Genomic DNA, 72,089 nt, shown 5'->3' on the forward strand with positions numbered 1-72,089 from the left:
GCTTTTTCTTCATGGTTCATATTGGCTGTTTCTGTTGTACTATTATTCAAGTTTACTGATTTTCCCCCCTTGGTTCTCCATTTTGCTTTCAAGTCCATGCGCTGAGATTTTTAATTTGAAGTTTAAATTTTACAATTCTAAAAATTCCATTTAGTTCTTCTTTATATCTTCTAGTTTTTACTGAGTGTTGTACTTTTTATTCATTCGTTTTAATAAAATCTATTTGCAGTTGCTCATTGAAGCATTTTAACTTTTTTGATGGTTGATTTAAAGTGTTTGTCAAATAATTTTAATATTCATGTCAACTCATTATAGGCATTTGTCGATTGTCATTTCTCATTTAACTTGAGATTTTCATGGTTCTTGGTGTGATGAGTGATTTTCAGCTGAAACCTGGAACATTTGGGGAATCATATGATAAGACTTCGAATCTTATTCAAATTGTGTGGAGCAGGCCTCCTCTGACACCACTCTGGTGGGAAAGAAGGTGTTGCTTTGGTATTACCAGGTAGGGATAAAAGTCCAGATTCTGACAGGGTGGGGGAACAGCTTTTCCTTAATTCTGGCTAGGGGTGACAGAGCAGGATACCTGCCAGGCCTGCTGATACAGTCCTGGCTGGGAGGGGCAGTGCTGACCTTGTGGCTGTGTGTGTGAGGGCGTGGCTTCACTACTGCTGAGGGGTGTGGGAAGTCCTGCTAGGTGTGCTCTGGGACCACTTCTGTGAAGGGTGGTATGGCTCTGGGTGAGGTTGAAAATCTAGATTCAACCTGTGGTTTCTCCTGACCAGGGTGGGTCTGAGTAGAGGAAGTAGGAAACTTAGCAGGGGAAAAAAAACTCCCTCCTGGTCTTGTCCTATGCCACACCAGCCAGGTTCTTGGGGTGCCCAGTTAGAGCTGGGAAGGGGTGGAAGTTCAGCTTCTCCACTCAATCTTTGCTGGTGGAAATGGAGGTGGAGCTTCACACTTTTCTCTGTGGTATTTGGCTAGAGTAGAGCAGTTATTATCTACAAGTTTCATTCCAGGCTGCCTGTTTCCTGGTTCTTTGGTTACATAGACCAAAATTTTCTTAGGACTTTTTTTTTTTTTTTTTTTTTTTTTTTTCTATCTGTGTGCATTAATGTTTGTTTCTGAGATGGTTTGGACATTATAGCTGCTGTAATGAAGATAAATTAAAGTCCCACAACATCAGTTTATCTCTGTCACTTGTATTGTGTCTTTTGAAGCTCTAGTATAGAGAAGCTGTTCATTCTGGTTATTTCATGTTGGTCTGGGCCTTTCTATGATCTCTGCTCATCAGCTACTAATGAAGGATAAAAGGTACAGAGATTGTTCATATACCATGGAAGATTGTTGCTAAGCATAAATGCAATTTCTTGTTTGATGCTGGTAGATCTTAACCACATCTATGGCTTAGATTGCCATTTTTATGCTGACATTTGTAACATAATTAACGAATAACATTCAGGTGATGTGCACCAGTAAGAATGAACAAGTTAGGAAATTACTGAAATTGTCTGGTATTAGTTGCTAAATAGTCCCTAAGTGTCTCTCCTAACCCCATTGTCCACCTCCATGACTGTGTTTGCTACCTTGCCCTATCTCAAGGACCCTCATGGAACTCTCACTATGTATTTTCTAGATGGTTATTTTCTTATGCAGTGGGGAGTCTCTGGGACCCTGTTCCAATTTTATGACCAGGACCTTTTCTGATTGGGTAGTGGGATATATATGTGTGTACACACACACACACACACACATACACACACGCACAAACATACACACACCATATATATATATTTTTAATCTCAAAATGTTTCTGCAGGTTTAGCTCCATTTATCCAACTGTTACTGGACATATCTTTGATTATTCAATATATTACATACACACACACACAATCTTTTAATAAAACCAGCTTCTCATATTGTTTATGTGGTACAAGTTATCAATGGATGGCCTTGAAATTTTAGTTGGTTGCCTAAGCCAGAACTTGAAGATAATCATTGACCCTTGCTTTTTCAACTCTGAGTTCTAGTTAATGGTAAAATGTCACTTGTTCCTCCACTTTAAGAGCCCCCAAACTCACCCGTTTCTCCTTATTGCTTTTGCTTAGGTTGCTCTTACCTCTTACCTAGATTACTGAAGCTAACTCTTAATAGGTCTTTCTGCCTCCCATATTCTCACAGCTCCAGCACGGTCTCTTTCATTCTCAAACAGTAACTCATTTTCAAAATTGCAGGTGATCCAGGTGCCAGCCCTCCAAGTGGTCTCCATTGTTTTCTCTTTGACTCCTTGAGGTCCAGCAGGCAGAGTGGCCTTGATCATTTTAGAAATAAATCAAAGCATAATGTATCTTTATTTAAAACTGTTCAGTGGCTTTCCATTTGTACCAAGATGACATGCTAATTCTTTTCCTTACTGATAATTTATATTGTCTTCACTCTGCCTCATTGTGCACCCTCTTGTTAGACCTTCTGCTTCTTCATTTGCTGTGCTCTGTATATGCTAGGATTATTTATCTTCATTCAAGCCATGCTCTTCCCAGCCTCAATTATTTTCCCTTTGTGGTTTCAAATTTGCAGAGTTGCCCTTCTCTAGTTTTTTGAATGTCTGGCTTGCTCTTTAACATCTGCTCTCCAGGCTTTACCTCAGTAGCACTGCCTCAGAAGTCTTTCCAAACCTTCTCTCTAAGTTAGTGATCTCCAGCTCTGCTGTAGCTCACGGTCATGTTCATTTTCTTTACAGCTTTTAGCACTTTCCGAGTTTTGGGGGTATATTTATCTTTAACATATTTGTATCTTGTCCTCTCCAATAAAATGTAAACTCTCTGAGGGCAGTGCTCAAACTGACCCTGTTCATTCTGTGTCCCCTGGTGTATGAACTGTGTCTGGAACATAGTAACGATGACCATGATGATAATGACGATGATGATGGGTAACTTGTGTTTATTACTTAACTGTGCTAAACATGTTGTGCATAGGATCCCATTTAAACTCACATGATGTCGGCTAGAGTCAAGTACAAGTATTAATCCCGTTCCATTAGGAACAAAATCCATTATACAAGCTATACCTGCATTAGCTCCCATTCCTTTTCAGATAGCTGGAAGAGAAGTTATTACAGAAAAACTAGGAGAAATAAGCCTTAGAAATAAGACAGCTGGGTTGCCACACCCACGGCACTAACAGTGCCTCAGACAGTAGAAAATAAAAGAAAGGAAATATAATCCATATTCTGGGAAGCCACTTTTTCAGTGTGTGGCCTGTCTGGGTCAACTGTTGGGATTCTGGCTGATTTTGTGGTTAGCTGATATGGCACTTAATATCAATGATGCATCTTGCTTCTTAAGAACAAAACTTACACTCAATTTTTACAAAACTGGTCCATCTATCTTTGCCTTTAGTGATGATAGGTAGGCATCTTTATTCTCTTAGTAATTTGGGTAATAGGCTTTATGGTGTGACAATATATATTTTTTTAAATTTCACTATATATTCAGTCAAATATCTTTCTCTCATTTCTGGATGCAAATAATTGGTGGGCTCTTACTGCCTATTTGTGCATTTAAACATAAACTCACAGCCTCTCATTTACAACTCAGTTTTATTATCTACCCTCACACAGTACATGTACTAAACATTCTTTTCTATTCACCTAAACATATGGCCCCTGCAAGTGCTGGGTGTTAATGCTATGGCATAGGGTGGACCATCATGTGGTTTCCAGGGAATTTGTCTGCATCTGAACATGAATGGTTTTCGGTTGTCTTCCACCACATCCATCTGACATTTGAGAAAAACAAGGCACAGGATGATTAATTAACTTGTTCCTTATCATATAACTAGTGAGTCGCAAAGCCAGAATTTGATTCCAAATACTCTGTTGAGAGCCCATGCTCTTAAGTGTGAATCTCTATTTCAAGTCTATCCTGTGTAATCAAGAAACATGTGTTCTATGTACTTGAATAAATAAATCTTCATTCATTTTTAAAATTAAACCTCAACATTTTTCTTAAGAACACTTTCATTTTAATTATTTTCAACACTTATTATTTCAACACTTATTATTAATCGGTAGCATTCATTGAAATAGTCAGAATTTTTAGGTTTGATAATGAAACAGCAAACCTCACATATATTTAAGTATTAACTAGGAATGATTTTGGCAAGTTGTACACATGGAGCAGACATATTCAGTGTGCTTCAACACATTTTATTTTTCATTCAAGAAATAACCGTGACTTCACTTAGCCCCATATACTTCACTGAGGGTTGGGCTCAGTTAGCTAATAGCTGGGGCATAGGAACTGATAAATCAGAATTGCAATTGCCAGAGACAGATAAAACCAAGCAGAGAAGAGAATGTATAAAGTTGCCATCTCCTGAGAAATCAGTGGCAATTTTCCTTGGAAAAGTCGAGCTCCGTCAGTTTGAGGAAAAGGATTAGAGAACTTTCTTTAATTAGAAAGTTCAATGAACAAAGCAAGGAAAATGATTTTCCCTCAGCCTGATGATGTTCAGAAGGGTAGAGAACTGGTTTGTTAATTCAGCTCCTCTTAAATGTTGATACAGATTCAAGGCTGTCACCCGTTTGATGGGTGGCCCCTACAGGTCTTCAGTTCATATGCCAGTCCTCTGCGCATCAAGGGGACTTATGCATAAATCCTAATAGAGAGGGTGGATGGTAGATTGGTTCTTAAAGCAGTCAGTAGCTAACAAATTATCATCCTGGATGAAAAATGAGGTCATGAAGATTTAAATGTGGCAAGAAAGAAGAAGGTGCTGTCTGTGTAGGATAGATAGTGTGAACCCATCTGTGGTAATAGATTAATTGCCTTCATTAACAGAGATGTATAACTTACACCAACCATCAATAAATGTTTCAGATCTACTCAGGAGTGATTGCTCTGTTGATAAAAAAGATAAAGCTTATTCCCAAACAAAGGTAAAAGTAAATATATTTCTAAAATTTTCTGTGATATGAAACATAATTCTATAATAAAGAATAATTATGTATCAAGTAAAAAAATGGATGACAACAGAATTGCCTTAATAAACTACATCACCTCTAATGAATACTTTTTATCTAGCTCTACAGTAGTATAGGAGGTATTTCTGGTTGGCAAAAACTATCTTTACTGACCAGAGTTTTTGCTTTGGCCTTTAAGATAATCAGACTATTTTAAAAAATCATTTAATACAGTTATTCTCCATTTTAGCTCATAGTATTTTTGCCTCGTGTTCAAAGAGATGACTCCTGCCTTTCATTCTTCCGTTAGTGTATCATTATTATGTATGATTTGTCATAGGAAATAATACCTTATAAACACTTTAAAAACTTTAATTTTTCCTTAAATGATGCAAAAGTAGGTAGTAGTGGATTTGGAAATTAATTAGGGAATAATATCCATATAGTGTGTAGAATATTTTACATAATTATTGATATATAATAGCAATCTAAAGCAGTCAGAGGGAGAAGGCTATCAGGACTCCAGGTTAACTATAATTGAATTCATTTGTGCCTTTGCTAACTGCAAACATTTCATATCTCATAGACTTTTATTATAACCCAACAGATACTTTGTAGTCAAGAAAAAGAATCTGTCTTCAGTAGTTGAAGTGTTAACTATAAGAGAATAAGAACATGAAGTATCATCAATTCTTTTTTTTTTTTTTTTTTTTTGAGAGAGAGAGTGCACATATATGCAAGTGAGGGAGGGGCAGAGAGAGCGGGGAGACAGAGGATCCAAAGTGGGCCTCACACTGACAGCAGAGAGCCAGATGCGGGGCTCAACCTCACAAACTGTGAGAACATGACCTGAGGCAAAGTTGTATGCTTAACTGACTTAGCCACCCTGGCACCCCATGAACATGAAGTATCATCTTAAATCATAACATACACAAGTCTCCATGATTCATTCATTCATTCAAAAATATTTATTGAGCACTTAGAACGTTGCAGGCAAAGCAGTTTCTGGAGATAAATTGATGAACAAAAGATACAAAACATTACTTTTGTAATAGAATTTACATTCTAGTTGGAGAAAAGTTAAAAAGTAAGTTGTATATGGGCCACCTAGGTGGTGCAGTTGGTTGAGCATCCAACTCTTAACTTCAGCTCAGATCATGATCAGACAGGTCATGGGATTGGGCCCTGCGTCAGGCTCCTAGCTGAGTATGGAGCCTGCTTAAGACTTTTTTTCTCTCTTCCTCTGACCCTGTCCCCCATTCACGTTCTCTCTCTCTCTCTCTCATTCTCTCTCAAAATAAAATAAATGTTTAAAAGTAAAAAGTAACTTGCATAAAATACTTGAAAGCATTAAGTGTGATGGGGGAAAATTAGCAGTGTTAGGGAGACTGAGAATATGGTGGTAGTGAGTGGCAATTTAAGTGGGCTGACCCTTGTGAATCTCCCTAAAAAATGCTTGAATAAAAACTTGGTAGAGGTGAGGAAGGGTGCCACATGGGTATATGAGGGAAGACCATTCTAAAAAGAAGGAACAACCAATGCAAAGACCAGGAAGTAGGACTATACTAGTCATGGCCAATTTGCAGTAAAGCCACTCTGGGTAGACCAGAGTTAATTATGGAAAGAGTAGAAAGAGATATGATCTGGACTTTATATTTGTACTATTGAACTTATGAATAGATTCACACATAAATGCATACATGTATAATATACACATTGCTGGATTTTAATTACTTTACAGTTAAATAAATATCCTATTGGAGCACCTGAATGGCTCAGTCAGTTAAGTGTCCAACTCTTGGTTTCTGTTCTCATCATGATCTCAAGGTAATGAGTTGGAGCCCTGCATCGGGCTCCGCGCTGACAGCGCAGATCCTGGTTGAGATTCTCTGTCTGCCTCTCTCTTGCTCTCTCTCAAAATTAATTAATTAATTAATTAATTAATTAAAATTATCCTATCATTTAAAATGACATTAAAACAAGCCTTACTCATTTTGTTCTTGCTTTAAAAGAAAGGAAAAGGAAATGGAAATGAAGATAATTTTCAATGAATGTGAATGTACAGGACTTGTTTTTACGATGGCAGATTTCCTTTAAACTATTATTTTAATTGTTTTTCAAAAACCATTGCTTTAATAATTTGATTTTAAGACTTTTTAGAATTTCATCTCACCATTTCTTCTGTGTTGTTTTGAAAATCACAAGTACATTTCTCTTTCAGAAATGTCAAAAAGTCACTCCGTATATGAAACACTGTTCCTATCTTATTCTGTCTCAGAGGGTCTAAAATGACCAATGTCTGTCTGTATTTTGTGTTAAGGCATTGAAACCTCCTATCATATGCATATATTCTCTGGAAATGGTGAGACATTAAGTAATCATTAGTATAATAGGTTGAATTTATCAGAGAGCAACATTTTACATTTTACAGCACTTTATAGCACTTTAAAGCATTTTCACATAATTAAATTATTTCAGTCCTTTGGCATATTATCATACCTGTTTTGCAGATCAAGAAAGTAAAGCTTATAGAAGTTAGTGACATGAACTTAATCATTTTAGTTAGTAAATAGGAAAACCCAACCCACATTTCAGATATTCTGATTCCAAGTGAACTTCCTTATTTTACGAAATATAATGGGAGGAAAAAAGTAATTCACAAGGATTCCCTCCTTGCCTAAACTTCAGTCAGATTCCTTTTTAGGCAGGTTTTATCTTCTCTGACCGCAAATATTTAAATTAAGTCTTGCCCATTAATCTTTATCACAATACCCTGACTGCTGCTTGTTGATTAGTATCAGTAATAATTCATTTACTCATTTTGGTCTGTCTCTTTAATTAGAATACAAATGCCACTAGGTCAGAGACTGTGTTGTCTTATTTACCACCTAGTGTTATCTAGAGCTCTCAGCACAATGCAGGTAGCTAGTCTGCACTCAGATGACTGTTGAATGAATGAGTCCTGTGAGATGCTAACTGGGACATGTTGACTTGCTAAAAATGCATCAAGCTGTGATTTAGGACTTTTGATTAGAGGGTTGGGACTTTGTCCCCACCCCCAGACCTCCATGCTGGGAAGAGGGGCTGGAGGTTGAATTTAGTAACCAAATGGCCAGTTTTTAATCAATCATGCCTATTTAATGAAGCTTCCATAAAAATTCCTAGCTTTGGAGACCTGGGTTGGCGAACAGGTAGAGGTGCTGAGAGGCTGGCACACTTGGAGACGGCGTGGAAGCTCCACTCCCCTTCCCACATACCTTGCCTTGTGCCTCTCTCCTGCGTAGCTATTCCTGAGTTGTGTCATTTTATACATAATAACCCAGTAATGTAGAAAGTCAACTGTTTTCCTGAGTTTGGGGAGCTGCTCTCCCAAATTATCGAAACCTAAGAAAGGTTCACAGGGAGTCTCTGATTCAGAGTTGGTCATTCAGAAGTACTGGTGACAACCTTCACTGATGGTTGGCACCTGAAGTAGAGGCGGCCGGGAGCAGTTTTATGGAAATGAGTACTCAGGTAAATAGCGTCCGAATTAAATTGAATTACAATTCTCTAGCTGGTGTTAGAGATCACCCACACATGTGGTGATCAGAAGTGAAATATTAAGAGGAGACACAGGAGAGTTTATTCTTTTCATGATTAAATGGGTAGCATATTTAAACTGCCTAGTGTAATTTTTGGCCCATGGTAGGAATTCAATAAAAGATGGAGAGGCACCCTTTTTATTCTCTTTTCCTATTAATAGCCAATTCCAGCATGTTTTCTTCAAACACCAAATATAGCTGAATTGTTAGCCAGAATCAAGCCCACACTAATGACAATGTGTTGCATAATGAAGGCCCTATTTCAGAATAAGGTGAAATCATTTAATATATATGCTGAAATTCACCAAAGTGACTGCATGTACCATTAATTAGTAGTGATTTTTATTGAATCTCTCCAACACTTTTTCATTTTAGTTAAGAATGTACAATTTAGTGTAAAATTAGAGAACACATTTGAGACTTTTCCTAATGGGTATTAGGACTTATACAAAAATGTTTTGTGAACTAAAAATATGTAAACATTTTGAGCTTGAATCTCTGAGAAATTAAACAAATTCAAAATTTTTAGAGTTTAAATATAATATTCCACCCCTTATAGCCTTTTTGCCATGAAATAGTGAACTGTACTGAGTCATGACCATGTTTATAGCTGTGGAATAATGGAGCCGTCTTAGTAGAGTACTGTACAGAAAACACAAAAATCTAAAATTCACCAATAGGAATTTAGAGAATAAATCAGGATAAAATATCCTAGTATTATTATGTAGGCAGTACTTATTAAAAACCATAAGGAAATGAATGAGCTGAATAATGCAGGTGTCTGGGAATGGAGTATTCTCAACAGAGGCATAAGCAAATGTAGCACAAGCTTGCTTGGGTTGTTTGTGATTAAGAAAGTAGCAAAGAGCCAGTGTGTTTGGCACAGAATGATGTCAGAGTGGGGGGAGTGGTAGGAATTGAGAAGAACACCTGTGCCTGCTCTTTCCATCCTATCCTCCTTCATGGGCAGATTTGGTCTTCTCTGACCGCAAGTACTTAAGTTTTGCCTGTTAATCTGTATCATGGTACCCTGACTATTTCTTATTTATTAACATCATTAATAATTTGTTTGTTTTGGTACATCTCTTTAAAATACACAAAGCCAGAGACTGTGGTGTCTTATTTATCGTGTCAGTTTTATCTTTAGCACTCAGCACAGTGCCAGGTACCTAGATGACACTCAAATAGCTATTGAATGAATGAGTGACTGTTCTGTGAGGTGGTAACTGGGACATGCTGACTTGCTAAAAATGTATGAAGCTGTGATTTAGGATTTGTGAACTTTTCTATAGGCACATTGTATTTCAGTAAAAATCCCTCCAATAGTGCAGAATAAAAATATACACAATGAAAATTTAACAAACTTGGGGAAGTGATGATAAAAACAAAAAAGAACAAACCCAGAAACAGATAGTGAACTGGACCAGAACAGTATGCAGCAATCTATAGCTGTTTGGGTAGCCTTATACCCATGTCCCTAAAATGACTTTGAAGTAGCTAGGAACTTCCCACTCTCCCTGGACCCTTTCTCTTGCTTCTGAAGAATTAAAATCCTACTCTAGTTTTTTACCAAAACAGCAGATACCATTTTAATTGGTATATCGAGCACTGCTATAGTTCAGTTATGTTTTCACTTAAATCACCTTTTGGCAACATATGGGGAACTAATACCATTTAATTGACTGGAAACAGTAAAAGCAGAAGGCATAATTCCACATCACTGACTCTTTCTAAGTCCAACTATTGCATATAATAAATGTTTAAAATAAGTATTTTAAAAGTAAGGTATTTTAATTAATTCATTCAATGTTAAATATTGGTCAGAACAAAGATGTGCCTTCCGACCCCACTGAAGTTACAGGTATATTCCAGAAGCCAACTTATTCCCTCTTGCTTGTGTTTAATCCATGCACAGCAGGTTTTAATAAATTAATAGTATACAACATATGGAAAAACTCGGTTCCTTCAAAATAAATAAAGCAACAATTAGGTTGCCCAGTTGAAGAATTCCAAGAGGCACACTGAAATTTCATATGTACACAAGTTTTATATAAAACTTTTTCATCTCATACAATTCCATTTACTGGACAACCTCCTTGTTCTAATCAATAAAAATAATTTGAAAATTTATTATAATTAAATATTAAAATTCTTCTCCAAGTTACATAATAAGTGGTTTAAAAACATTTTCAATAGAGATCTTGTCTGGAAACCATTGTTGAGATATTTGGGCTCTCCTTCAGGAGGATAGAAAATCCAGTGGCTTATGACTCCTGGGAAATACATAAAACCTTCCTTTCCTCTTCACCTCATTCTCCAGTAATATACCATCAAGTATCTTTAGACTTGGATAACCTTAGTATGATAGGCAGTATGATGGTATGATAGGCAGATAGGTAGATAAATGCATCACTATCTTTTTTTCTGATCCCATTAATTAAAAAAAAATGGAAAGGTGATTACCTCAGAGAAAGTATATACATTTTTTATTAGCATCAGCCCTTCTTGTTGACTGATTATTTGGACCCTGTTATTGACTTAGATAATTCAAATGGTATGGGGGAGATACAGAACTTGAATTAACATGTTTACTCTTTGTTTATGTGAGAGAGAATAGCTTTTGTTCCAAGGGCTGAGCTTTTATCTTGGAGAGCTTACGTGTCCATTACCATTTGTTGATTAATTTGCAAAATAGACTTATCTTTCGTACAGATCTCAGTCATTAAAGGTTTAATTGACTTGTTACTTGGCAATTGGACCAGACTTGTCCTTCACACCCTAAACTTGAAGGATGGAGTGGTCTTCCTAGACAACTGTCACACTGTGGTATGACAAGCAAGTGGCAACAACCTTAGACAAAATTTTGAGACTTCACAAATTAATCTTTCTACTAAAATTACATTTTCTGCATTTAAAATTATTATTGGGAATATTTTTATTGATCATTGTGTCTCCTTAGGTACTATGGTATGATAGTCATTCCATGGCTTCTCTAAAATACCCTGATTGTAAAATGGACAACTGGGGGGCACCTGGGTGGCTCAGTTGGTTAAGCATCCAACTCTTGATTTTGGCTCAGGTCATGATCTCATGGTTCATGCGATTGAGCCATACATCAGCCTCTGCACTGATGGCATGGAAACTTGCTTGGGATTCTCTCTCCTCTCTCTTTGCTCCTCCCCCAGCTCATGCACACACACACACACACACACACACTCTCTCTCTCTCTCTCTCTCTCTTTCTGTCTCAAAATTAAGGTAGATTAAACAAAGTTGCGTGTCCTCTAATTCCACATATTCATTCATTTACTTATTCCTTCATTTATTCATCCAACTAATATTTATTTAATATCACCTTGTTTTTAAGGTCAGCAATCAGGTATTGGAAATGCAGCCATAAAAAAAGAGGTGGCTCTAGGCATCCATGAGTTTATCACTTAGTGGGAAGAGACATCATGCAAAGTGCAGGTCATAGGGCTATAAAAGCAGCCCATAAAAGGCCAAATTTTATTTAATTTATAGGAAATATTAATGCTAGAGATTTGTAGCTTTGGTAAAAATTCAACCTAGTATAATTTTAATATAGTTCATGTTCTTTATTATAAAAATATTACCTTCTGCATTCCTTTTACTGTAAGTCTGGTAGTCATCCTACAAAATAAAACAGATTTCGATTAAAATACATTTGAAAAACTTGAAGGAGAGCAATTGTGTGAATAACCTTTATGCTATTAGTGCCCTGGGCTCCTTTGACAGCAATAGCAGGAAAATTATTTTAATTAGATTTTCTCAGGTTCTATAGAATGATTTGCTTCTGAAAAATTGTAACATGGAGACAAGGAGAGAAGTCCATTTCCTGAACTTCATATCAGCTGATATTGTGGTTGCCAAGTGTCTGCAACTAACCACAATAAAAGTGCTAAAGTAAATATATATATTTATGCTAATGGGGTGAGGCAAAATTAGAGTTTTACTGATCTGCTGTCTGCATATTTTTATGTAGTACTTAGGTGTCTATGACTTTTCTATTGATAGTATTTTATTGCCTTTTATACAAAAACAAATCTTACAATGTTTAATTCATTAAAATATTCAAATTAGAAATATATACAGTATAAATAAATAGAGAACTGAATTTTCATTGTTAAACAGAAACATAGTTGGGGGCACCTGGGTGGCTTATTTGGTTGAGTATCTGACTCTTGATTGTGGCTCTGGTCATGATTTCACAGTACAGAGCCTCACATCATGCTCTGTACTGACAGTGTGAGGCTGCTTGGGATCGTCTCTCTCTCTGCCCCTCACCTGCTCACACACACACACACACACCCACACTCTCTCTCTCTCTCTCTCTCTCAGATAAATAAATAAACATTAAAAAAAGAAACATAGTTTTACTGACTTTAGTTTTGTATAGAAAATGTTTCATATATTTTAATCTGTAAAATCTACCTTCAAGAGAAATTTTTATGTAAACCTGAAAATTCAGCAGATCCCAAACCTTGTATCCATTTTGTACAAATAACCTCAACCTCACACATGTAATCTCTTCAGAAGTACTAAACTCCACAATTTAAGGACATAATCAAAGCATTGTTGTCAAAGTATTCATTGTTGTTGTCAGAGCACTCATTGCCTCTGAGGGCTACAATAGGTGGCTGAAGGAAACAGGATCCTGGAGCCACGAAACATGTTAAGATTGGCTGCCCAATGAGTCTGGCTCATTGAGTCAGAAAAATCAGATTACACCCATGGCAGAGGGCATAAGTTTTATGGCTAACTTCCATTAAAAAGAACTTGTCTTGTCCCCATGCTTCCTTCAAAGGACGTTGCCCTACCAGTAGTTTCATTGCTTGGATGCCACAGGAACTTAGTACCCAATTTTCTACAGAAACTCCCACCAAAGTCCTGACATCTCAGGAATACGATGTGGAAAACTCTCCCAGTTTTTGCCACTCCTGTAACACTATAAACTCACCTACTCCTTGTATCAATGAACATATTTTCCAAAGCCACCACCCTCATCACCAAGAAGCGGCATCTCCATCATCTCTCTTTTTTTGAAATCTCAGTCCTTCCAAAGCAAAGGCTTATAAATATGATTTTAAGGGAGGCTATATCCCTAATTGGAATGTCTCTTATTGAGATGGAAAGAATGTCATCTTTTTTTTTTCTTTACCAAAGGGACACCAGAAAGTAAAAATAAGAAAGGCCTAGACAAATACATGTCTCAATCATCTTCCTAAAAAATAATGCCATTGTCAAATGTGGTGTGTGTGTGGGGGGTGCGTATTCTCTGAATATTATAGCCAAGGCATCTGAACAAGTTGAGATACTATACTTTCAGTTGTAATACCGACCGACTTTCCTCCCTAGATCTCTTGGCATAAACCTCCAGGTCTTTTGACTCATGGACTTTCTAGCTGCTGTGTTCTGAGCAGGACCCATGCTATCAAGGACAAAGAAATCAGGCAAATGCCCAGGATAACCTATCTTTGAAGGGTGGATCTAATTCTCCATAATTCCCGGGTAATGTGCTGCTCCTAGCCTAGGCTGCCATAGGACTCTGGCAAGTCCCTTGATTACAAGTTGTATATTCTGTAATTCTTGAAAACCCACTTCATTTCTGAAGCTTTTAGCCAGTTTGTTGCCCACTTATCATGAGATGAGCATATAGGCAATTCACTAAGAAGTTTTGATGAACCTGGAAGTTAGTGAAGTTTATTTTCCTGAGAATAGAAGCTTTTTCATAGGCAAAGCTGAGATATACATCACTGGGTAACACGGTGAACCCTATAAAAATAAGACTTTTTCCAGGTAATAATTAAATGTTCAAGGGTTAGGAATTCTGCCTTCCTTTTTTGCAGTGGCCAACCTTTGACTTTTATCACAGTTCTAGAAACTAGGACCCCTGTCTTAATATGTCACATATGGGTTCTCATCTTGTTTTTTGTGTTTTCCTGGGATTGTAAAGTAAGATTTTCTTTTGTTTATAGACTTAGTTAATGTACTTCATGGAGACTAGAGTGCAATCTCTGAACATTTCTTGTAGTTGGAATAACATTAGACCTCCTGGATATTATTTTTATTTTATTTTATTTTATTTTACTCTTGGTTTGGTTTGGTTCCTTGAATTAGCTGACAGATTTTTGTCGGATAAAGATCTTTACTATAATGGATTTGCTGCCCTACATGGAAAGTTTATCTCAGTTCTTAGTTTTCCCTGGTCTAGCCTGTTCTGATCTCAGGCAGGTGCCATTTCTGGTGATTTGAAGAAACAGATGACTGATGTTTTCCTGTTGGCAAGAATCTCAATTTGTAGGCCTTAATTCTTGTGACTAGAGAATAAGAGAAAAGAAGGAGGCTAGTATAGGGAACACTTTTTATGTACTAGATTTATGCTAGGTAACTGTGTATATGTATTATCCTTTGGATGTTCAATTTCTTGGGATCTGGAAACAAGCCTTTTTTTTAAAATGCAGAATCTAGCAAAGGATCTGGCATCTCATTAATAAATACTTCATAATATAGGCTCATATTTTCCTTTCACATATAATTTACAAGAAAGATTTCATGACCATATTACAGATACAAAATTGACATTCGGAGAAATTAGGCAATTTGCCCAATAACATTAAAAAAATTTTTTAATCTTTATTTATTTTTGAGAGAAAGACAGAGCATGAGCAGGGGAGGAGCAGAGAGAGAGGGAGACAGAATTCGAAGCAGGCTCCAGGCCCTGAGCTGTCAGCACAGAGCCTGACGTGTGGCTCAAACTCATGCTCAACCGATTGAGCCACCCAGGCACTGCTGCCCAATAACATTTTAAATGACATCCAGCATTCTAATCTGGGATCACTCTAAAATATATATTCTTTAGTCTATTTGATTATTACTATATGATTTCACTATGTATATAAATTATAAAAACTTACTTAAAAAAGAGTTGAGGCAACCTGAATATTAACAGGTATATAAAGATAGATTTTTAAAATTTCAGAAACTTACTGAAGTACTAATTATATATTAAATATATATAATTATTATACGTTAACTAATTGTATATTAAAAAAATTGAAATAAGCTATTTGTTTTCATAAAGGGAGCTGTCCAGAAGAACAGGTACAGGAGGATGCAATGAATTATAGAGTTTTATTTTTTTAACAAATGAAAGTCCATGTTGTTTTTACTAGTATAAATGTTTCTCATGATGAACATAAAAGGAGAAAAAAGTGAGACTAAACTTTCCTTGGAACTAACTGGACCTCTAGCATTAATAGAAATGTTAGGTAATTAATAGTAAGTAAAAGTTGTGTTAGTTTTGCTTATGATTCCATTGATAAGCTAGTGGAATCATCCAAATGACAGTAACAATGCTAAGGGTTCACTTGACCACTCATTTTATATATTTGTAAAGCTCCTGATATAGGAATTCGTGAATATACAGTAGTCATCAGGGAAAGAAACCTTACATTCTTGAATTTATGTATTCAATTTTCTTAAGATATTATTTTCTGATATCACTGTAAAGAAGCTCATCCCAAAGGAGACAGATTCCAAAATGTTATAAGCAGCTGTTTTAAGATAATTATCAGTTGTGAAAACTACCTAAGAAGCAATAATTATTGCAAATACATAGGATGTGCACTAACTGGCACATACATGCTAAATATTTCACAGAGAGTAAATTCTCTGAACCTCCCCACAACCTGTGAAGTAGATACTATTACTATCCCTACTTTCCGGATAACTAAACTTGGATAAAGAAAGATGAAGTCATTTTCCCAGAGTCACAGGGCTGTGAAGTAGAAGGCAGTAGAAGTAGGATTTGACACCAGAGAGATCAGCAAAAGAATTTACAAACCTAACCCATATACCATGTTTGAATAATGAAAGCTTCATTTGGTCAAGTAATCTTTGTTTTAGTCTCTGACTTATTCCAAATGCAGGAATAGTGTGTAACTCATTGTGGACTTTCAAAAAATGTTTGCAAAATTCATGCTTCCACTTTCTTTTTGTCAAATATATACCATTATATCTGTGTTTTTTTCCAAAATCCAGTTCCTTAATAATCCTGTTGATTATTATTATTTATAATTCTTATACAAAGCCACTGATCACTGTTTACTGAATAATCTGACATGACTCTAAGAAAGTCCACACTATTTCCTCTCCATAAAATTTTAGTTATATTCCTGAAAACCTTCACAGTAAGGTAATTTGCATCTGAAGAATATTAAGGTTTATGAAAAAAGTATGCTAAAATGCTTAAGGTCACAAATGAATTATAAAACCTTGTATAAATATTTTGTTTATTAAAATAAAACAAATCCAATTAATTTTCATTAATAGTCTTTCAAGATACTTATCCTCCTCAATATTAAGATTCTTGAGAATCTGTTGTTTTGTTGTAGATAATGTAAGTATGCATAGAAAGAGTCTTTTAACCCCCATACCTAATCCTCATGAATTCAGTTCTGATTTTGTGGTTTGGAATTTTATACTCTGATTTCAGAAAACTCATCTGAGGATCTTGGGATTCAGAATATTTTTATAGCTGAACAGCAATGTAAGAAAAGGTGAATATTTCCTCAAATCAATACAACCAAGAACTTATGTTGAAACTCTCTCCATATACACTGTTACCGAGCCTTAGTACTATTTGTGATGACTTAATTCCAGCACACGTAAGCATGACGGTACACTAAAACACTCTAGCTCAAATTTTTAAATAACTACAAAATTTCACAAACTGAGCACCTTCATTTAAACAGTACCCAGATAAGGGCGCCTGGGTGGCTCAGTCGGTTAAGCGTCCGACTTCCGCTCAGGTCATGATCTCACGGTCCGTGAGTTCAAGCCCTGCGTCAGGCTCTGTGCTGACTGCTCAGAGCCTGGAGCCTGTTTCAGATTCTGTGTCTTCCTCTCTCTCTGTCCCTCCCCCATTTATGCTCTGTCTCTCTCTGTCTCAAAAATAAATAAACGTTAAAAAAATTAAAAAAAAAAAAAAAAAAAAACAGTACCCAGATCAAGAAACAGAAAAATACCAGCAGCCTGGATCTCCTCCTTCCCTTGCTACCTTTTTGTTATTTCTATTACCACCCTACCCCTGTAATAGTAACTGGTACCCACATCTCTTACAGTGTAGGTTAGCCTTACTTGTCTTGGTACTTTATATATAGAATCATATAGTACAAACTTTTTTATTTAAGTCTGACTTCTTTCTCTCAATATAAAGCTTGTGAGAGCCACACGTAATGTAGTATCTATAGAAATATTCATTATCCTTCATGTGCACGTCTTTTGATCAATACTTATTTATATTTTTGTCAAATGTGTACCTGTAACAATCCTGCATCATGTTTAAGTTTTTTTTTCAATATTTAATTTTGAGAGAGAGATAGAGTGCAAGCAGGGAAGGAACAGAGAGAGGGAGACACTGAATCTGAAGCAGGCTCCCGGCTCTGAGCTGTCAGCACAGAGCCCGACACGGGGCTCGAACTCACGGACCGCAAGATCATGACCTGAGCCAAAGTTGGACACTTAACCAACTGAGCCACCCAGGAGGCCCTGTATGTGTTTAGTTTTAACAGACACTTAACACTTTTCTAAAGTGACTATAGCAATTTTCAGACCCAAAGGTAGTTTATAAAATTTCTGTTGCTCCATATCTCATCAGTGGTGCATTTTTCTTTTCTTATTTTAGCAATTCTGAAGATTATTTAGTTATATCAAATTGTGGTTTTACTGCATATTTCTCTGATGACTAAGTTGCTCATTTTTTACATTTTTATTGACAAGTTGCATATTATTTTTTGGTTGAGTCCCACTTTTTTTTTTTTTTTGCCAATTCTTATGTTTTAAAAATATATTCTGGTAATGAATCCTTTCTCAGATACATGTATGGCAAATATCTTCTCTCACACTGTTGGGTACCTATTAATGTCATCTTTTGATGAATGAAAGTTCATAATTATAATATATTCCAATTTATTTATTTTATGGTTAGTATTTTGTGCCTCATTTAAGAAAACCTTGCCTAGCTCAAGGTCATTTACCTTAATTTACTTCCAAAAGCTTTGTTGTTTTGACTGTCATACATTTAGATCTTTAGTTTATCTGGAATTGATTTTTATACCTTGCACAAGCAGGAGTCAAAATACAATTTGTTTTCTTTATAGATATCTAACTATCCCAGCACCATTTATTGAAAATGCTATCCTTTCCCCACTGACACTCTGACTTAACTTTATATTACCTCTTTTCTTCTTGGCAGCCACACTTTCCATTTGATACACATGTTCTTTTCTCCCACCTACTTACACTTCTTTTATTATGTGTAGCTTAAAACCAGTTTATGTCCAGTTTTAAGAAAAAGATGTACATGTATGACTTTTATATAGACAGGTTTTTTTTTATTTTTTTATTATCATTAAAATTTTTTTGATGTTTATTTTTGAGAGATAGAGTGAAAGCAGGGGAGGGGCAGAGAGAGGGAGACAAAGAATCTGAAGCAGGCTCCAGGCTCTGAGCTGTCAACACAGAGTCCGACGCGGGACTAGAACTCACAAACCGCGAGATCATGACCTGAGCTGAAGTTGGACACTTAACCAACTGAGCCACCCAGGAACCCAGTTTTTTAATTTTTTTTTAAGTTTATTTATTTTGAAAGACACAGAGACAGTGTGAGTGGAAGAGGGGCAGAGAGAGAGAGAGAGAGAGAGAGAGAGAGAGAGAGAGAGAAAAGGAGACAGAGAATCCCAAGCAGGCTCCATGCTGTCATCACAGAGCCCAACCAGGCTTGAACTCAAGAAACTGCACTGTCATGACCTAAGCCGAAACCAAGAGTCAGATGCGTAACCAACTGAGCCACCCAGGTGCCCCAACAGTTTTTGGGTTTTCTTGTTTGTTTTTAGTGGACTTTGCTGTGAGAGAGTATAGAACACTGTGCTATCACAATTATGATTATAAAACAGTTGGCTCAACCATTCCCAGTGGGGGCAAGTGTGTCATCGGTAGAGTGGGAATAGTGAACAGCATCTGCTCCACACTCCTTGCATCCTTTCCTGTTCTGTGAGGTCAGGATCTGCAGAAACCAAATAAAACAACATCAATCTCTTTTCCACTTTCCCTGAGAACTAAGATTCTGTATGTTGATATGCTGTATTCATACAAGACTGGAAAGACTAAAATTAGTAGAAGATTTGTTCCTGTGGCTTCAGCTATTTCTGTTCTGATGTTCCACTGTGGAGACACTCACAGTTTGTACAGCAGTACTCAGCACCCAGTCTTATTTGAGGGTATTAAGAAATAGTTATGTCTTCTTCCTGATTCCTAGCCCAAAGATTGATTAGGTGTCTTTACAGATTGAAGTCTTATTTGTCAACTTTCTGTTTGTGGTAGAAGTTAATAGTTTCAATTAACGTTACCTGTAGTTCATTCTGGTAGCTTTGCCTGGAGATCTAAACTAGAGCATGGCTTTTCAGTATTTCTAACACTTGTGTAAGTAAGCATCATGTTTCCTACAGTAAATCTCTTAGTACCTAAATAACTAGAACAGCTTATATCCTGCAACTGTGCCCTTTTGAATAAAGGGACTACAACATTTGACTGGAGGATGAAGTACTTAAGGAAAGGAGGGCAAATTGCCAGTTGGAACAACTGGCTGCACCATAGAATTCTGACTCTCAGAGGCAAGGCAATGACAGGACAATACTGGTAGTAAAGAAGTTATACCGCTAAAATAAAATAAGCTTATTACGTAATCATATAGTATAATTTGATAAAAGCCTTCAGTGAAGAGAAAGCATGCTTCCTCAGCTTATTAATTGTCAATTTCTCTCATGTATTTACTAATTGTTTTTCCCTACTTGCCATTAACCAAGACAGGATGAGTTCATAATGAATACAGCTGGAATTTGATCGCCAGCTGTGCTGCATGATGCAGTTTTACTGATCCAAATTTTCAATTCGTTACAGATATTCCTCAGCTTACAGTGAGGTTGTGTCCCAATAAGCCCATTGTAAGTTGAAAATGTCGTAAGTTGAAGATGCATCGAATACACCTAAACTACCAAACATCATAGCTTAGCCTACCTGCAACGTGCTCGGAACAGTCACGTTAACCTACAGTTGGGCAAAATCATCTGGCACAGAGCATATTTTATTACAAAGTGTTGACTATCTCATATAATTTATTGAATACCATATGAAAGTGAAAACCAGAAAGGTCGTATAGATACAGAATGGTTGTAAGCCTATCAACTCTTTACCCTCATGATCGTTCCACTGCTGGGGAAGTGTGCCTCACTGTGCCACCTAGCATCCTAAGAGAGTATCTCACTGCATATCAGCCTGGGATTTCTACTGAATATGTATCACTTTTGTATCTTCATAAAGTTGAAAAATCCCATGATAAATTTGGTACTGTCTGTATTTGCCATAGAGATGTTAACCCAGAGGAAATGAAAAGAAGTAATTGATTCTTTTTCCTATGTTATTACTCTTAACCCACCTAAATCCATAAAGGATCTGAGGTAAATTATGTCATAAATCATTAAAATAATACTAAAATACGATGATTTATATAAAATAAAAAATAATACTTGTGCCAAAATAGAAACATGAGGCTAGCAATACAGCAGCTGGTACAGAGTTGGATTTTAAGCGTCCTAGAAACTGAGATCAAATAGATAATATGTTTTTAAATAATCTATTACCTAAGAAAAGATAAAATTCCAGCCTATCTATATAAACAAAGGTTTTCCAAATATAAACTGTGAGAAAAACTTAGACTTGCCACACTCTGTTAATATGTGGTAAATTATAATACAACTTATAAAGTAATAATATAAAGCTTAATGAAACACATTTTCTTGTGGAACCATGAGGAAGATTAATGGTAGACACACTAACAGATCAAAATATATTAAATGCTATTTTGGTCTTTCAATCACATACAATATTAATCATTTAAAAAATAAAGTAGATAGTAAACTTAGCATGTTTTTTTTTTAAATTGTGTTATGTATAGAAACTTAATAAAATATGATATGTTGCATTTTTCATAGGGAATATCGCTTTACTGACACCAGTGATTTATTTGAAAATAAATATGTATTTGAAAATAGAAAAAGAGAGATAGAGTTGAAAATAAATAGAAACAAATTTTTTATTAGCTTTTAATTTTGACTTTCTTAGCTTTCCTTCAAGAAATCCTTACTGAGAACCTATTTTGTGTGGGGTCTACGGAAGTACTGGTAGTATAAAAGGCGTTTAAGTTATCACACTTGCCTGATCCATTCTTATTCACATGCTCTGATTACTGTGTTAACATGGGTGAAGCAGAACAAATTAAACACAGTTCTAACATTTCTATTTCCCTCTTCTGATATCATTATTATTATTTTTTAAGTTTCCAACAGCCATCTTAGCTCTGTATCCTGGGGTTGTTGGGTTTTCCCCCCTTGGGGTTTTTGCTCTGTATCCTGGGGTTCTTGCTATTAAAGCTTTATTATAGGAGATTACTTCCATATTGATAAACTCTCACTTATCGCATTTATGTTTTCCGCCCTCAAATTCCAGCCTGAGACACATGCTCTTTGTTCCTGCCAGCCCATGTTGTCTCGTTTTGCAGCTTCTTTGATGTATATATTTTCTTTTTGCTGTGAAGCTGAACTGATTGGGATTTAACCCTCATTATTTGCTGGATTGTCAGAAAAGGATTATTTTATAAGGTGTCTGTCTTGTATGTTGCTTCTCTGTTGTGTTCAGGCATGGTGAGTTATAATCTTCTAATAGCAAAGAGTGAAGGGCCAGATCTGTAAACCCAGTGGGTACAGAGGAATCTAGGATTTCAAATTTCAAAACTGTACTTAACCGTGCTTCTTCATCTCCACGTGTGGGTCTACTTCTTTACCATTATGGCCTTGACCTTGGTTTAGACCTCCTGGGGCCTGAGAATTCAACATTTTCTGTAGCTCCTTAATTACAGTTAAGCCCTAACCTGATTCTCTGCTCTATCTGCCTTTGAGATACAAATGATCAGGATTTCTATAAATGTTGCCAAGGAGACACCAGCTTTCACTTTGTGCTTTGAATTAGTGATTAATCATTCTAACCCTGTCATTACCTATCTTCTACAAATCAATGGAAGTAAGCAGCACTTAATTTCATGGCATTTATGATTGACTATCCTGTCATACTTCTCTAGTAGCAAAGATACCGTACCAGTTGTGTTACCCCTTTCCATTGATATCCCATTTCAGTTAACATTTGGTGGAAGTTTTAACAATCGTGTTGTTATAACATGTCAGAGGTTATGCATACTCCAACTTTACCAGTTATGGCTGCTCGATGCCAGCTAGCTGGCAAGTGATCCATTTCCCAAATCCCATATTAAAGTATGCTTCCTCAAACTACCCTTGGTCATGGCTGTCTTCAACTGTGTTTCCTGGAAATAAAACTCTGAGACAGAGAGTTGTACCAGAAGATTTGGTGAAAAGTAATCTTGGGGAACACACCTACAAGAAAGACAAAATCAGATGGAGAAAGAATCTGTGCACAATGTTGTTGGGAATGAGGCCTCCAATAGTTCTATGGGGGACCTCTGGAGTTAAATTGTCTTTCACAATTGTCCTGAATTGAAACAAAGGAGCTGGAACTTGTATGCCTGCATCAGACAATCACTGGCTGCAGATTGAAAGCTGTGCAAGGAAATAACTTTATATGAAGATGTTTCCAATGGTAATTTCCAGTGGAGGGCACACAGTATGAGCCATCAGCTGGCCAACATTCCTAGCAACTAGGGGATACATGCATTGACCCTAGAGAGAAAAGTGGAGTTATCTAGGCAGAACATCATAGTATTCATTATAACCTGAAAAAAAGTGTGTATTACAATTTATTGCCCCAGGATATTATAATCTACTAGAAAGAGGAGGCTGACATTCTTCAAACAATGAAAAAGACATTTGTGCATTTAATTATGTTGTGAAGTGGCCTATGAACCTATACAGGTGGAACCAATTGTAAGAGATTTTAGAAAGTAAACACAGGTCAAACTTGTTCACTGGGTTTTACATTTTCTTCCTGCCTGTACTCATAAATTTGCAACTTCCCTCATTGGTGACCTCTCTTAGAATTACTAGTGACTAGGCTTCTAACATCGTCTCAAGGTCTTTATTTATCTATTCTTAGGAATAAATAAAAACTTCGGATTGTGAGACAGTGAGAACTTTGCATCCTTTGGGTTCTCAGAGCCTATTGGGAGGTTTTGCTTCTCCATGACCTGGACTCTTGTCAATTGTGTTTGTTTTACAACTTTCTGCCCCGAAAAAGGAATGGTTTTCTCACTGCTGCCTTCTTCACTCACCACTTCCTTAAGAGAGCACTGACAAATATCATACATCACACGGCCCATCATCGAGTGTTCCAAGTCGTACTCTGGCTGCCTGATAGCATTCTCTTTCTTCCTACACAGATAATCCCATCTTGCTCTGCTTCCACAATACTTTATGCATATCTCTTTTTCTCTGCACTGAAATGATTAGTTTTCCTGTCTGATACCACTTGTTTGCGTCTTTCGTGCAGCATCCCGCAGAAGCATGACTGCATTTTCTTCATTCGTTAATCAAATGATCAGTCTTCTGACAAGGCACTAGGAGATACTTAGATACTTAAGACAAACCTCAGTGAAATTACAGTCTATTAAGGCAAAGTAAACTATAACAAATACATTACAATGTAGCATGAAAATGTTCTTACAATTTATGTCTTTATATGTAAGCGCTGAATCTGGTACATTTTGAACTATTTGGTGATCCCTGAACGTAGCACCTTTGAGATGAACTTTGCTTTTGCTTAGGCAATTTCTCTTGCCTGAATTGTGGTTCCTTCATGTAACTAAATATTATTCATCCTTCAAGACCATTTGAATTAGGTCATCCTACTTTGAGAAGTTCTCGAAAGGTGCAACCTAATGTATTTAAGTCTTGGTTAGGTGAACTTTCTCTATAATTTCATAGAAAAAAATCAAACTTTATTACGGTACTTATTAACTAATGCCATTATTTGATAATAGTTGCTATTATTTATTAATAGCGGCTATTTATTGCCTATCTACTATGTGCTGGAATACTATCCTACATACTTTGCATGCGTTTTTACACTAATTATTGTCCATGCAATCGTAGGAAGTAAATAATCTTTTCATTTTATTGAAAGTAATATAATAATCATTGTGACTCAAAGGCAGTTTACTGGTGCCTCAGAATGATTAACTGTTGTCTACAACCACAGAGTCTTCTTCCTCTTGATAAAAACTGAAAATCTCTTGTACCTTACCTGTTGAGAGAAATTTCTGGTGGAGATAAGTGAAAAAGTATATCTAAGATATCCTCAGATACTCAGAAACAGTGCTATTTTTCCAAGTAGTGACCTTGTGTCCCTGGCCACCTAGATTGTCTCATTGGTATTGATTTTTACATTGTAGAACACGGTAAAATTTCACAAAAATATTCATTAGGATATGGAGATGATATTGTAAGATTTTAGGAACGTTAACTTTATAGAAAGATTATGTGCATCAAATCTGGGCAAATAATTCCCTCTTATTTACTTTCTAAAGTATTTCCATCTTATCTTTTTGGGAGTATCATCCTTAGCCCTGAGGTAATTTCAGTCTCTTACAGATGTTCACCTGCCTCATTTAATTTACTCACAAAGAAAGAAAATAAAAGTGGCCTAACATGAAAAATGCTTCCTCAGAAAGTCTGTGATTTCTCATTTAGGCCCATAGAGCATTATTAAATGAAAATCCAAACAGAAAAGAAAGTGTGTGTGTGTGTGTGTGTGTGTGTATGGAAAATGGAAAATGTACAGTATATACTGGAAAAGAGTATATATACACACATATATAGCATATATACAGAGTTTATGTATGTGTGCAATTGTTTGTGTGTGTGTGTGTGTGTGTGTGTATGTGCAAAAATAACCTGGAAATGTATGTCTTTCCAGTAAGAGTTACCTGAAATTTAAAGCAATGTTTTGGAAATGTGGGTCTTAATGTATTCTTCCAGTTAAAAAAGAAGATTTTTTTGGACCTTAACTCTTTACCATACTGTGTTTTCTTTATTATTATTATTTTTGTAGCTATTTTCTTTTAAGTATTATATTTGTATATATAGATTTTTATCATAGTGGCTAATGTAAATAATTTCCCGATTACTCTAACAGACCAAATGTTTTGCTCTCATTACAGTCTTTTCATATCACAACTTTTTCCCCCTGAATTTTCAATACATGTGGCTATTAGTTGATGGAAATCATTTCATGCTCATTGAAAAGCAAAATACATTTAATGCTCATAGCAGTCAAAGAGCCACTGGAAATAGATCTCAATTTGCCTTTATAGCATCCATTTCTCTTTGTGAGTCAAAGAAGTCACACTGAGAGAAAAACAGGTGCTTGGAAGCCAGGAAGCCTGGAAGCCTGCTCTTACTAGAGACCAAGAGCCTCAGGAAATGTTAAGTGTTAAGAAATAGTTTCTTTTTCTTGCTTGTTGCTCAGGTACAGCTTTCTTTCCATTTACCTTGTCAAATGCCTCTGTCTATCCACATCTTATGTCTCTAATTTCTTATAATTGAAAGACTGAGGATGAAATCCTAGTATGCTACAACCTATAGCTCAAGATTTATTAAGGAAAAAAATTAGGTTGCTGAGCTGATTTTCTTCTGAAGTATTATAATTTTCTTTGTGAAAAGCAAATACCATTTTTCTGACAGGTCACTGGTTTCAAGTAATATTGTATTTAACCTAAGGGTCCACCTCCTTTTAAAATGAAAAAAAAAAACCTATTAAATTATTCCTTATTTTGAAGAGGCAGAAACAAATCTTTGTTGAAACTCTTGTTTATGAGAACATTAGGCAAAAAGAATGAAGAAACTAAATGTGTTTTTCCTATAAAATTGCTGTTACAATAATCATTAAAGTGGAATTATTATAGGGAAAGTTCAATCTGCCTATAAATATCAAGTGTGTCTTGTGAAACCATAATTATATACTATTCAGGTATATTTCAAACATAAAGAGGTCTAGGTTTGGTCTAAACCCCCAAAGAAGTGTTATTAAAAGGAATAATGTTATCTTTTACTTACTAGAAATCAAAGAGCTGTTTGAAAGAAAATAACATATATTCTTCCAGCTTCAAAACAGAATAATAATAAAAAGGATCTCAGACAATTTGTCCAGCAAATATTTTCTTGTGGCTCAGCTGTGTTTGAAGCAGTTGAAAAGCAGTGACTAGTGAAAAGCAAAAAAAAATGACCTATTTTAGAGTTACAATTTGTTTTAAATAGTTCTTCAAAACCCATTTTATTTTATTTAAATTTCTATTTCAGATTGATAAGTCATAATAACTTGTTATTGAAATATCTTAGCATGGAAAATAAGAATGTTTGTTGCTTATTTGCTACATATCATGCCAATTTACCAAAAGAAATGCATCCATGCACACTGTCTGGACTGATTTACTGAATGTTGATCATTCGTGAAACATAATTGGATCTAAGAGCCAAACAGTCACTGTGTAGGGGGCAACTAGATTTAAAAATTGATTACTTAAGAGTAGGTCTTTGGGCAGGAATGTTTATTGAATGCTTCTATCTACAAATGATGATTTATAGGTATATTTATGTTTATTTAAATTTAAAAACATCTGTCTATATCTTCCTTGCATTACCTTTATTGTTCTAAATATAAATCCAAGTCCAAACTAATATTTGTAATATTGATACTTTTAGTATTTTCTTGCTTTAGAAAGATGACTTTAGTCTTCCTTTTCATAATTGAAAATGTCAGAGTGAAAAAAGATGTTGGATTAGATGTTAGGAAACCTGTGTTTAAGACTAGTTTGTCACAATCGTCTGGGACTCAGTCTGTCTGGGATTTAGTTTTCCTACCTCTGTAACCAAAGAAATGTCCAGTGTTCTCCTATTTTCACTCAAGGTGGAAAGCAAATGCTTGAGGTTATAGTGCTTATATTTTACCCTGTTTACCAATGTCAAAACAAAATGTAGAGAATATTTTATTCTTCTTTTCCTTCTTTTTTTCTTTTCTATAATTGTGTTTCCTTTAAGAAGACGTGAATTTGAGGGGTGCCTGGGTGGTTCGGTCGGTTAAGCATCCGACTTTCATTCAGGTCATGATTTCAAGGTTCATGAGTTCAAGCCCCACATCAGGGTCTCTGCTGTCTGCACAGAGCCTACTTTGAATCCTCTGTTTCATCCGCCTGCTCTCTCTCTCTCTGTCTCTCAAAATAAATAAATTAACTTAAAAAGAAAAAGAAGCGCATTTGAATTCACTTGGAAATCTCTAAGTCTCCTTGTCTTATGTGACTTCCAAACAAATAAGTAAAATCTGACTCTAACGCAGGATCACAGAGCTGAGAATTTAAGGAAGCAAAAACAAAAGTAATGTCATCATCCAATGGAGTAAATCTAATCTGTATACTTAGATGTATCTTGAGCTAATATACCTTTCCCTTAATTCCCAGGCCATTTCTGTGTATGATTAATAAACAGTGATAATAATCATTAATGATTGAACTCTATGTTGTGGCACGTATGTTTTATCTCAGTCATAAGAGTCTAAAGAAATTGATTTCTGTCTATTTAACATTGTTGCAAACAATTTAGTCATCTTTATGCAGGGTTACAACCTTTCCTAAATTTACTGCATATCACTCTATGTATTTTTTTTCGGGATCATTTGACCACTTCTTATTTATTTGATTTTTTAAAATTTATACATCAGTTATTTTAAACATGATTTATTTGATAGTTAAAATTTTCTAGTACATATTAACACAAATTCAAAACTATTGAGGTAAAAAAATGACTACTTATTAACTATGGCGAGTCTTCTGAGATGACTCCTGTGGTACATGTACTGCATTATGGAAAACTCTTTAATGTTCACTTAAAAGACAGTTTCTTGATAATTTCTTTTAGGAGATAAAAATGACATCTCTCACAAGGGATGAGAACTTTAGGTTCTTTTGGCTTTCAGAGATTCCATATTTTATTTTTTAATCATACTGGGGAAAAAAACCTTCCCTCACTTCTATAGGTGTGAGATACAGTTGTTTATTTTTTTCCCCTGATTTGGACATACATTAAAAAGATGTGACAGAATGTATTAAGTACTGAAATTTCAGTTGAACTGAGTGGAAAAGATGAAATAAACATTGTTTCAAGGAAATGAAAAGGATTTTGCAGTTATCTTGATGAAGCATAGTGAAGAATGACAGGGAGCATGAGGAGTATTTCATTCTAAAGAAATGGAGTTTAGTTATCAGGTAGGAAAACCACAATAAACCTAAACTCTTTGCAACAGAAAGGGTACTTCCCAAGGAAAGGGCAGAGTTAAGACATTATGCAAAACATAAATAAATAACTAATGCTAAAGAAAAGTTCTTGAGCTAGGCTAATAATTCTAACTACTATACCAAATTTCATGTTTTCTGAATTTAGCATTTAATAATATTCTTTTCAATTCAAAGCATCACCTTTAAATATCTAGAGTTTTGTTTTTATATTTCAAATTTATATTAAACTTATAATTTTAGAAGCAATGATTTTATTTAAATGTTTTTCAAGAGTTGAAATAATACCCTGTCTTCATTAAAAATTTTAATCTCCTATAATTTGACCTACCAGACACATTTATTTAGATTTTCTGTAAAAAATAATATATTCAGGTTCACAAATAATTTGAAATACTTGCATGTCAAAGGCAAACTCTTATTTTCTTAATATTATTTCCCATATTTATTACCTGTAGTCAAAATTGCAATGTTATCTACTTGTGAAATACATGCAGAAAAATATCACTGAGATGGAAATGATTGACCCCCTCGGCCTTTTTTCTACCTTCTAAGATTCTGTCTCACCATATTTCCTTATTACATGCCTCAGGTCCCTAGAATATTGAAATTTCATTACTCCTCTGCCATGTTCAATTTTTTGAGTTGTACTTTGACAAATATCATTTCCATCTGCCCCAAAAGACTGACTCCCATTTCTTCGCATATACTCATAGTCATTCTTCCAGAATTAGTTCAAACCTTTGTGAACCGTATCCTACTTGTAAATGCAGAGATTTTTGCTTGTTTTCAATATCTTGTGTTTCCATAAAATTATGTTCATATCCAGAAATGGCAATTATTTTGTGTTGAGATTTTTCTATTTGCATTTCGGGGTCTCTCATTTGTGCAGACTAAGGTAGAGATAGCATCCTATTCATCTTGCATCACCTGGCTGGCACAATTCCTGAATTTTAATCTGCATTCACTAAATGTGTTGAAAGGAAGATTAAATAAGTCACACTTATGCAATACTACAGAAAACAGTCCAGGTTTTATTCACTGAAAACAGAAGTTAGGCAGATGATGCTGACTGAATTTTTCTTCTACACTTGAATATTTGGACACCATAAAGACATTGAATTAGAGAGGAGGAGAAATTACTAGGAGCAATAAAATGTTTTATTTCTTGGACAGATTTATCTTGCAGTAGTGTGGAAAATAGACTAGAAACAAGAAAAGGATTGGCATAAGAAATAAGTGAGAAAGCTATAACAATAATATAATTATGAAAAGATGCTGAAGAAGTAAACTTGAGCAGGAAAATGTAAAATATTTTTGAGGTAGGAAAACAGTATTTAGGGATAACTGGTTATATTCAAATGGCGATAGAGTGGTTTCAGATGGCAAGGTTTATTGTTTGGATGACATTCATAAAAATATGAAGTGAAGGAGAATGAAATGATTTTATCTGTTCTGTTTATAGTTTGGGAGATGAGAGTAAGGGATATAATTACTTAAGTTTTCAACATATTGTCATTGGAGTCCTAATGGACAATTTAGATAGAGACAGCCAGAAGTGAATACTTTTACCGAATATGTTCTCAATGATAGTCGTTTTAACAGGTGTTAGGTGATATTTCACTGTAGTTTTGATTTACATTTTTCTGATGATTAGTGATGTTGAACATGCTTTCATGTACCTGTGGGATCTTTGGATGTCTTCTCTGAAGAATGTCTATTTAGCTCCTCTGCCCATTTTTAAAATTGGAATTTTTTTAAAAAGTACAAAATTTTTAATATATTTTAAATGTGATATATGGTTTGAAAATTTTTTCTTTAGAAATTCTGCAGGTTTCATTTTCATTTTGTTTTGCTGTGAAAAGGCCTTTATATTTAATGTATTCCATGGGGCTCCTGGGTGGCTCAGTTGGTTAAGCATCTGACTTCAACTCAGGTCATGATCTCATGGTCCATGAGTTTGAGTCCTGCATCAGGCTCTGTGCTGACTGCTCAGAACCTGGAGCCTGCTTTGGATTCCGTGTCTCCATCTCTCTCTGCCCCTACCCACTCATGCTCTGTGTCAAAATGAATAAAAATTATTTTTTTTTAATTTAATATGGTCTCACTTGTCTAATTTTGCTTCTGTTGCCTGTGCTTTTGGTGTCGTATTCATAAAATCATTGGCAGGACTAAAGCTTCTCTATGAAGCTTTTCCGTTACATTTTATTTTTGGAATTTTATAGTTTTCAAGTCATATATTAGTCTATAATCCATTTTGAGGTTTTTTTTTTTTTGTTTGTTTTTTTGTGAGAGAGAGCATGAGCGAGCAGGGGAGGGCCAGAGAGAGAGAGAAAGAGAAAGAGAGAGAGAGAGAAACCCAAGCAGGCTCTGCAGTGATGGTGCAGGGCTTGAACCCATGAACTATGAGATCATGATCTGAGCCAAAATCAAGAGTCCATGCTTAACCAATTGAACCATTCAGGGGCCTGCTGAGTTGTTTTTTGTGAATGGTATAAAATAGGGGTCCAGTTTCATTCTTTTGCATGTGGAAAGCTAATTTTTCCAGCACCGTTTGTTGAAGAGGGTATCCTTTCCTAATTTGTATTTGTTGCACCCTTGTCAAAGATCAGTTCACCACGTATGCATGGATTTATTTCTGGGTTCTCTATTCTGTTCCATTCCATTCCATTTCACTCCACTCCACTCCACTCCACTCCACTCCGTTCCGTTCCTCCATGTATCTGTTTTTATAGCAGTATTGTACTGTTTTGATTACTATAGTTTTCTAGTATATTTTGAAATGAGAAAGTGTGATGTCTCCAGCTTTGTTTTTCTTTGTCAGGATTGATAGTTATTTATGATCTTCTGTGGTTCCACTTGAATTATAGAATTATTTTTTTCTATTTTTGAAAAAAAATACCATTGGTATTTTTAATAGGGATTTTCACTGAATCTATAGATTGCTTTGAGTGGTATGGACATTTTAACAATATTAACTTGTCCAATCCATACAAACAGGATGTCTTTCCATGTGTTTGTTTAGTTTAATTGCTTTGATCAGTGTTTTGTACTGTTTGGTATACAAGTCTTTCACCTTCTTAGTTAAGTTTCTTCCTAAGCATTTTATTCTTTCTGGTGCTACTGTAAATGGGATTGTCTTCCTAATTTCTTATTCAAATAGTTCATTTTTACTGTATAGAAACACAACTGATTTTTGTATGTTTATTTTGTATCCTGCAACTTTACTAAATTTGTTTATTTGTCCTAACAGTTTTTAGTGGAATCTTTAAGGTTTTCTGTATATAAGATCATGTCATCTACAAACAGGGACAATTTTATTTGTTAAATTTCCTTTCAATTTGAATGCTTTTTATTTCTTTTTCTTGCCTAATTACTTTGGCTAGGACTTCCAGTACTTCATTGAATAGAAATGGTGAGATTGGGCATCCTTGCTTTGTTATCGATTTTAGAGGAAAAGCTTTAAATTTAGCTGTGGGTTTGTCATGTATTGGCTTTATTGCAATGAAGTATGTTTCATTTATGACGCATTTTAAAAATCTAACAATATATTAAATAGGCAATTGGATACAGGTAAAAATTAAACACTAGGGTAACACATTTTGGAGGTATAAGCAAATATTTAAAGCAATTGGGTGGGCTGAGAAACAATAAGAAAAGAGTAGCAAGGAGGATCCCTTATTATAATGTGGTGGGCTAAATAATTTGAGCTAAACCTTGTTGAGGTCAATTGGAAAAGATGGACAAAAAACATTTGTAAATATCTGTTTAAAGTCAGTGAGGAGTAAAGAAGTCAATGAAGAATGATGGGGGCATGAACAAAAGTAAATCAAAATGTAAACTAAATGAAAATGCAAGTACACTAGATCATGAATTTTGAAATACAGCTAAAGCAGTACTTAGAGGAAAACCTAAGGCATTAAATGCTATATATTAGGAAAGAAGAAAGGTCTAAAATCAATTACCTCAACTTCCAAATTAAGAAACTAGAAAGTGAAATAAAGTTAAACCTAAAGTAATCAAAGAAAATAATTAAAATGGAAATAAACAAGACAGGAAACTAAAAACAAACAAACAAACAAAAAACAATGAGATACTTAACAAACCCAAAAGTAGACTCTTTGAAATTGAAATCATCAATAAAATTAATCAGTCTACAGTATCTGATCAGAATACCAATATCAGGAATGAAGCAGGTGACATTGTTAATTCTAATGATATTGAAAGGATAAGAAGGGCATACTGGAAGGAATTTTATGCCAGTAATTTTGCCATTGATAAAATAGACAAAGATAGATGGACAAATTCTTTGACACAAAATTTCAACATTCTGGAAGAAACAGCACTAATAGCTTCATAATGAGTAACTACTAATTTGTAATTAAAAACTTTCCTACAATTAAAAATTCCAGGGTAAATTTGCTTTATTGGGAAAGTCTACCTAACATTTAAGAAAAAAGTAACGTGACTTTTCACACAAACTGTTGCAGCAAATTGAAGACAAAGGAATACTTCTCAATTGCTATCAGAGGCCAACATTACCTAATAACCAACTTGATACGGATATTAAGAAAAAAGACAACTAGGGAAAACGTGAGGTTGTCTGTTTCCCCCAACTGGAGCGTAATGGTGCAGGTGTGTGGGTTGGTGAGACAGGATAACAAGAACCGGTGAATCAAAGTTCCACATTTGGAAGCAGTCATGGTTGGGCATGGCCCAGAGACCAAGATTATTGACAAGAAATATAGCAAGTACAGTTGAAAGCAGAGTGTAACAAAGGATATGTCAAGGTAAAGCAGGTAGGGGTCAATCCCACGAGCACGGACTCAGTCATATTTGGGAAGGACCAAGAGATGAAGTTTCAGCCCGCTAGGTTCTCCACATGGTGAAGGAACTTTATTGATATTCTGTAGCATTTGAGGAAAATGCAGAGAGCCCTGGCCTGGAAACACACAAGAAGAGAAAAAGGTAAGGCAACAACGATTCTATAGAAATTGATGCTGCCCAGGAAGCTGAGTACTGCATAGGACTGGAACCTGGGCATGACCCTAGCCAATGCCTTATAACCCCAAAGAAGGGGAAAGGAACATCTGCCAAAAAGGAATGATTGGGTCACTGGAGCAAAGGCTTGGAACTTTATTTTTATGTTTTAATTTTAGAGAGCACCAAGATGTCCTTCATTAAGGAACGGAAAAATAAACTGTGGCACCTCCAGACAACAGAATATTATTAGTGCTAAAAGGAAATGAACTCTCAAGCCATGAAAAGACATAGAGGAATCTTAAACGCATATTACTAAGTGAAATAAACCATTTGAAAGGCTACTGTATAATTATAACTAGATGACATTCTGTGAAAGTAGTAACTGGAGATAGTACGAAGATCAGAGATTGCCAGAGGTTGGGGAGGGAGGGAGGAATAGGCAGAGCACAGAGGATTTTTAGTGCACTGAAACTATTATGTTTGATACTTTAACGGTCAGTACATGTAATTGTACATTTGTGCAAACTCATAGCAAGGCTAAGAGAGAGCCCCAATGAATACTATGGGTTTTGGATGATAAAAATGTGTCAGTGTTGTTTTATTAATAACATTGACATTAATGACATAATAACATTAATGATAAATGTAACATTCAGGTGTAAGATATTGATAGCAGTAAAGGCTGTGCATGCATGCTTAAATAAGGTAGGCAAGTATAACCTAGAGAACAACATTGCATGAAAGGGAAAATATAAGCTAGTATCTTTCATGCTTCAATTTATTTTATTTTATTTTTTTACAATTTAAAGAAAGGAAATACCTTCTTCAATGGGAAAACTCAATATTGTAAAAATGTCTCTTCACCCCAAATTGATCTATAGATTCAGTACAGTCTTATGTCAAATGCAAATGTAATTTATTGGAAATTTACAAACCAATTTATATGAATACATGAGACCAAAATTAGCCAGCCTAAACTTGAAGAAGAATATGAGAGTACAGGATCCACAGTATATCAAAACTTATTGTAAAATTACAGCAATATAATCAGTGCTATATTTCTGTAAGAATAGTCAAATAGACCAGTGGAAGTGAGCCCTATGATTTGTGTAAGTCAGCTTTGACAATTCTACCTTGCTTTTCAAACCCATACATCTTTAGGGCTATGGTACATGTTTTAAGAGTGCAAGGGGAGCAAAAGTACTAGGATTATTTAATGGAGGGATGATGCTTTCTTTATCCTTAGTATTGATTGGCAAAAGCCTGGAGACAGAATATGAATAACAAATCTTACCATGCGATTTAAAGGAAATAGATTTAGACCTAAAGGAATTAACTAAGTGAATAGAATGAGAATGTGAAGCAGAACAGTTAACATCAGCTTTGGTGAAAACTGGACCTTTAAAGGAGAATAAACAAGAATATTAACAGATAATGAATTAAGATCATATTTTCTGGTTGCTGAAAGTCTTCCACTGCTTCAGCGGTCACTTTAACCCACATATTTACTGGAAAGTAAATCACTTATAACCACTGATTTCCTGCAGGCTGTGGAATCCAGAGGGTATTCTGTTAAAGGCCATTTTGTGAAGAAAACGGTGGAAGACTAATCCTTGCCAGCATGAATTCTCAGAACAAACCAGTTTGGGGAGGGTGGGTCACATCACTAATACTAGATAATGCTGATTTAAAGGGATTATTTGGGTTGTGGACTGATCCTAAGTGGCTGCAAGCTTTTGTGAGCAGGCCATTATGGGTGATATGAAAATTAATCTGTCACAGTGGGTTTCCATACTTACCCAAGAGGGGAAACTGTCCTTCCCCATATCTAGCAACTAGAATCCATTTTCTGAAGAAGTAGAAGTATCACAGTTGCTGGTACCCCCAGATTGGCTCTATGATCTTAAGGATACACGTCTAAACTAAGGTTGTTAACACAGACCATGATAGATGCTGTCATAAAGCTCCCTGCTTCTCCACCAATTTTGGGATCCTTGTGTAGATAACTCTGCTAATAAGTGTCAAGAAAATATTCAAGAGGCAGAAACTCATTTGCTAGTTTAGTTATTCTGCCTGAAAGAAAGGAGTGTGTATGATAGGAATATTTACTATTCAGACAGTGAAAACGTTAAAAAGTTATTGAAAACTAAAAAGGGAAAATTAATTGTATTGCCAATAGAAAGCACATTATCAGGTTCAGGACATAAGAGAGAGGTTTCTTCCAACTGTAGCCGTCAGTTCTGGTGGCTATAACACATTACCGTAGACTGAGTAGCTTAGAAAACAGACATATATTTCTCATATTTTGGGAGCCTAGAAAGTTCAAGATCAAGGTTCCTGGTAAGGGCTTTCTTCCTGATTTATAGACAGCTGCCTTGTTTTATTATCACATGGGGAGAGAGAGAAGAAGCAAGAGCCTCTGTCTTATTAGGGCACTAATCCCATCATGAGGACTCTACTCTTATGACCTATTACCTTCCAAAGACCCATCTTCCAAAGACCCAGCTGTAAAACTGGGAATTAGGGTTTCAGCATATGAATTTTGGGATGATACAAGCATTCAGTCCATAGTATCCCACACATGGTCCCCCAAATGACACACTCATACTCCTTAAGTGATCCATCAAGTTAACTCTATAGAGTCAAGGTTTTAAGAATTTAAATCCGGTTAAAAGGGTTGTAATTTAGAATAGAAAATATGTGAACATGGTGGCAAATTTACTCTCTTAGATAAAGAAATAAAATGTACAATGATTGAAGAAAGGTTATGATCTGATCTTGCATATCCTAGCAGGGGATCCAAGGCCTTTCACAGTTGCATGGATGAGATGGTCTGGAAGTAGTGTAAATTTCTGGTAATTACTAGTGGGCAGTGATCCCACAGGAGAAGAAGAGAATGCTCTTATGGGGCCATATGTGAAACCTACATGTCACATAGAGGTGGAGCTATAGATTTCAAATCTACAGCTATAGATTTGAAAATGTGACTGGAGAATATATTCCAAGGTTCTGTTGCCCTTACTTGAATGTGAACTTGGAATTGATATTATGTGCAAAAGGGACGCTATCTAGTTTTAATTGGACATGCTGGATGGGAATCTTTGTATTGCCTAAGCACTTTTCTGTAATAAAATTAAGCAGTGTAGAATTCTAAAAGTACAAGAACATTGTTCTTATGAAGGAAATGATCAAAGTAGGAACATTACATCCAATTCATTTACGGGATATGAGAATAGCTATTGGAGGATATAACAAGGTTGTTCTCCTCATTGTTTATACCATAGCCAATATAGTAAAGACTGTAAAAGAAGTGTAACTGGCCAAAGATGATTGGTATGCCATAATAGATTTGGCTAATGCTTTCTTTTTAATATCTTTTCGGAATCCAGTATAACACTATTTTCATTTTAGTGAAATTGTTTTCAACATATATGTATGGATTTTCCACAGGAATATTTAAATTCAAAGCATACATAATAATTTAATGTAGTGACCTCTGAACTTTGATAACCATCAGGAGCAAATTGGTTCTTTGTACTGATGATATCATAATTTCCTTCTAGACAGAAAGAATGCAGGAGAATTTATGTCTTTCATATGACAAGAAATGTCTTTCTGATAAACACAGCTGAAATATAAAGCTGTTCCAATGTGTTGAAATTTGAGGAATAAAATTGCATGGAGAAAGAGATATCCTGCAAATGGTGAGAAATGAATGACTATCTCTATTGATTTTGCCACTAAACCGAAAGCCCAAAGACAGGTGGATCTTTTGGGTTTTTGTGAAATCACATTCCCCCCCCCCCTTAAAGATTTTATTAATCCCAATTCACAGAGACACCAGAAATAAAGTGAATTTGAATGGAGCTCTGAACAAAAACAAACACTAAAAGATCCACTTGAAACTTCTCACCTGATAGCCAGCTGGTTTAGTAATGTCTGCAAGTAGGATATGCTCTCTGGTGACTTTAGCAGAAACTGGATGTTGTGATCAGCAGAGATCACTAGGGATTTGTGTTCAAAAAGCTGCAGATATCTCAAAAGATGCTGAGGCTTTTTCAGACCTTTTGAAAGACAATTGCCAGCTTGTTACCATGGACATTTGTGAAAAGTTACACTAGCAATGAATAACAACTGGGACCGGCAATACCTTTCCTGTTTTGGGTAATATTAGGAAGCATAGAGGAGTCACCCAGCAGAAGTCACTGATGAAATGGGAATATTATATTCAACTACATGTGACAAGAAGAAATTCAGGAGACATAATGTACATATATGAGTAGCTTATTTCGCTGGCTCCAAGGCCAATAATAGAGCCCTTTGCTGATCGCCTACCTCTCTATTTCCATATTACCTATTTCTATATGCACTGATTTGCTTGCTTTGCTGATGGAAGTTCTTAAATCTAGGATTGCATAGCAACTGGACTTTGGCCAAAATACATCTGTTGAAAAAGTAAAAGTAAATCTGCAGAAGGGGCAGAACTGAGAGCTGTTTAATTAGGAATAAACAGGAGGAAGAACTAGGCTTGGACTTGAGTACATATTCTTGTGCCAGAGTTAATGGCATTTCCACGTAATCTTAAACATTTGAATAATAACCACAACCCTTTTCTAAATATAGAATACTTAGTGTCTACGAGATTTTGGATGAGGCAGAATTAAGGTAGGCTAAATAAGATGCCCACCAAAAAGATGGGGACACCATGCTGGGGCAAGTGCCTTAAGCAGAACTCTAAAGCTAGCTCTCGGGATTCATGAAGTAAATTGGCAGGGTGCGGAGAGTGGGATGCCTGACCAGACACATTTGAAGTAAGGAGAATACATTTCTTTCATATCTGACTGTGCCAATAATGTGGGAAGGACCTCTACTCACTTCCAATTGGGGAAAAGTTATACTTGAAGATGGACCTACCCAGAATTACCAACTTGGCACTCGACTCCTATCACGATCATTGTAGGGCTACCAATGTATATTGACTAGGTAACATTATTTTATTCTAGGTGTTGCCTATTTTGAAAAACAAGGAACTTCAGAGATACAAGGCCAACTTAGAAATGACAAATAGTTGGGGCACCTGGGTGGCTCATTTGGTTAAATGTCTGACTCCAGCTCAGGTCATGATTTTGTGGTTCGTGAGTTCCAGCCCCACATCGGACTCTGTGCTGACAGTTCAGAGCCTGGAGCTTGCTTTGGATTCTGTGTCTCCCTCTCCCTCTGCCCCTCCCCCACTCATTCTCTGTTTCTCTCTCTCTCAAAAATATATAAACATTAACAAAAAAAGAAATGACAAATAGTTGATCATTTTTGTGCACATGAATGTATTTCCTCTGATAAAAGTTTATACTTCATGCCAAAAATAGGATATGAAAAAATAATGTTACATAGACTTATCACCTACCACATAACCCTCAGAGTAGTATTCTTATTGGGAAATGGAATTAACAATTAAAATATCTGATACTTAAAACTCAAGATGGAGATTTTGATGTTGGTAAGGCAATGGAGCAACATAATCTCTCAAATAGTTGAGGAATTTGAAATTTGTACTACTCTTTTTTAAAAATTGACTTCTTATTTTTAAGAAGTAAATATAGACCCATTCTCTGTCTCAGCAATTTTATTTCAGTAGAAGTGCATGTATACACGCACAATGAGACATATGCAGGAAGGATCATTACAGCATTATTCACGATAGCTCAAAACTGGAAACAGAGATTTCCACTAATAGTAAAATAGCTGGTGAGTGGCAGACCAATGATTTAGACTTGCATCAATTAATTATAAAATCCACATTGTATCTACCACACAACAATCTTTCCAAACTAAAAATCCTTCTATAATAGGTCATTTTCATGTTTCTAGATTGCCATATAATTACAACATAAGTAATTCAGTCTTAAATTTTGCATTTTAGAACATGTATGTATTTCTACTGGTGGCTGGCCTTGAATCTCTCCATTCAGCCTCTCCATATAGCTAACCTGATCTTCCTTACATTATGGTAGTCTTTTAAGTAAATGCCAGGCTGGGCTTCTGTAGGCCTACATTTTTAAAAACTTTTGCACAAATTCTGTCCTGATTGATTTTGACCTTCAGTTATCCTTCTCCAGGAAATGATCATTCAACATTTCCTTTTATGTATTTCACCTGTCACTGGTCAACATATTTCTCCTTACAAATTTTGTCAGCAAAATAAAAATTAAACTATTTCTGTTTAATACGTCATTACAAAATATAATGGTATAAAGCAAAAGTACATTATCATCTTTCATGATTTTGTGCTTTGACTAGGTTCGGTGGGGCTGTGCTTTTGCTGTAGGTTTCTCATGTGTTTGCAGACAAAGTGTGATGAGTTTCAGTAATCTGAGTGTTTAATTAGATAACTAGATTTGCAAATTGTTTCTTCCCTTACAGTTCTGGCGACTAGGACAACTAGAGGTGGCCATTTATCTTTTCATGTAAACTCTCTACATAGCTAACTTGAGTTTCTTCATTTCATGATAGTCTTAGAGTAAGGAGACTTCCTGCATGTTGGTCAGCTTCTCTGACAATATTCCAAGAGACCACAGTAGAGTTTTCAAAACTTCCTCTAACCTAACGCCAGTCATGAATTGCCACTCCTGTTACTTTTAATCTGGGCCAATCCAGATTTAAAGAGAGGGAACACCTACACAAAGCTGTAAAGATACACACTACACAGAGATGTTCATTGGAAGGTGATTGAGGACTAGCTGTCATGGTACACCTCTGATTTGCAATCATTTACACCACTCCTACATGTAAGAGTTGAAAGTCCCCAAAGCATTTTCCTATTATAGCATGAGGCTCAGGATTTAAATCTAGAATGTCATTGTCCAAATAAGATTCAGGCATGGGAGAGTTTTCTCAGGTAGAATTCTTTGAATAAAATTTATCTCACATAACACCTGGAAAGTAAGGGGATGAATTTTATACGACATATATAATGGTGATACATGGATATCATAGACTATGAAAATGAGACATCCGTAGGGAGCTTTGAAAAGCTCAGGGCCACCTGGGTGGCTCAGTCAGTTAAGCATCTGACTTGGCTCCAGTCATAATCTCACATTTTATGGGTTTGAGCCCCATGTTGGCTCCGTGCTGACAGCTCAGAGCCTGGAGCCTGCTTCGGATTCTGTGTCTCCCTCTCTTTTTGCCCCTCTTCTGCTTGTGCTCTCTCTGTCTCTCAAAAATAAATAAATGTTAAAAAACGATTTTTAAAAAGTGCCCACATATTCTTGGGTATCTATAAGGTCACACACGTGTGTAAGACAGTCCACATACCCAGGCCAGTACACATGCTCAGTGTAGACCTAAAAAGGTCCTGTGGTCTCACTTCCAGATGACCTTATGGTTGGGAATGAACAGGAAGTACAGACTAAGTCAGAGTTGTATACTTTTTGGTCAAGTGTGTAAGGGATTTCACTGTATATATACACAGCACCTCAGCAGAGACTGGGCACTTAACAAAATCTCTGTCCACTAAGACATTAGCTGACCACTTATCTTTTTATGTAGCTGACCACTAAGTTAACAGAGAATTCAATGGCCACTCAGGACAAAGAAGAGACTTCAGAGATTTAATGCAGAAAAGTCACAAGACAAACAACTACTACAAAAAAATAGCAGCAAAAACAAAACCCTGGAAAGGGAGAGAATCTGATTTCCCACTTAGTCATGGTATATAAACCTTTTTTTTTATGTTGCTGTATTTGCATTGCTAGCATTTTGTTGAGGGTGTTTGCATCTATGTTTATAAGAGATACTGGTCTGTAGTTTCTTTTCTTGTGCTATGTTTGTCTGGTTTGGTATAAGTGTAATGAATGACCTCTTAGAGATGGAAAGTGTGTACTTCTCTGTTTTAGAAGAATTTTTGGTAAATTATGTTCCTTGTTATATACCCAGGAGAAATGAAAACATATCCATGCAAAACTTGTTCAGGAATAGCAGCACTGTTGACAGTAGCCCTCAGGTGGAAACAACCCAAATACATGAACTGATGAGTGGATAAACAAAATACCTTATATTCATGCAATGTGATATTTTTCAACCATGAAAAGGAATGAAGCACTGATATATGATATATGATATATGATATATGATAAAACACAGGTGGACATTGAAAGTGTGTTAAGGAACAGAAGTCAACACAAAAAGCCACACATTATACGATTTATAAGAAATGTCCATGAGAGGTGAATAAAGACACATAGAAAGCAGATTAGGTGTGTTGCCAAGGAATAGTTTAGGGGGATGAGAAGTATCTGCTGACGGGTGTGGGATGTGGATATGGGGTTTATTTTTGTGGCTATGAAAATGTGCTGAAATTAGGTAATTACTTATACAATTTTGTGAATATACTAAAACCTCTGAATTATACCCTTTAAAATGTTGACTTCATGGCATATAAATTCTATATTAAAAATCCTTGTAAGTACTTCTGTCTATCTTAAATGTTGTATGTTCCATCTTAGACCTTTCTGAAGTAGTAACAAAGGTGGACCACATAGCTCCATCTGGGATTTGATTTTTGCTCTGGACGCATTTCATACTTTGCAAATATTTGGTGAGGAGAGACTGTGAGGAGAAACAATCTTATTTTTCAACTTAGGAAACCACATTTCTTTATATTTACTTCACATACTTTTCAAAATTGAACATTTTATCATTTAGTTCATAATTCATTTTCAAAAATATTTTATTATAGACATATGAAAGATCTTAGACATTATAAATCTGTGTTTTTCTGGAAAATCTCCATAGGTCCGTGAATTTATTAGACATTCATGTGAAGTGACAGTATTGCCACACTTCCTGCCATTACATGGAATGTGTTATTTTGCCATTTCTGATAGCACTGTCTTATCTGTCCTTCAAGTTCTGATGAACCATTTTCTTCAGGCTCATCCAGTTGACATTAAAAGCTATCTTCAGGCTTTTGTAGCTCATACTTACTACTCAGTTTAAAACTCAATGCTAAATGTTTTAGGTTTTGATACATGGACTGCCCATTTCCAGGCATCAGATTTTATCTTAGTTTATCTATTACTGTGTAACAAAAATGTGTACAGCTAAAAATAACAAACAACACTTTGGAGTATGAGGAATTCAGGTAGGGATTGGCTAGGTGAATCACTTGTTCCATGTGTCAACTGAGACCATTCACTGGTACTTTTTAGGCTGTCTGGAGGGTCCAAGATGGAAGAAAAGCTTGGCTGGTTGGGCAGTTTTTTGAATGAAAGCATCTCCATGAGGTAGCTTGGACTTGCTCACAATGTGAGTAATGACACGGTAATCAAACTTTTTTTCATGGTGTCTGGCCTCCAGTGGGATTCTAAGAGACTAGGGCAGAAACTGTAATATATTTTTTTCTGAATTGGCCTCATAGGTCACATGCTATCACTTGTAAACAGATTGTATTCTTTATAAGAAAATCATAGACAAACCCAGACTTAAAGGTTAAGGATGAGAAGAGTCTGTGAATACTGGGAACTGTGTTTCATTTGGGGAAATGGGCAGATTTGTGGAGACAAAGTTTTTCCATATTTAAAATTCCATGCTATTATCTTATGGATATATATGCAGATAGATATATAAGTTCCTAGAGCTAAACTTGCAGCTTCCTTTACTTTTAGCAGCTGGCCTACCTTTGGTTCCTTTGAACCATCTACACCCTACCCAATTTTTTTTTTTCATATTTCTGGTGTGATAGGGATTAATCAAAAAATAAAGTAACCTCACGTCATTGATTTCATTCCAAGCTGTAGGTTCTCTTTAACATCTAAGTAACAGTTTTGTTTTTGTTTTGTTTTGTTTTTTGTTTTTTGGGTTTTTTTAGATCAGCCTTAATGGGAAAAAACATTAGTTAGCTTCCTAAATGTGCAAAATCCTGTAAGATAGTTACCATTCATTTGAAAGATTCTCTTTTACACCAATATTAAGTGTAGCAAATTTTCTTTGTTATAAATACTGTAACAAAATATAGTTTCAGTGAAATCCATTTAATCAAATAGCCTTTCACATTGTAGTTTTGGTACAAAATAAAATACATTATGTCATCATTTGAAAAAAAGGTCACTGGTCTTATACACGGTGATTTTCTGTTGTTTGGACATTTTCTTATTTTCATTGTCACACCTGACCTTTAGCTTAGAGGTAGCTTTCAGCCTTTTGCTGCTGCTCTTCCACTAAACACCTTTAGAAATAAAATGGAAGTATATTGCAAAAGCTGGCATATTTAGGGAAGTGCAGGAATACCAATGCAATGTAAAAAATGTAGAAGAGAAAGAAAATAAGGTGATTATGTATTGTCTTACCTTCTAAACATCTCAGGATGACAGAAGGTATAAAAAATAAAACTAATTGAATGTTTCTTTCAGATCTTTGTGCTCACAATTTTGTGAGGTGTTGTTGTTGTTGGCTTTGTTTTATTTTGTAAGAGAAATGCAGTGCTTTCAAAACCTTTGATAGGGAAGGAAAGCTGCGAGGAGAATATATCTGCATGTGAGTAGCTATTACTATATGCGACCACTAACTTTCCTTCACAAGTATATAATACCCCAAAGGGTAGGTGGACAGATTTCACAAGTCCCAATTGTTATAAAAGAGAGGAAAGAGGTGACTAACTTTTATTAAGAGACAGATGTCAGCTAAAGATAAAGACATAAGAGGTAGGTAAAATAGGTTAAATGGGCCTTAATATGTAGATTTTTTGAGCCACTAACAGAAACTTACACATCTTACACAAACTGGACTTTTGAATAAACATTAAAAAAAAAAAAGCTAGTGTGGGAAAGTAAATCTATGGGTTATAAAATTTTTGGTCTGAAAATATTACTTCTAAATTAAAAAAAAACACAAGCAACAGTTGTATCTTCATTGATATCTATCATCTTTAAATCATATCTTTACATACTGTTGTAACAAATTGCCTGCAAACTTAGTATCTTAAACAAAAGTCCATTATCCGACATGTTAGGTGAGTCAGAAATTTAAGAATGGTTAGCTGGGTGGTTTAGTTCAGGGTCTCTCATGGAGTTATAATCAAGACACTGGTCAGTGTTGCAGATTTGATTGGAGGTGGAGGATTTCACCCTCACTTGCATGGTTACTGGCAGATGTCTTGGTTGCCCACCAGATGGACCTGCCCACAATATAAAAAGGCACCCGGCTTCTTCTAGAAGGAGGGAGTGAGTGAGAAGGTGGGTATGACATTACACAAAAGGGAAACTGCAGCATTTTTTAATAATCTAATTCACAAATGACATAAAATTATTATGCCATTTTCTATTGGTGGACATACACAGACCAACCATGATGAAATGTGGGAGAAGACTATAGAAGCTATGAGTACAAGGTGGGAGTGGGTCATTGGGAACCATCTCGAGGTTAGCTACTATAATCCCAAATAAGATATTTAAACCACAGTACCTCTTAAAACAGACTAAAATGTCTTTCTAAAATCTCTATTTTATTCAATTTATTTTTCTGTAAATATGATAAATAACGATGCATTATGGTGGTAAGTGTAAGTCAAATGTATGAATATATATATATATATATATATATATATATATATATATTTGTATGTGTGTTTGTGTATGTTATATGCTATTCATTCTATATTCTTTATGTAGTTTCCTCTTTCTTTTGTTCATGAAAAGAAACAGGAAGTTCTTGCTGTATAAATTTTTACATCTGAATAGAAAGTCATAAACTATTACTTGATCAGTAATTACACTTTATGAAAATCATTCCTTAAAATTAAACAATTTTTTAAGAATGATATTATATATTTATATTATTTTCTGAGTGAAGAGACAAATGGTCTCTTGAATTTTCCCCGGGCATGCATAAAAATACTCTAATACAACATCATTGTAAATAACATGTATTTTAATATGCAGTTATATTTTAAAAGATAATCTTCTCTTCTATTAATCCAAACAGTGATTGACAGGACATTCATCATGGACAATCAGACACATGTATTTTTAGGCTCTATTCAACAATTAACCACTTAATAGTACCTCTTAATTTAAAAATATCATGGATGGGGCGCCTGGGTGGCGCAGTCGGTTAAGCGTCCGACTTCAGCCAGGTCACGATCTCACGGTCCGTGAGTTCGAGCCCCGCGTCAGGCTCTGGGCTGATGGCTCGGAGCCTGGAGCCTGTTTCCGATTCTGTGTCTCCCTCTCTCTCTGCCCCTTCCCCCGTTCATGCTCTGTCTCTCTCTGTCCCAAAAATAAATAAAAAACGTTGAAAAAAAAAATTTAAAAAAAAAAAAAAATAAATAAAAATATCATGGAGATAAATACAGTGTTTTCTTTGAGGGATGATTCTGTGCAATTTTGTTGAATTGTAGGGTATGACAAATTAATTTTAAGCTAGCATATGTCTGAGTTGATTAGCTTATACATTATATCACTGCATTTTAAATATTTTAATTAGCCATAAAATGCCAATAACTCACAGATTTTCTTAATTTTCAAATAGTTTACAGGTGGCATTTAAAAAGTATCTTATTAAAGAGTGTTTTTATTTTTCCATGAAATCAGTTCTTGTGCACTTTTTTGTTTTTGCAAATTATTGTATAGCAATAATTGAAATCTGAAAATTCCAGTAGAAAGTTAAGACTTAAATCTTAGCTATGTTAGGTATGATTTAGCTTTTATCACACATATTATCATACCCTTCCTCAAATTTGATAAGACTGATTTAAGTTTTAACTGGGATTATTTATTCTCTGTCATTACTGAGAGGGTAATTGTTGAAATAAACTCTTGGTGCAGTTTCCATGTGCTGCTTCTTCTCTCATATTGAGCACCATTTTATGGAGATAAGAATAATATTTGTACTACTGACTCATACTCTTTCTTTGTGAAAATATACCTGAGTAGCAAGTTTGCTATTTGTATATAAGTGTATAATGAGTTAGAATTTGTATTATTTATTTGCATATTTACCCATTTAAGGAGTAAAAATTAATTGCAGAATTTCATTAAGTAAAGATGTTATTTTTAGAATTAATTTTCATTTTCTCCAAAATATTTCTTTAAGAAAATTAAGATACATCCAATAACCAAATAAGTCACTTTGAATGTTACTGGATGGTGCCCAAACAAAAAGTTTAATTAGATAAGTATATAATTTTTAGTACACATGTATAAATACCTGTCTAATCCATATTGAAATTTATTTATTCAAATAAGGACATTTATATTTCCAAAGACTATTAAGTTAAACTAAATTGTCAGCCACTTAGAAAATTGTCTTACGTCAACTCCAAACATTTCTGAGGTAAATATTATTTTTTAAATTTTTTTTATTTATTATTTTTAGTTACTTTTAATATTATTTTCAGTAGACAAAATGACTTACTCAAGGCCATGCCAAAAAGAAATGGTAGAGACAGAAATGGTTGTTCTAACTTTTTGCAGGGTTTTCAAAACATCCAGAATACCTATAGTAGAAATGTCTCCAGTGGGAGAAAATAATGCATTTTCCAGTTTGAAATTACTTCTACTCATACTAATCCATCAAACTTACTCTCATGAAAGTCAAACAGACATTTTTCATTCTTTATCTTATCTGACCTCCTCTTCCAATGAGGTGCCTCCTTCCTTCTTGAGACTCTTAGTATCCATATTGCAACTCTGGGTTTCCTTTGCTAATAAAGTCTTTTCTTCACCTTTTTCACTTTCAGTTTTACAAGTTGTTGTTTTGAGAAAAGGCCCATTTAATTTTCTCTTGCAATTCTATAAGGAAACTGGCTTTTTGTCAACTTCTAATTTTCTGTCCACCGTATTACTATCCTTGCATTCTGATCCTTCTCAGTTTAGAATAGGAAAAGAAAGAAATTGTTTTATGCTCCATGAAATGTGGCAGGATTTTAAAGATGGTGTATATTCGGTCATTTTATGGTTTCTTTGGAGACAACCCGTCCTGGGGATGCCATTCTTCCTCATGGCAAACATCTGTATCTCTTTTGACTGGACTTCATCCACAGCCCTGGACATCCAGTGATCTTCCACCCTTTACCTTATAAGACCTCTTTACCTTTCTAGGAAGCCTTTTGCACACAACACAAGAGAAGCCTAAGCTGTTTGTTTCCTAGGTAGCCTGTGTCTGATTCAGGGAAATGTGCCAGCTTCCTTGCTTCAACCATCTCTGTGAATGGAGTACTTTCCAGGCCTTTTGTCTGGTGCCACAGTTGTTTCAGCCTATTGCTCTTTAGATTCCTCTGACACTGTTCCACCTCTCTCCACACTGAAAGAGAAACATACCAAGTCCTTCAAGTAATTGCATTAAACTCTTTTGTCAGAAATTCTTTAGGGAGGCAACACTCCTTCCTTTTCCTCTGGAAGCCTGGACTCAGAGTTAAATTCTTGCTAAAGAAATATTCTTTAAAAATATTATCTCCCCTCACCCTTTCATACCATTTGGACATGTGGCATTTCTATGGTTATTTAAAATCTAGTTTACCTTCTCTTAGACTTTTTTGTGTCTTGCAATATAACTTATTTAGAATGTGCCTCATCCAATATCTTTATTTTACATTTGATTATAGTAAATAAAAAGAAATTTATGAGTAAAGGAATATCTCAATTTATTTCCCAATTCCTTCTTATGTGAAAGTTCTTCCATCCTTTCTGTTTATGAGGCAGTGAACAAAAGGATTTTCTGTTAATGCTAACGTTTTTCAGAATTTGTTAATCTCTTTGAAGACAAAAGCTACAGTAGTAAACTCAAAGACACTCGGGAGCAACGTTTGAAGTGGGGTTGTTGATACAGAGTCAGGAACACCTATAAGAAATTCAGGAGTCCCTGAGGTAACATGAAAGAGCACAGAATTTGTATTCATAGACTATCCCCACTTTTATCTTTTCACAATTAATACTTAACTTGTCTATGATATAAAAATATTTCAAGAAAATTTAGAAAAAATACATTTTAATGAGTACTTTTATATTTTAAAGTTAAAGTAAACATCAATGAAGCATAAAAGTTGTAACCAAGTATAGGTTATTAGGTAACTAGTCTCCAATATTATTATTAACATCATCATCATTGTCCCAATTTGCACTGGACATACAAGTATTAGAATATACTAGATGCAACAACAAGAGTTAATATATCAGGAACAGACATCTGTTTATTTAGTTTTGTCCCTAATAGCATTATTAGAATACTTCAGTTCATTCATAGTTCCATTTATTCATGTTTTTTTTTTTTAAAGGAAACAGATTTAACTCCTGTTAGATAACTCCTGTTATCTAATTAGTATGGCCGTATATTTAAATAAAAATAATGAAAAGAAAGTTCCCAAATATGTAGCCAAGATTGCCAGTAAGGCTGTCATTCAGGAGAGATAAAGAGATAAACAGTTTCCAAAACAAGCAAAAACTAAAGGAGTTCATGAACATTAAACCATGTCTGCAAGAATTATTGAAGGGGAAACTTTGAATGGGTAAGAGTGATCAAAAGCAAAAAAGACTAGAAAGGAACAGAGAAAATATACAGGAACAGCAAATTTATAGGTAAACAATGGCACTAAATTCATATCTATTGATAATTACTCTGAAGGTAAATGGACTAAAGGCTCCATTCAAAAGACATAGGGTATTAGAATGTATATGAAAACGAGACCCATCTGTAGGCTACTTACAAGAGACTCATTTTAGGCCTAAAGACACCTGCATATTGAAAATAAGGTGGTAGAGAACCATCTACCATGGTCACAGATGTCAAAAGAAAGCCAGAGTAGCCATACATACATCAGATAAACTAGATTTTAAACCAAAGACTCTAATAGGAGATGAAAAAGGCACTATATCATAATAAAGGGGTCTATCCAACAAGAGGATCTAACAATTGTAAATATTTATGCTCCCAACTTGGAAGAAGCTAAATATATAAATCCATTAATAACAGACTTAAAGAAAATCATTGATAAAAATACAGCAATAGTAGGGGTGTTTAGCACTCTACTTACAACAATGGACAGATTATCTAAGCAGAAGATCAACGAGGAAACAATGGCTTTGAATGACACACTGGGCCAAATGGACTTAACAGATGGATGTATTGCGAGATTTCTTCCTAAAGCAGTAGAAAACACATTCTTTTCAAGTACACATGGAACATTCTCCAGAACAGATCACATATGCAGTCACACATCAGGCCTCAACCAGTAGAAAAAGACTGAGATTATACCATGCATATTTTCAGACCAGAATACTATGAAACTTGAAGTCAACCACAAAAAAAAAAAAATTTGGAATGACCACAAATACATGGAGGTTAAAGAACATCCTACTAAAGAATGAATGTGTTAATCAGGAAATTAAATAAGAAATAAAAATATATTTATGTATATATATGGAAGCAAATGAAAATGAAAACACAATAGTCCAAAACCTTTGGGATATAGCAGAGGCAGTCATAAGAGGTCATATATAGAAGTACAGGTCTTCCTCAAGAAGCAAGGAGAGGCTCAAATACACAATCTAATCTGAAACCGAGGGAGCTGAAAAAAGTATAGTAAATAAGGTGCAAAACCAACAGAAGAAGGGAAATAATAAAGATTAGAGCATAAATCAATGATATCAAAAATAAATAAAAAAAACCAGTAGGATGTTCAGTGATATTAAGAGCTAGTGCTTTGAAAGAGTAACAAAATTTGTAAACACCTAGCCAGACTTAACAAAAAGAAAAGAGAAAGGACACATATAAAAAAAACACAAATGAAGGAAGAGAGATCACAAATAACATCAGAGAAATTCAGGCCATTGTGAGAGAATATTATGAGCAGTTATATGCCAAAAAATGTACAATCTTGAAGAAATGTATAAATTCCTGGAAACATAGAAACTACCAAAACTAAAACAGGAAGAAATAGAAAATTTGAACATACCCATAACCAGTAAAGAAATTGAATCAGTAATCAAAAAATCTCCCAATAAATAAGAGTCCAGGGCTGGATGGCTTCCCAGGGAATTCTACCATACATTTAAAGAAAAATTAATAACTACTCTTCTGAAACTGTTCAAAAAAATATAGAAATGGAAGAAAAACTACCAAACTCATTCTATGAGGCCAGCATTACCTTGATTCCAAAATCAAAGATCCCACTAAAAAGGAGAATTACAGACCAATATCCCTGATGAACATGTATGCAAAAATTCTCAACAAGATACTAGCAAATTGAATCCAATAGTACATTAAAAAAATTATTCACCATGAACAAATGGGATTTATACCTGAGCTGCAGGGCTGTTTCAATATCCACAAAACAATCAATATGATATACCATATTAATAAAAGAAAGAATAGGAAGTATATGATCCTCTCAATAGAAGCAGAAAAAATCTTTGACAAAATACAGCATCCTTTCTTGATAAAAACCATGAAAAAAGTAGTGATAAAAGGACCTCAACATCATAAAGGCCATATATTAAAGACCCACAGCTAATCACCCTCAATGAGGAAAAACTGAGAGCCTTTCCCCCAAGGAAAGGAACACAGCAGGGATGTCCACAGTCATCACTGTTGTTTAACATAGTACTGGAAGTCCTAGCCTAGCAATCAGACAATGAAAAGAATTAAAAGACATTCAAATTGGCAAGGAATAAGTCAAATTTTCACTCTTTGCAGATGACATAATACTCTGTAGAAAACCTGAAAGACTCCACTAAAAAATTTCTAGAACTGATACGTGAATTCAGCAAAGTCACAGGATATGTCAATGTACAGAAATCTCTTGAATTTCTATACACCAATAATGAAGCAACAGAAAGGAAAATGAAGGAATTGATCCCATTTACAATTGCACCAAAACCATAAGATACCTAGGAATAAACCTAATGAAAGAGGTAAAATATCTGTACACTAATAACTATAGAACACTTATGAAAGAAATTGGGACAACACCAAGAAATGGAAGACCATTCCCAGCTCATGGATTAGAAGAACAAATTATTGTTGGAATGTCTATACTACCCAAAGCAATCTACACATTCAGTGCGATCCCTATCAAAATAACACCAACATGCTTCACAGAGCTAGATCAAACAATTATAAAATTAATATGGAACCAGAAAAGACCCCAAATAGCCAAAGTCATTTTGAAAAGCTGAAGGCATCACAATTCTGGACTTTGTGCTATATTACAATGCTGTAATTATCAAGACAGTATGGTACTGGCACCAAAACAGATGCATAGACCAATGAAACAGAATAGAGAACCCAGAAATGGACCCAAAACTATATGGTCAGCTCATCTTCAACAAAGCAGGAAAGAATATCCAATGGGAAAAAGACAGTCTCTTCAACAAATGGTGCAGGGAAAACTGGACAGTGACATGCAGAAGAATGAAACTTGGCTACATTCTTACACCCTACACAAAATAAATTCAAAATGGATGGAAGATCTAGATGTGAAGAAACCATTAAAATTCTAGAGGAGAACGAAGGCAGCAACCTCTTTGACCTCAGCTGGAACAGCTTCTTAACTAGACACATCTCCAGAGGCAAGGGAAACAAAAGAAAAAAATGAATGACTAGAACTTCATCAAGATAAAAAAAACTCCTGCACAGTGAAGGAAACAATCAACAGAACTAAAAGCAGCCTGAAAAATGGGAGAAGATATTTGCAAATGACATATCTGATAAAGGGCTAGTATCCAAAATCTAGTAAGAACTTATCAAACTCAATACTCAAAAAGCCAATAATCCAGTGAAGAAATGGGCAGAAGACGTGGACAAACATTTCTCCAAAGAAGACATCCAGATGGTTAATAGACACATGAAAAGATGCTCAGCATCACTCATCATTAAGGAAATACAAATCAAAACCACACTGACATACCACCTCATACCTGTAAGAATTAACAGCTCAGAAAATAACAGATTTTAATGAGGATGCAGCAAAAGGGGAACCCTCTTGCATTGCTAGTGGGAATGCAAACTGGTGCAGCCACTCTGGAAAACAGTATGGAGGTTCCTCAGAGAGTTAAAAATAGAGCTACCCTTCAACCCAGCAGCTGCAACTCAGTATTTATCCAAAGGATGCAAAAATACTGATTTTAATGGGCACATGCACTCTAATGTTTACAGCACTACTATGAACAATAGCTAAATTATGGAATAATTTGTAATAATATAATAATTGTATATATATATATACATACACACACTATTAGCGATCAAAAAGAATAAAATCTTGCCATTTTTAATGATGTGGAGGGAACTAGAGTGTATCATGCTAGGCAAAATAAGTCAGAGAGAGACAAATACCATATGATTTCACTCATATGTGGAATTTAGAAAACAAAACTGATGAACATAGGGGAAGGGAAGGAAAAAATAAGATAAAAACACAGAGGGAGGCAAACTGTAAAAGACTCTTAACTATAGAGAACAAACTGAGGGTTGCTGGAGGGGAGGTGAGTGGGTGATGCACCAAATGGGTGGTGGGCATTAAGGAGGGTACTTGTTGGGATGAGCACTGGGTGTTACACCTAAGTGATAAGTCATTAAATTCTACTCCTGAAACCAATGCTATACTATATGTTAACTAACTTGAATTTAAATAACATCTCAGGGGAAAAAATAGCTTCCTGTTATTGATCCCATGTCAGGTACTCACCTAAGAGCTTTGACTGCATCACCCCATCTAATTCCAGAAATCAATAAGATAGTTACTAGTACTATTTCCATTTTACATGAGGAAACTGAGGCTTACTGAGTTTAGCACATTGTTGAAGATTACACATATGGTTGAATGGGGAAGTAGGATCTCATGCTTGTTTTATATGTGGGCACAGCACATTTAGTGACTACAAAACTCTGAATATAATTCCCTATAACATGTGTTGTTACTTCAGAAACACTTCATATATTTTTTGAATATTTCTTTATTTTGAGAGAGAGAGAGAACCCATGTATGTGCATGAGCAGGGGAGGGGCAGAGAGAGAGAGAGACAGAGACAGAGACAGAGAATACCATGCAAGCTTCATGCTGTCAGCATAGAGCCCAACACAGGGCTCAAACTCACAAACTGTTGGATCATGACCTGAGCCGAAACCAAGAGTTGGATGCCTAACTGACTGAGCCGCCCTGGCACCTGACACTTCATATTAATGTCAGGGTGTTTGTTGTAAGGATATTTTTAAAAGTTGAATTTATACTAAATTATCTTACCGAATTATGCAGATAATTTTTGCTTTTTAGCACAAAGGAAAATTTAATCAGACATCTACCTATATGTTTATACACATAGTTGTAGGAAAACAGGTCCTGCCAATATATTTCATTCATTTTTTAAAATTCAAGATAAAGTTGAATTGATATTTTTCAAGGTGTAATAAGTATACTTATTAATCAAATACCCAAATTATTCTGTGATTATACACACACACACACACACACACACACACACACACACACACATACATTGGTCCCATTAACATGAATGAGAAATAGAAGTCTGGGGAAATATGACTTAGTCAACATTGTGCAAATGAAAAATTAGGTTCTGTTTCAATCACTTGAGCTGAAAGAGTTTACAGAGTTCTAATAATACCTGCAACATTTACATCTGATCTGAATCATGTTTAGTTCTGGTGTATAAAGCAGGGAAGCTAATGTGACACTGTAGGGGGAAAATCCACATAATGAGTGATCAGAGAGCCTAAAGGGCTCCTATTATATGTCTTAGATTTCATTTTACTTCTCATTTATGTGTAGCAATGAGGTGTGAAAATTGTTCTTTGGTTGTCTTAAGTATCTGTAAACTGCATCACACCACACTTCTTTACTACTTAATGGGAATGAGTGAGATTCACTTTACAATTAATTCCTGCATTTAAATGAAAAAAAGGTGATACCCAAATGATGTTAAACTTCCTGTTCAAGTGAGGTTTTCCAGTGAATGATTCATTAGTTCTTTCAAGTCTAGTTAGCAATAACTTCTTTTTTGTAAGATTCTTTTTTTTTCTTTTTTTTTACATTGAAGAGCTTTCCAAGTACACAGTTGTACAAATTATACCCAGTAAAGATGAAATCATCTAATCGAATATATTTCACTGGAGTGATAGGTAGTCAGACCAATATCCAGTGATAATGTTTCTAGATCTAGTTTAGGGGCAATGTGAAATTCTCACCCAATAAAGAACTAAAAAACATGCAGTTTTTACTGTTGCTATTACTAAATAAAGTCCTTCGCCATGTCTAATCTCTAGAATTCATTCATAGGTATTAAATTTGTGGCTTATTGACTCTTTTCATTTCAAAAGAGATTAATAAATTTTTGGTGAATTACTGAGTTCTTGATCCTAAGAAAATGAGGATTTCAATCCCTTTACAGATGGTCAGTATTATGGATTGCCTCCAAGTTTAAAGGTATAATGAGAAATGTTTGTAAGGCTTTAAAGCGATAACATAAATTTAAATGATGTTTGGAATTACTGCCCTTTTCATCCCACTGCTCCATATCTTCTCATGATTATGCCAAAAATTACTTTATTTAAAAGAATAATACCTTGTCAAAGAAGTGACTTTGTCAAGTGTCAAAGAAGTATGTTCTTCTTTTTTATTTTTTAAGCTTGTTTATTTTGAGAAAGAGTAACAGAGGATACAAGCAAGGAGAGGCAGAGAGAGAGAGAGAGAGAGAGAGAGAGAAAGAGAGAATGAGAATGAGAATATCCCAAGCAGGCTCCATAGCTGTTAACACACAGAGCCTAACCCAGGGCTTGAACCCATGAACCGTGAGGTCATGTGTATTACAATCCTAAATTATATAAAATGCTGTTAAATAAATACTCTTTCTCAAAACATGTGGGAGTCCATCTTTAAAAAGTCTGAAGACCTTAATAAAAAATATGTATATTTGAACAATCTTTACTAATAAGAATTGAGAAATGTTTATAAAAAGTTTTTTCTCAATTGCTCCAAAGGCAATTTTTTGTTAATTTAGAGTAATAAATATTACATTTTAAAATACTAAACGATTTTTTCACAAAGATATTCAGAAATAAATATGTGCTCTCATCTTCATCAAAATGCATATTTACAGTAAACTTACCCTTCTTTTAGACAGAGCTTGGGAATAACACAGTAAAGGACACATTGCCCCACTGTTTTGTTAGGAAGACAAAGAAAACCCTGGATTTTTTCCTCAACTTCCAAAACACAGGTTCATTTAATGAATCTATGTCTTTGAATAGGCCATCTCCTAAATTCAAACTGTGCAGTTTTTCTCTAAATATTAATCTATTGTCTGTAATATGCTAATTATGCTATGCCAATATTTGCAAGTAATTTGGGGGAATTATAAAATGCACTCTGCTAGCTAGTTAAAATATGTTCTCCAAGACTTCCTATTTGGTGGCATTTTCTTTTCCATCACAATTATTCAAGAACCTATTTCATAATATTTTGCCACCTTCTCTTCCAGTCACCACAGTTATCCAAATATTATACTTTTTCTCCCTGTAGACATGATAAATACCCTTTTCTTTGTAGATGAGTTGTTTCCATCCTCTGTCCCTTCCTCTTATATTTTGTAGGCTTAATATTCCGTCTAAACTATTCATAGGTGATAATGAAAGTGCATAGCATGTAATGATTTGTAGTTTTGCTGAAATCTAGTATGAATCATGTGCATTGTGAACTGATACAGTGGAGCACTTCTTTGGGCTAGTTACAGTAGTTAATGGAGTCCTCAGTAACTGACTTTCGTGTACTGTTTTTGTTTCTTCTTTAAACTAGTCTTCCTAAAGTTATTTTTTTTAAGAAGGGAGGGAACTTTGATTCTGTCTTAATATGGCCATAAAATGAGAGCTAAAAGTTATTACCATAAACTGTAGGTATTTTTTAAATCATTTACGTTAACTCCCATAAACCATCAAGGTAGAGTCCTATTTTAGTTCTCTAGAAAATAGTATTTAATTTAGTTCAGTACTGTAGCTCAGTCCTTACAAAAACAGGAGATTTTCCTTTTTTTCCCCTTTTTTTTAGGGTTCACTTCAGATGAAAATGCTCTCCTTGTGGCCATCTAATAAGTGAGCCACACCTCTGTATTCTGGATGGTCTCTAAGAGAGCCCTTCAAAGAGCCTTTATTGTGATTCTGAGCAGATAGCCCATCCATCAATTGCTTTCTTATCTTTGTTGACATGATCAACGTTCCTCTTCCTTTTCCTGAAAAAGTATTTTTTAGTAATTTTCTTTCAATAATTAATTTATTTCATCATGAGATTAACTGTATACTGCAATTGATTCTGAGTATATTATTTTAAAGTGGATTCAGTGGAGCTGAGGAAATGCCTGAAACAAAAATGGACAAGGGACATAAAGTTATTGCTTCTGGAGAATAAATTATTTTTCCTTTTGCCTCTACAGGGTTTAAAAATAAATGTGTAAAAAATTTGTCCCAGACAGAAAATTTTGGTGATTAGAAAAGAGAGGCTGGGGTACCTGAGTGGCTCAGTCAATTTGGGCTCAGATTATGTGAGATTAAGCCCCACCTTGCATTCTGTGCTGGTTGTGGAGCCTGCTTGAGATTCTCTCTCTTTCTCTCTCTCTCTCTTTCTCTCTCTCTTTCTCTCTCTCTTTACCCCCCACCCCATGCCCCTCTTCTCTGCTCCCACGTGCTTTCTCTCTCTCAAATTAAATAAACATTAAAAAACAAAAGAAAAGAGAGGCTTCTACTTGGAAACTTCTGTGGAATATGTCCCATTTTCATGCCTCCATAGGTGAACAAATCTAGTATCTGTAAAAAATAAGCAATAGTGATAGTGGAGATATACAGTAATAACACAGTTCATGAGTTGTATGAAATTAAAAGCTAATGTTGTTGGCAGAATCATCCCTGTGGATATAAAAAAAAATCGTGAGCCATTAGTAATACTAAGATTTTCCCACAAGTCAGCATAAAATTTTTGATACTAGTGATAAATATAATTAACAGTGAAGAACCATATAAACAAAATTGTCGTAACTTCTACTATTTATCTTCAAAACTTGAGATTGCAATATTAAAACATTTTCTATATCTGCTTTTAAAAGAATTGTGAATAATAATCAGAAACATTCCGTAAATGGGAAAATCACAGAAATACGGGGAAGGAAATAAATATTAACTACAAAAGGTTATCGTAGATACACAGTATTATTTTTGTTACAAAGTGATATTTTGAGTAGAAGAAGTCAATGCATATAATTGGAACTGTAATTCAGGGTTTGAATTAAATATAATCTATCTTACAGATACATACACAAATTTACCTCATTATGTTTCCTATCTTGTGCACTGTATTTCAAATACAATTCTAATTGTCTTGTTTGACTTATTGAAGTAAAATACATGTGCATACTCTTGAGTCACATATATGATATTATTTACTCACATGTGCAAAAGAGACAAAATTTGGACAAACACTTGCAAAATAATGGTTTTAAAATATTTTTGGCAGTGGAACTTTTTTTTTTTTCAAATAAAAATCTGGCTTTTAAAATCCATATGCTAAAAAGAAAAACAAAACAAAACTATTTAAATACTGCCGATTCCACTTTCTCCTCTGATCTTCCTCCTCATGGTGGGGATCTCCTCAGAACTTTCAGATCTGAAACTTAACTTGAAAGCCCCTTCCCAGGTACATCCTTGAAGGTAGAATTGATCACAACTACAAAGGTGCAACAATTGACTTACTCATACAGAGCTTCGCTCTGAGCCCATTAATTAGTAAATATTTACTGAACCTTGGGTCCTTTAGTAGAATTCATAAAGGAGCAAGGAAGAAAGTACAAGTGAGTAACAGCATTAACTCCAACGGCATTGGGCATAGTATATTAGGTATTAGTCCTAATAAGATAAAAGTACCAAACAGAAATAAGGATAGAGAAAAAAAAAAAGGCTTGAGGAAGAGGATGAAACAAAACAAAACAAAACAAAACAAAACAAAACAAAGCAGAGGTTCTTGAGTGCTATTTAGAGCATTTTAGACAGTGTGGTAAAAAATATAGAAATGTTTAAAGTATGAAATATGATGGAAGCTGAATTTGTAATGTAGTATGCATTTATGTATGCTAATGGAGGAGAAGCACTACGCTTCAGCCAGCCAACCAGACATCATTAAATGTCATTTATCTTGTTTAGCTTTTGGATTTCCACGGGACTCTCTAATTCAGTGCATTTTCGATTTTCCCCTGTTCTGCCTGTGTCCTTCTGAATTCGCCCTGAAATGAGGAAGCAAGTCCAGTGGGACACTGTGTGATATCCTGGTGGGCTTCACTGTGTATGAATGATCTTTTAATCTGTGGTGCATCCCTACTTAGCTTCTGTTGTGGAAGCTTCCTGACATTGCTGTTTGTTTTTTTTTTTTTTTTTTTAATTTGATTTTGCTATTCAGTGATTCCGTCACTCATGTGATTTACATTTTTGATGAGTAGACTCTTGGGAACTCTGCATACTTCAGCATTGAAGGAAGGAATGTTTGAACGTTTTTAATAGTGACTATTATACATAGCTGACAAACCAAGCAGAAAATGTACTTTATTGCTATACATCTCAGTTGCTATCATGGACATATTATTTAAGAAACAAGGGAGGCATTCTAGCTTGTATGGTGCCACAGCTCACTTGTAGGGTGGTCCTTGGTTGGGGAGGGAAAAAGCCTAGAGTCAGCAAATGTGTGACATCAGGAAGCTTGAGCAGGGAATGTGATAGGGAGGAAATCACAAGCTAGTTTTAAAATGTGGGATTTTTATTGTGTTTTTCATTATACTTATCCTAATATTTTTAAATAGTGTGCATTTTCTTTTTTTAATTGCAAAAAAAATGCTAGGATTTTCTAAAAGGCAATGAGGACTTTTTAAAGGCCTTAGCACATGAAGTAATTTTATATTAATCATTGCTTAAGGAGTTTTTGGCAGAATTGCTGCTCAGGTTTTGATTCCTTTACAATTACAAGACTCATCTTATTTAAACTTCTAGATATTACTTAGAATTTTCATTGCCAGTTGCTGCTTATAACCGATTTGGTAGTTTAACCATAGTATAACATAATTTTCTTCAATTTCAAATATATTTTAGGAACTCTTAGAGACTATGCCATGCTTGTTACAATTTCAGATGAGCTCATGATGTCCTGAAATTTCCTCATTAATTTGTTTAATTTAATTGACTGTGCTTATGCTTCAAATGAACTGTATATAATCATGACCATAACCATAGTTAAAAATATAATTTGAATACTATAACATTTTTAAAAAGAAAATGAATATGTGATAATAAAAATCTCAAAAGTCAGACATTTTAAGATTCTTTTTTCTTATTGGAAAACTCCCTGAAAGTTAAAAAAAAAAAAGCCATATATTTCTAAAGTATTTAACGGAACCCAAATTTGCTAGGAACTTTAATAATTTATGTCACTTTTAATGGTTTAATAAAATACCACAGGGAAATTAAAGTTTCTCACAGGTCCTGAGGAGGTATGGCATGCTTAAAGAGGGCACATGGGAAGTGGGGTCCAGGCAGGAAAGGGCAATGGGACCTGGAGCATGTGGCTCTGTTAGGGTCCATGGTGGAGGCCTTTGAGATTCCTGAGCTAAAGCTGGATTGGTCAATTTAAACCAAAAAGAGAGGGAGGCAAACCATAAGAGACTCTTAACAATAGAGAACAAACTGAGGGCCGCTGGAGGGGAGGTGGGCAGGGGGTGAGGGCTAAATGGGTGATGGCTATCAAAGAGGGCACTTGTTGGGATGAGCATTGAGTGTTGTATGTAAGTGATGAATCATTACATTCTACTCCTGAAACCATTATTACACTATATGTTAACTAGCTAGAGTGTAATTAAAAACTTGAAACAAAAAAATAGAGCCAAAAGGAGTAGGGTTTTGGTAAGCTCCACAGGGATCTTTTCTAAGGGGCATACAAGGGGAAGACCCTAAGAGCCATGAGAGACTGTTGCTCACAAGGGGTGTTGGAGTAGTTGTGTCAGGAGCTCACATTTGCTGTGACTGTGTGGGCTGCTATCTTGGGCATGCAATTATGGGATGGCTAGTCTTATTTCAAGACCTCTGTAGTCTGCGTGGCCACATAAATGGATGCTAAGGCAGCACTATCATGGAGTGGTTTAACTAAACTCTGGACTCATACACTCACCCAGGTCAATAACAAGTGAAACTGGAGTACTTGAGTAAGACTGGTGAAGTGTATAAATATCAATATATCGGTTGTAATATAATACTATAGTTTTGCAAATTTCCTTGGTGGAAATAGGGTAAAATATACACAGGATCTCTTTGTATATTTCTTAGAGCTTTGTGTGAATCTAGAATTGTCTCAGTAAACATTTTAATTAACATGGTAAAAAAATACATGTTCATTATAAAATATTTAGAAAGTACAAATAAATCCAAAGAGGAAAGTTGCCTCTGAATACATATTTGTGTTCACTGTTTTCCTCATCCTCTTCAGGGCACTTTCCAGACAGTGAAATAGTGTGATCCAGTTTCCAAATACCTGTCCCAAATAAGATAACTGTGCTAGGGTCTAAGCAAATAATATTAACAGAGAAAGAGAAAGTGTGGACTATTAGAAATATTGTGAAATTATTATAGCTTTTTTTTAAATGACTGTTGGAAATACTTCCATATACATCATAATTTATGGGGGAAACTGTAACACTTTGGAGTTGGAATGCACCTCAGTAGTCCAACCGCTTTATTTCTCATATGGGGAAACAGGTGTACAGAAGTTCAGTGATTCTCCAAGAGTGCACAGCTGCTGAGCGGCAGAGGTGGGATCATCAGTGTGGCGGTCATCCTGTGACACCATACAACCCATAGTGGTATCTAACAGCATTTTTTTAATTTAAAAATATATATATTTTTTGTTTTCAATATTTAATTTATTTAATTATTTTGAGAGAGTGGAAGAGAGGGAGTGAGAGCAGGGGAGGGGCAGAGAGACGGAGAGAGAGAGAATCCCAAGCAGGCTCTACACTGTCAGTGCAGAGCCCAACACAGGACTCGAGCTCACCAACCCTGAGATGCTGACCTGAACTGAAACCAACAGTAAGGTGCTCAACTGACTAAGCCACCCACAGGCCCCTACATAATAGCATTTAAAAAGCATTTTTTAGGGGCACATGGCTGGTTTAGTCAGTTGAGCATTTGACTCTTGGTTTCGGCTCAGGTCAGCATCTCAGGGTTGGTGAGTTCGAGCCCTGTGTTGGGCTCTGCCCTGACACTGTGGAGCCTGCTTGGAATTCAATAAATAAACAAATAAATAAATAAGCATTGTTTATACTTAATGATTGTGCAGTTCTTATATTTCAAAATTTCACTCTCGGGTTAAGAAACACACTTTTAAACAGGAGGCCTGTATTAAACTTCATTTTAGAACATATTAAATGATTCTGGAAATGTGTGTTCTGTTGAGATCTTCAAAGTTATCAGGAGTACAGCGGATGCTAGAGTTTGACATTAATTTCTCAGAATGAAATGGCAATGTCTTATGATGGTGATGAACACTCATCACCTCATTCATAATTATTTTAAGGAGTTTGTTACTACTCATTTATTTTTCTTTTCACACAGTCTCTCATTTGAGCACTCACCTTCATGGTTTCATTCATCTGACACATCTTAGAATATTTCTCAGAATTCAGTAACTGTTTGTGAAGCTTTACAATTACTTAAAAACTACCTGTCAGTGTGTGATTAACATTAGTCAGCTATATCCTAGTCTGAGAAATTTCACTGTAAAAAGATCACATAATGTGAGGATTAAAGAAATAAGGGCATTTTTCTAAGCACAGCATGTGCTTTGCCGCATTAACATATATGCTCCCATTGCAATAAAATGGCTTATCCAAAAATGTTGACAGGTTTAGCAGAAAAACAAATTATAAATATATTAAAAGTATTAAAATACAAAACATTTAGAAAAATCAGTATTAAAAATATTTTTTAGATATATACAAAATTGAAATTTTAAATCATGGGAGAAACCTAGTGTAATATTAAATTCTTAATGCCCAGCCCCAGCCCCAAATCTGTCTGCTTTTCTTCATTTCTATTGCCAGTTTTTACCTCTCACATTTCCTAATGCAAGAACTCTTTTTTTTAATTTTTATTTATTTTTTTCAACATAATACTTTATTTTTTTTAATTTACATCCAAATTAGTTAGCATATAGTGCAATGATGATTTCAGGAGTAATTCCTTAGTGCCCCTTACCATTTAGCCCATTCCCCCCTCCCACACCCCCTCCAGTAACCCTCTGTTCTCCATATTTATAAGTCTCTTATGCTTTGTCCCCCTCCCTGTTTTTATATTATTTTTGTTTCCCTTCCCTTATGTTGATCTGTTTTGTCGCTTAAAGTCCTCATATGAGTGAAGTCATATGATTTTTGTCTTTCTCTGACTAACTAGTTTCACAGCATAATACCCTCCAGTTCCAACCACGTAGTTGCAAATGGCAAAATTTCATTCTTTTTGATTGCTGAGTAATACTTCATTGTATATATATACCACCTCTTCTTTATCCATTCATCCATCGATGGACATTTGGGCTCTTTCCATACTTTGGCTCTTGTTGATAGTGCTGTATAAACATGGGGGTGCATGTGTCCCTTCGAAACAGCACACCTGTATCCCGTGGATAAATACCTAGTAGTGCAATTGCTGGGTAGTAGGGTAGTTCTATTTTTAATTTTTTGAGGACCCTCCATACTGTTTTCCAGAGTGGCTGCACCAGCTTACATTCCCACCAACAATGCAAAAGAAACCCTCTTTCTCCGCATCCTCGCCAACATCTATTGTTGTCTGAGTTGTTAATGTGAGCCAATCTGACAGGTGTGAGGTGGGATCTCATTGTGGTTTTGATTTGTATTTCCCTGATGATGAGTGATGTTGAGCATTTTTCATGTGTTGGTTGGCCTTCTGGATGTCTTCTTTGGAGAAGTGTCTATTCATATCTTTTGCCCATTTCTTCACTGGATTATTTGTTTTTTGGGTGTTGAATTTGGTAAGTTCTTAATAGATTTTGGATACTAACCCTTTATCTGATATGTTGCTTGCAAATATCTTCTGCCATTCTGTCGGTTGCCTTTTAGTTTTGCTGATTGTTTCTTTCACTTTGCAGAAGCTTTTTATTTTGTTGAGGTCCCAGTAGTTCATTTTTGCTTTTGTTTCCCTTGCCTCCAGAGATGTGTTGAGTAAGAAGTTGCTGCAGCCAACATCAAGATCATTTTTGCCTGCTTTCTCCTCGAAGATTTTGATGGCTTCCTGTCTTACATTTAGGTCTTTCATCCATTTTGAGTTTATGTTTGTGTATGGTGTAAAAGAGTGGTCCAGGCTCATTCTTCTCCATGTCGCTGTCCAGTTTTCCCAGCACCATTTGCTGAAGAGACTGTCTTTATTCCATTGGATATTCTTTCCTGCTTTGTCAAAGATTAGTTGGCCATACGTTTGTGGGTCCGTTTCTGGGTTCTCTATTCTGTTCCATTGATCTGAGTGTCTGTTCTTGTGCAAGTACCATACTGTCTTGATGATGACAGCTTTGTAATATAGCTTGAAGTCTGGGATTGTGATGTCTTTCTGTTTTTTTTGTTTTTTTTTTTTTTTCAAGATTGCTTGGGCTATTTGGGGTCTTTTCTGGTTCCATACAAATTTGAGGATTGTTTGTTCTAGCTCTGTGAAGAATGCTGGTGTTCTTTTGATAGGGATTGCATTGAATATGTAGATTGCTTTGGGTAGAGATTTTAACAATATTTGCTCTTCGTATCCAGGAGCATGGAATCTTTCTCCATTTTTTTATGTTTTCTTCAATTTCTTTCATAAACTTTCTACAGTTTCAGTGTATAGATTTTCTACCTCTTTGGTTAGATTTATTCCTAGGTATTTTATGGTTTTAGGTGTAACTGTAAATGGGACCTTCCTGTCGCTTCATTGTTGGTGTATAGGAATGCAACCGATTTCTGTGTGTTGATTTTCTATCCTGCAACTTTGCTGAATTTATGAATCAATTCTAGAAGTTTTTGGTGGAATATTTTGGGTTTTCCATATAGAGTACCATGTCATCTGCAAAGAGTGAAAGTCTGACCCATTCCTGGCTGATTTAGATGCCTTTTATTTCTTTGTGTTGTCTGATTGCGGAGGCTAAGACTTCCAATACTATGTTGAATAACAGGGGTGAGAGTGGACATACTGTCTTGTTTCTGACCTTAGGGGAAAAGCTCTCAGTTTTTCCCATTGAGGATGATATTAGCGTTGGGTCGTTCATATATATGGCTTTTATGATCTCGAGGTATGCTCCTTCTATCCCTACTTTCCTGAGGGTTTTTATCAAGAAAAGATGTTGTATTTTGTCAAATTCTTTCTCTGAATCTATTGAGAGGATCATGTGGTTCTTGTCATTTCTTTTATTGTTGTGATGTATCATATAGATTGTTTTGCAGATATTGAACCAGTCCTGCATCCCAGCTATAAATCCCGTTTGGTCGTGGAGGATAATTTTTTTAATGTATTGTTGGATCCAGTTGGCTAATTTCTTGCTGAGGATTTTTGCACCCATGTTCATCAGGGAAATTGGTCTATAGTTCTCCTTTTTAGTGGAGTCTCTGTCTGGTTTTGGAATCGAGGTAATTCTGGCCTCATAGAAAGAGTTTGGAAGTTTTCCTTCCATTTCTATTTTTTTGGAACAGCCTCAAGAGAATAGGTGTTAACCCTTCCTTAAATGTTTGGTATAATTCCCCTGGAAAGCCATCTGGCCTGGGACTCTTGTTTTTTGGGAGATTTTTGATTACTAATTTGATTTCCTTACTGGTCATGGGTCTGTTCAAATTTTCTATTTCTTCCTGTTTCAGTTTTGGTAGTGTATATGTTTCTAGGAATTTGTCCATTTCTTCCAGATTGCCCTTTTTATTAGCATATAATTGCTCATAATATTCTCTTATTATTGTTTGTATTTCTCCTGTGTTGGTTGTGATCTCCCCTCTTTCATCCTTGATTTTATTTATTTGGATCCTTTCCTTTTTCTTTTTGATCAAACTGGTAATGGTTTATCAATTTTGTTAATTCTTTCAAAGAACCAGCTTCTGCTTTCATTGATCTGTTCTGTTTTTTTGGTTTCGATAGCATTAATTTCTGCTCTAATCTTTATTATTTCCTGTCTTCTGCTGGTTTTGGGTTTTATTTGCTGTTCTTTTTCCAGCTCTTTAAGGCATAAGGTTAGGTTGTATATATGAGATCTTTCTTCCTTCTTTAGGAAGACTTGGATTGCTATATACTTTCCTCTTATGACTGCTTTTGCTGCGTCCCAGAAGTTTTGGGTTGTGGTGTTATCATTTTCATTGGCTTCCATATAGTTTTTAATTTCCTCTTTAACTGCTTGGTTAGCCCATTCATTCTTTAGTAGGATGTTCTTCAGTCTCCAAGTATTTGTTATCTTTCCAAATATTTTCTTGTGGTTGATTTCGAGTTTCATAGCATTGTGGTCTGAAAATATGCACGGTATGATCTTGGTCTTTTTGTACTCATTGAGGGCTGATTTGTGTCCCAGTATGTGTTCTATTCTGGAGAACATTCCAAGTGTGCTGGAGAAGAATGTATATTCTGCTGCTTTAGGATGAAATGTTCTGAATATATCTGTTAAGTCCATCTGGTCCAGTGTGTCATTCAAAGCCATTATTTCCTCGTTGATTTTTTTATTAGATGATCTGTACATTGCTGTGAGTGGGGTCTTGAAGTCTCCTATTATGGTATTACTATCGGTGAGTTTCTTTATGGTTGTGATTAATTGATTTATATAATTGGGTGCTCTCACATTTGGCGCATAAATGTTTACAATTATTAGGTCTTCTCGGTGGATAGACCCCTTAATTATGATATAATGCCCTTCTTCATCTCTTGTTAGAGTCTTTATTTTAAAGTCTAGATTGTCTGATATAAGTATGGTTACTCCAGCTTTATTTTGTTGACCATTAGCATGACAGATGGTCTCCATCCCCTTACGTTCAATCTGAACGTGTCTTTAGGTCTAAAGTGAGTCTCTTATAAACAGCATATAGATGGATCTTGTTTTCTTATCCGTTCTGTTACCCTATGTTTTTTTATTGGAGCATTGAGTCCATTGACATTTAGAGTGAGTACTGAAATATGTGAATTTATTGCCATGATATCGCTTCTAGATTGGAGTTTCTGGTGTTGTTCTCTTGTCCTTTCTAATCTTTTTTGCTTTTGATATATATGTATGTATATTTTTTTCATCTTTTCTCTCCTCAGAGAGTCCCCCTTAAAATTTCTTGCAGGGCTGGTTTAGTGGTCACAAACTCCTTTAATTTTTGTTTGTCTGGGAAACTTTTTGTCTCTCCTTCTATTTTGAATGACAGCCTGGCTGGATAAAGAATTCCTGGCTGCATATTTTTCTGATTCAGCACATTGAATATATCCTGCCACTCTTTTCTGGCCTGCCAAATTTCTGTGGATAGGTCTGCTGCAAATCTGATCTGTCTTCCCGTGTAGGTTAAGGATTTTTTTTTCCCTTGCTGCTTTCATGATTCTCTCCTTGCCTTAGTATTTTGTGAATTTGATTATGATAAGCCTTGCTGGTGGTTGGTTTTTGTTGAATCTCATGGGAGTCCTCTGTTCTTCCTGGATTTTGATGTCTGTGTCTTTCTGCAGGTTAGGAAAGTTTTCCACCATGATTTGTTCACATAACCCTTCTACCCCTATTTCTCTCTCTTCCTCTTCTGGGACCCCTATGATTCTGATGTTGTTCCTTTTTAATGAGTCACTGATTTCTCTAATTCTTAAATCGTACTCTTTTGCCTTAATCTCCATCTTTTTTTTTCTGCTTTGTTATTCTCCATAAGTTTGTCCTCTATATCACTGATTCTCTATTCTGCCTCATCCATCCTTGCCACTGTAGCATCCATTTGTGATTACTGCTTAGTTATAGCATTTTTTATTTCATCCTGACTAGTTTTTACTTCTTTTATCTCCACAGAAAGGGATTCTAATCTATTTTTGACTACAGCTAGTATTCTTATTATTGTGATTCTAAATTCTGGTTCAGACATCTTGCTTGTATCTGTGTCAGTTAAGTCCCTGGCTGTCATTTCTTCCTGTCTTTTCTTCTGGGGTGAATTCCTTCATTTCATCATTTTGAAGGGAGAAAAGGGATTCATGATGTAGAAAAAATTAAAATTAAAAAATTAAAATTAAAAAATCATTAAAATTAAAAAAATAAAAAGACACACACACAAAATTGAATAAAGGATGTTAGATCCTAGGTGTGTTTTGGTCTGTGTGTTGAAAGTGGCTTGATAGATTAGAGAAAAAAAGGGGAAAGAAGAAAAAAAAAAAAAGAAACCTTTGAAAATTTGAAAAAATGAATACCCTGGAGTAGAGTAAAACGAAATGATGGAAGTAAACTAGAATTTGCAAAAATTTACACAAAGTAAAAAATATAGTAGAAAAAATTAAAGAAAAATATTTTTAATAAAAATTAAAAATAAAGATGAATTTTTTCTCTTTCTGTATTCAAGAAGAAAAGAAACGAAAAAAAAGGAGAAAAAGAGAAAAAAGGGAAATCATTTGAAAATTTGAAAAAATGAATACACTGAAGTAGACTAAAATAAAATGATGGAAGTAAAATAGAATGAAGAAATTTACACCAAAGTAAAAAAAATACAGTAAAAAAATTAAAGAAAAATATTTTTAATAAAAATTGAAAATAAAAATAAATTTGTTCTCTTTCTGTATTCTAGAAAAAGAAATGAAAAAGATAAACAAAAAGAAAAAAAGAAAATTGAATAGACAGACCTGCTAACAGACTGAAATATGACTGAAATTAGTTCGTTTTCTCCTAGAAGTCAGACTATAAAGCACTTTATAGTCCATAAACTAAGCGGGCAGTGAGACTTCTGTTCTTGAAGGACTAGGTTTGCCTAGTTGGGCGGGGCTTAGTGTAATGACTCCATTCTCCACTAGATTGTGCTGCTAGCCTACTGGGGTGGATTGCTGTGCTGCTTGTAGGTGCATATGCGCATATGCGGGAGTGGTGAAAATGGCATCATTCATCTACCCAGTCTCTAGTATCGGAACTCTGTATTCCCAGGTCAGCAACCATGCACCCATCCTTTGTCTTCAGCTTTCATCCACTCCCCTCTTTCACGATGTCCGTGACCAAGCCTCAGGTAGTACCTCTCTCCCAAATTTTGTCTCAAATGTGGCTGTTTTCACCGACCCCTTACTTCTGAAGGACTTCAGCTTTGACCCGTTCTGCCCCTCTGCGGGAGGGTCCCACCGAGCAATGGCCAAATGCCAGCCACATCCAGGAAGGTTTGCATTACTGTGCTGCTACCGAAGCCCAGAGACTGAGGCCAGGTGCCAGCCCGCCCCAGAAAAGGTTCATGAGATAGTGTAGCAGCAGCGTTTCAGGGATTATGGAAAATCACAACACACATCCGGGCCCAGGCTTCACCCTTAACAACCTTGTTACAGCACCAGCAAATGCAGCAGTTCTCTGGGGTCTGCTGGGCCCAGGTTGCCTCACAGCCACTTCCAAATGTCCTTCCAGCAGTGGGACCGCTTCTCCTCATGTGGCCTTAGAACCTCCCAGACTCCACTCTGCTCCTGGGTATTTACCCTTCCCACCAGAGCATCATCAGGTATTGAGCTGTGGAGTTGCAGACTCTGTGTGCTCCCCCTGTTTACAGTCTTAATGGAATTTAAACCCTCTACTTTCTCTCCAGCTGCTTTTGAGGAGGGGTCCTTTTCCTGTATTCTCCCCACCGTCTCCATCCTCTCTCCCCACGCAAAAGCACCTCCTTGCCCTCTACAGCTTCTCTGTCCCCAAGTGCACCTCTCTGCACCGTGTACCTGCTGTACCTGTGGTTCAGGTTGTGCAGATTGTTGTGTTAATCCTCAGATCAGTTTTCTAGGTGTGGAAGATGGTTTAGTGTTGGTCTGGCTGTATTTCATGGATGTGAGACACACAAAAAACTTCCATGCTGTTCTGCCATCTTGGCTCCCCCCCCCCCCCGCCCATGCAAGAACTCTTAAGGGACACTCCTTTTTCCACGATTATCCTGCCTGCCACTTTTTTTAATCCACTGTTCTCTTGGCATCTTGATTCACTTTTTATCTCTTTCATTAAAAAAAAATTAAAAAATAAGGAAACCAGGGGTAGAGGACCTGGGAGGTGTTGAATATGTTTTATATTGGTTGTGATGGTGGCATTATGGGTGTTTGCATATGTCCAAGTTCACGAAATTGTATACAGTAAATATGTGCATTTCTCTGTAAGAAACAAACAAAAAACTACTCCTGCATTCCCATTGTCCTGACAGTAAAATCCAGAATCGACCTTTTCACAAGGTACTGTATTAAGAAGCCCCATTTACTTTTCTGATTTCATCAAGTGCCCATTTTCCTGCCTTCACTATGCTCCAGACACACCAGCTTTCTTTTTGTTTTTTGTAAATGCCAAGTTGTTTCCCATTGTATGAACTTTGTACTGATACTCCTCAAGTTTTTTTTTTTTTTTTTTTTTATCTCATCACTCAGATCTGGGATTATATGTTTCCTCATGAGAGAGACCTCCTTGATTATTCTTTCTAAAGTCATTTGCATAAACTCTCACTTTATCTAAAATAGATATCTGTATCTAAAATATCTAAAAGTATTTCTGTATCTAAAATAGAAATAATGGTGTATAATTACTTGTTAATCGTTAATTATCTCTCTCCCTTTCCCCCAGTCAGGCTCCATTAAGCAAGGATCTTTTATGCCATATTTATTGCTGTATTCTCAGGATCTGTATCAGGGATTAGCACATATTAGATACTTAAATATTTCTTAATGGATGTGTACCATCTTCCAACCCTTGGATTTTATTCATCTGCCCTATGAAGTAAATCTATATAGAACAATGAAGTACTCCATTTTAGAAATAGCGTTTAAAATAATCATTTTTAACATCCCACATGATCATTGATGTATTTTCACAATTGTTGATTACAGACCGATGAATAGAAATATTGATAAATAATATCAAAAAGTCACTGCAGGCTCCTCTCCTTTTTTCATCACACACATGATACAGACAAATGATCTTTTGGAACTTACATCTATAAGGAATGTAATGGTAGAGAAAGGTCATAGCTATCAGCTAACTAGATTGAAAAGGAAAAAAAAAAACAAAATAAAAAAAATATTTTTCTCCCTAGGATTCTGGCAGTTATTTTTTTCTATTAATAATTTTTCTATTGCATATTGTTTCTTTGTCAGAGATATTCTGTGAGTCACTATCATATCTAGGAGACAATTTGACTCAAGGACTTCATGACATAGAGTTACACCATTAGGTAATTGGAAATCATTCGGTATTTGCACAAAACTAAAGACTACCCTTCAAAGGAAAATTATCACAGCTTTCAAACAATGATTCTTTTATATTCTGTATTACAGATACTAAATTGTTAGGACAAGGCACTCTCCCACACACAAAACATTACCTAATCAATTTTCCACTCTTTTATCCGCTTTCCCCAAGCACTGACAAAAAGTATTCTTTGTCAGATGCCACAATTTCATAGTTATATTGAAGCTTTCTAAAATCATCAAAATCTTACATGAATTCAATTAAATATTATTTTTAGAAGTAATATTTTCTTACTTTGGATAAAAATGTATATTGATTGAATCCAAACAGTAGGCACAGTATTTAGCAGGTAAGAGCAAGGAACATCATGAACATGGAAATTTTGTAAAGAAAACTTCATTATCTTATTAAGGTTCAAAGCTATTTCTTGGGGCACCAGGGTGATTCAGTTAGTTAAGCATCTGACTTTGGCTCAGGTCATGATCTCACAGTTTGTGGGTTCGAGCCCTGAGTCAGGCTCTATACTGACAGCTCAGAGCCTGGAACCTACTTCACATTCTGTATCTCCCTCTCTCTATGTACTCCCCCACTCATGCTCTGTCTCTGTCTCTCAAAAATAAATAAATGTTAAAAAAATTAAAACAATTTATTGAATGTTGATATCAGAGAAACATGCATGTACCAAAGATTGGAGGTTATTCAAATACTTGTGTGGGTATTTATAAGGGAGGACTGTGGAAGTGGTTTTGTTTAT

The 72,089-nt window shown here is 35.4% G+C and overlaps 1 pseudogene; it reads left to right on the forward strand.

The window, feature by feature from the left end:
• Positions 1–33,525: 33,525 nt before the first annotated feature.
• Positions 33,526–35,522, forward strand: LOC125935246 (aprataxin-like; annotated as a pseudogene).
• The last annotated feature ends 36,567 nt before the right edge of the window (positions 35,523–72,089 follow it).

This window comes from Panthera uncia, assembly GCF_023721935.1.
Source record: "Panthera uncia isolate 11264 chromosome A1 unlocalized genomic scaffold, Puncia_PCG_1.0 HiC_scaffold_17, whole genome shotgun sequence".
In the NCBI taxonomy this organism is placed as follows: Eukaryota; Metazoa; Chordata; class Mammalia; order Carnivora; family Felidae; genus Panthera; species Panthera uncia.